Source organism: Cryptomeria japonica, chromosome 4, assembly GCF_030272615.1.
Source record: "Cryptomeria japonica chromosome 4, Sugi_1.0, whole genome shotgun sequence".
Taxonomy (NCBI): Eukaryota; Viridiplantae; Streptophyta; class Pinopsida; order Cupressales; family Cupressaceae; genus Cryptomeria; species Cryptomeria japonica.
In genome coordinates, this window is record NC_081408.1 from 765,278,350 (window position 1) to 765,350,438 (window position 72,089).

The 72,089-nt window shown below is 36.9% G+C and overlaps 2 protein-coding genes across 2 annotated transcripts; both read left to right on the plus strand.

Moving 5' to 3' along the window:
- The first annotated feature begins 22,594 nt into the window (after positions 1 to 22,594).
- Positions 22,595 to 36,507, plus strand: LOC131875381 (uncharacterized). Its single transcript, XM_059219492.1, has 6 exons — positions 22,595 to 23,669; positions 23,775 to 23,840; positions 23,948 to 24,066; positions 24,147 to 24,440; positions 35,726 to 35,902; positions 36,184 to 36,507. Exons 1-6 carry the CDS (start codon positions 22,595 to 22,597, stop codon positions 36,505 to 36,507), a joined length of 2,055 nt encoding a protein of 684 aa, XP_059075475.1.
- Positions 36,508 to 36,525: 18 nt separating this feature from the next.
- On the plus strand, positions 36,526 to 38,164 carry LOC131874801 (uncharacterized). The gene is made up of 5 exons (XM_059218726.1): positions 36,526 to 36,873; positions 36,967 to 37,333; positions 37,431 to 37,535; positions 37,692 to 37,905; positions 38,030 to 38,164. Exons 1-4 carry the CDS (start codon positions 36,529 to 36,531, stop codon positions 37,814 to 37,816), a joined length of 942 nt encoding a protein of 313 aa, XP_059074709.1. The 5' UTR covers positions 36,526 to 36,528; the 3' UTR covers positions 37,817 to 37,905; positions 38,030 to 38,164.
- The last annotated feature ends 33,925 nt before the right edge of the window (positions 38,165 to 72,089 follow it).

Consider the following 72,089-nt stretch of genomic DNA (forward strand, 5'->3'; position numbering starts at 1 on the left):
ATTTAGAAAAGGGTTAAATGATTGGATGATTAGAGATAGAAATTGAAAATAGAATTTATTTAAATAATAAAGATTATTTAAATTGTGGAATTAATCATAATTAATTAAATAATAAATATTTACTTAACATAAGAAAATGGTTAAATTGATTAAATGATGAAAGAATGGGAAATAGAATTATTAGTAAGATGATGAGGAAATAACGAAATTAGAAGAATAAGATTAAATGACTTAATTAAATAATTATTTAATTATTTAATCAATTAGACAAATAATTAGTACATGATCAATGAGACATTTTTAGGTGTCTACAAAATCCATTATAATGTTCCCCCTCCCTTCTCAATTAAGGAATTCCTATAGGAGTGATTATAACATAATATCAAAACAAGGTTTTAAAGGACAAGGACTTGGAAAATTTGAACAAGGAATTAGAGTCCCTATACACCCTCCTACACAAGCTAGTACCGAAGGTCTGGGACATTATCATGATTCTCCTATGGATGACCTCCTTAGGATTCAAGACTTTAACTTAGATTATCTTGCAAGACATAAGACTTATCATTCATCTAAAACTCATTTTTACTCATTTCATCAAACTCATGATCATCATGCTAATGATTGTCCAAATTTTCAAAAAAGTGTGCAAGAATTAGTTGATAATGGAATTGTTAAAATCACCAAAAATAACCCTTCCTCTTCTAATAGTCCTTGTCCTAAATCCCGAGATACTACATCCGTGCCTATTGATGATCAAGAACAATTAGCAACTATAATCTTTTGGAGATTGAAGTATGACAAGAATGTTGTTTTCCTTATGTAAAGTTTAGCAATAAGCATAAAGAAGGTAGTGAGTGTTGCCTTTTTCATCACGGTGGTTCTCATTCTCTTGGAAAGTGTAAAGCATTTAAGGAATTTATTCAAAAATAATATGATCTTCCTCATATATGTATTTCAATTGATCTTTCTCTCTTTCTTGGTGATAAAGTGGTGCCTTAGCACTTTTTTCACCCTTCATGTTGCTTCTCACCCTATGGCACAAGTAGTTAGCTTAATTGTGGGCTCTTTGTCATTAGAGGTGATTCTTTTTTCAATTACAAATAACTTAGGGCAGCAACATCATTCATTCTTGCCTCTATCTCATTCTCTCTCTTTATCTAAGGTTTTACTATTCCCTTTAGGGGTTGTAATTTTTCATATTTTGATGTCCTTTCTTGGTATGTCCTTTATGACTAATCTCTCCTTACGTGGAGTATGTGATATTTCATTCTCCTTCTTTCTTGCTTTTAATATTACCCCTTCTTTAGAAATTTCATTTAACATATTAAATGACTTTTCTTGCATTGGATATTTATTCATGTAAGTACATTGTGCATTTTCTTATGTCTCATCGCTCCTTAGAGGTTATGTAATTCTTCTCAATGTATCTACACTTGGGGGAAATGATCTCTCTCTCTCTCTCTCTCTCTCTCTCTCTCTCTCTCTCTCTCTCTCTCTCTCTCTCTCTCTCTCTCTCTCTCTCTTAAGGATCCATTTTTCCATTTTTGAGTGGTGTTTGTTTATAATTTAATGCCATTCCTTGTGTGAAGTTGTTCTTTGCTCAAGGATTATCTCTTATGCAAGAGGTGTATGTACTTGGCTACAACCTCTTCCTCACTTGTAAATGTATATCTAATATAGACTTACCCCTCACATTGGGTTAAAAATGTGTCATCCTTCATCAAGAATCTCTTTCACCTGGCAATGGGAGGAAGATGTGCATTCTTGTTCTCCTTCTTTTCTTTTTTGGTAGAAGATGTTATAGTTGTTCAAGAATTACTCTTGGAAGTAAATGTCTTTTAAGAAAACATCTCTTCTCCTCCAAGGATTCTCTTTACACAAGTTGATAGATATCTCTTTTTAAACTATCTTATCCTTGTGTGAAGAGTATTCCCTCTTTAGCTTGGATTTATGAACATTGTTTTCTAAAGGATATCCCCATGGTGTTGAAGGTTAGGTATCAGTTTTTCTAGCTTCCTTAAGACATAAACATAGGGATATGTTGACATCTTAAGGGGGGCACCCATATTGTTCCATTTGTATCATATTGTACCATACCTTTGCATGTCTTAAACAGGGTGGTCAGACTCAGAATTAGAGAAAACAAACACTTGTTCGAGATGCTTCATTCCCAAAACCAAACACAACATTTGATATATGTCTTGGATAGGGTGCACATTCCTAAAACTAGAGAAAACAAACACTTACACAGGATGTCCTTGAAACCAGGCATGTATTTGTCTTAAATGGGATTACACATTCTTGAAACGAGAGAAAAAATAAAAAACTCTTACACAAGATGTTCCCAAAACCAAACATTCACCCCTTGGCATTTGCATTATATGTCTTTAAACAAGTTGATGCATGGTTGAAATTAGAGGAAACAAACTCATATATACGGTGCTAAATACTTGAAACTAGACATCACTTGAAGCATTTTATTATCAAAAAATTTCATAGGTCTTCAAGGCTACATATTCTTCATTCATTCATTCTGGAGAAACATTACATCATTCATATGCAATCGTGTGTGTGACTAGGTTTTTGTCATATTCATGCCATTTTATACAACATATGTGATTATATTCAAGAAGCAAAGCATCATTATTAGTCATTGCAAATCTGAGATATATCCTCCCATCATTTATTTCAATATTTGCAATATTTCATTCAAGGTTAATTCTTAAACTTGGGTTTGAATTAGGCGAACCCATATTCCCAACCTATTTCTCATTTTTTCTGTGTGTAGGAAGTAGGTACAAAGCTACGATTTTGAGAATCGACATTATTTATAGAGACGAAGACATCCCCCATTGGCATGCAAAAAGTGTGGAGGACCAAGGCGACCACCACCACAGTCTCGACATTTCAGGAGCTCCTTCTAGGAATAGTTATGAGTTCATTTACATTGATTAGATCTAGGTTCATGGCTCGATCCGATGACTGTAGCTCACTTTTTTCACATTTTTGCCTTCATTCCAACACATTTACCTTAATTTCATCATTTCAACTTAGAAAGAGGTTATATCAATTCCATCTTATAAAGACAAATCCAATAATTAAAAATACACAGACACAAGTGTGTTGATTTGAATTGATAACATTTTATTTATCAATCTCTTAAAACTTGTAAATGTAAATAAATTTTCATTTATAGATCAATTTAAATGGATACAAACAATATGAATTTCAAGATGCAACAACGAGTGTTAATACACCATCTGAGATTCCTCCCACACTTGTTGCGGCTACAGCTTCGACACCTGAGGTATAAATTTTGTAACATGTTAAAATAGAATAGTACCTTGAATTCAAAAAAAAATTATAAGATTTACTAACTCTCTTTAATGTATATTTTTTTTGTTTTTTATAGGTGTTGTCAGGGGATCAAATGTCACACTCTCGGCCATCAATTTTGGCCTAGAAAGCTATGCGGTATCATATTTTGTACACCTCTTTTTATGTATTCTTTTGATTGACTATGCAAGTCAATTAAATTTAGATTTGTTAAATTATATTTAATATTATCTACTAATATCTCTTGCGTTAATTTTTTTCTTTTAGGGTACCCCACACGTGTCTAGGACACCTCCTCAACGAAAGAAATCCTCAAGAATGCCTAAACGTCAAAAGGTAATTGAATACATTTTTAGTTGACACAATTGTTTGAAAATGTTGAAATTGTCTTAATTGGAACTTGTAGATTGATTAGTATTTTTTGTCTCTTTTATATATAGCGACAATTGGGATTTGTAGAATTGATGAATGCACCTGATACGCCAAAGGATCAAGAGAGGGAAGAGGTATGTATCTCTAATTTATTTTCTTGATTTGATGATTATATGCACATGTACATGTGAACTTTAGATAAATTATACTCTTATCATTTTTCATACAGGAAATAGCCATAGTTGTTTCATCAATGGTGAGCTCTCCTAAGTCTATCGGAGAAGCATCCCAAGCTCCGATACACTTTTGTTCTATATATTGTAGAGTCTTAGTGTTTTTGATCTATACATGTTATTACCTTGTATTAATTGTATTTAACCTACAATACTTATCATTGTATTAATTGTATTTAATCTTATCATCTTTCATACAAGAAATAGCCATAGTTTCTTCATCAATGGCGAGTCCTCCTAAGTCTATTGGAGAAGCATCTTAGGCTCTGGTACACTTTTGTTCTATATATTGTAGATTTTTAGTGTTTTTGATCTATATATGTTATTACCTTGTATTAATTGTATTTAACCTACAATAGGCCCCTTCTCGGTTTCAGCATAACATGGATCCTCTCAAGTTCCATTTTAAGAGGACTCCCAAGTCTGACAAGGCAATGAAAGAAAAGACGGTAGATGGGATCAATAGATGAGGTAATCTATAATTCAATTGCAAAGAAATTATAGTTGACTATATAGTTATGTTGATAATTATGAACTATTTTGTATGAAAAGATTCTAACTTGGCTTTTGAATTGTGGTTGTGTAGCCATCTACAGAGCCACATACTACATCAAAGAGGCTCCATTTTGATGATCCACCACAACTATAGGATCATATAGAGTTAGTTGTGGTCATCAAAGGACCAATACATCTAGATATAGTCTACATTTTTATTGTATATAAATCTGGACATGGCATATGCCATATTTTTGTAAAACTTTTATTGACTTGGCATAAATGTCATTTTTTATATACATATACAATTATTGTGCATTTTTATATATATAAATGTTGATATTTGATCCAATAAATGTGCATCGTGTTCATTATTGTGCATTTTGTTGATATTGATTTGATATTTGGTGCATACACTATTTCTTCATTATGTTCATTATTGTGCATTTTGATATATATTAATGTTGATTTATAATTGATATAGTTAATTTTTGCTCAAAAAATGACATACAATTCATTATGTGAGCAATATAACCAAAGCGTTCAATGAAATAAGTCTGAATGACAACAAACAAGCTTACAAAATTGTAATATAAGAGCCTCCAACACACAATCATTAAAATTTGTCTCTACCTAAAATAGTAGTTGCAAGATAGGTATTGCCAAAACTAGTGGCTTTCTAATCAATTACTTTAGCTCAAAAAATGTCTTTTGTTGAATTCTACCCCATATAAAAGACTTAACAATTGCCATCACGGAATGTGAAGCATTGCAACTGTGGAATATGATTTGATAAAAAATTTCAGATATTGAACTACCCTAGAAAACTCCATGTCTCAATCACAAAGAAAGTCTTTGATCACTTCAAAATAGCTTCCACTTTTACTAAATTCCTAACAATAGCTGGATCCTTGTTTGATAAATTTTGATCTTAGCTAATCCATAGACTTGGCTAATCTTTGATATCAAACTTAGATAACTATTTGGTTTATTTGGTGACTGCCCTTTTATAAAGTTAAATGAATATTTGCCTATGTAATTAGCAATATGAATGTAAACAACAAAATCTATTTTCTACAATCATGGGTTACAATGAAATAAGGTGATTTGATAAGCTTTCTAAAATATTGAGTTAACCCTACAAAACTCCTTGCCTCAATCACAAATAAATTCAATGGTAATTATCACATTTGATCCATAGTAATTATCATTTGATGTTTTTTATTCCTTTCCTTTATATTTGTCAATGTGAGTGGTGCAGGAGCACCCTCATGCTCAAAAAGCTCTAATTTGGGTTTTTTTATCTTATTTTGTATTGTTTCATCTAAATAAGGTCATTTGGGACCATTAATGATCATTTGGAGTCATTTATGAAATTTTGGGGTCATTTGGATAAAAGATGTAAAAGTTGCTCAGTTGTTGTCAAAGTTGCTCAATTGTTGTCAAGGTTGTAAGATAGGCTAAATTTGATTCCATTCATCGTGGGAATGAACCAGCAGCACGAGCACATCTAGGTGGAATTTTTATGGTAGGCATTCTCCTGTTGTGCCTCCTTGCTCGCTAGAACCTCCAGAGCCATATCCTACCTGTGCGATCTCTGAAGTGCCCTAAGTCCAAAAATTATCGAACTTTGACAGACTATTTCTCGCAATCTAGGACATATGTGACTGATCTATTTGAACCTATAAGGTCATGTGAGGCCCATCTACAATGACCTATCTCAATTTTTAAAGACTCGGAGCCATTTTCACATGGTAGCATTTTTTTCAGTTGGTGTGAAAATTGTCAGATGCATGCAATGCAAGGTTACAAGATAGGCTAAATTTGATTTCGTTCATCGTGGGAATAAACCAACAACATGAGCATGTCTAGGTGGGCAATTTTACGGTAGGCATGCTCCTTTTGTGCCTCCCAACTCGCTGGAACATCCAGAGCCATACCCCACCAATGCAATCTCTCAAGTGCCCTAAGTCCAAAAAATTGTCAAACTTTGATAGTCTATTTCTCACAATCCAGGATGCATACAATTGATCTGTTTGAACCTATAGGGTCATGTTAGGCCCGTCTACAATGACCTATCTCAATTTTTGAAGACGGAGCCATTTTCACATGGTAGCATTTTTTCAGTTGGTGCAAAAAATCGTCAGATGCATGCAATGCAAGGTTGCAAGATAGGCTAAATTTGATTACATTCATCGTGGGTATGAATCAACAACACAAGTGCATTTGAGTGGGCAGGTTTACAATAGGCATTCTCCTATTGTGCCTCCCAGCTCACTGGAACATCTAGAGCCATACCCCACCAGCGCGATCTCTCAAGTGCCCTAAGTCCAAAAACTTGTCAAACTTTGATGAACTATTTATCACAATCCAGGATGCATATTATTGATCTATTTGAACCTATAGGGTCATGTGAGGCCTGTCTACAATAACCTATCTCAGTTTTTGAAGACTTGAAGCCATTTTCAAATGGTAGCATTTTTTTAGTTGGTGCAAAAATTATCAAATGCATGCAATGCAAGGTTGCAAGATAGGCTAACTTTGATTTCACTCATCATGGGCATGAACCAACAACATGAGCACATCTGGGTGGGTAGGTTTATGATAGGTATGCTCTTGTTGTGCCTCCTATCTCGCTAGAACATCCAGAGCCATACGGTAGGCATACACATGCACTCGAATAGTCATAAATTAGGTCATGTACTCATAAATAATCATACAAAATTTCAAGTAATTAAAAATATAAAATGCATTACAAAATTCCATTTATGCATAAATTTACATAAACAAAAATTTAAATATACAAAAATTTACATATACAGAAATTGACATATATTTAAAAAATTATCTCTAAAAATGGACAAATCGGCTCTTATTTAAATATACAAAAAAATTATTTACAAATCAGCTCATGGGCATTTATATATAACTTGGCATTTAAATATGCAAAATCCAACTTATGGTCATCTAAATATACAAAATTTGGCATTTAAATATGTACAAATCAACTCATGGGCATTTAAATATACAAAATTTTACCTCTAAATATGAATAAATTAGCTCATGGGCATTTATATAATATACAAAAGATGAATATAGAACAATTCGTTGATGATATATACAAAATTCCCAAAAGCATTCTACCCTAAACCATAGAATCATTGTAATGCTCCAACAATTGAACACTTGTAGATGACCCAAAATCAATCAAGTGAGCCTTAAGGATCGGCTCTAATTTGTATTGTGTCAAGTATTGCCTCGTGGTCGGATTCATGAACTTTCCATAAATTCTTGTTATGAGATCTACCACGATACTTAATCAATTGAATATTTGTTGCAACAACAAGGTTGGAGAAATGAAGAATATGTCTATGTGTTTCAAAGTCCTTGAACAACCAAACATCCAAATTCTTGATAGGGCATCTTTTAAGCCATGTGCCTGTCACAACAATAGACCCTATTGGGTACTCAATACCCTCTCTGTCAATGATTGTGGTTGTCAATTTTCTTTTAGGCTCAATACAACGACACAAAAAGTAATCTATTCCTTCTTCATTGTTCTCTTCTACAACAACTACGTACACATGACATGTATTTTATAGAATGATAATTAATACCAAAAATAATGTGTGATGTAACAAAATGAGCCAAAAAAATTCCTGCAAAAAAATTATCCAAAAAAATCACCTAGTTCCACTAGGTCGAATACATGGTCGAAATCCACTAATGCTCCCATCTGGTTCAATTGCAGTGCTTTGGGAATTTGATATGTATTAAATGGAACCAATGGTCTATGAGACCATTTGTCGACCCACTCTTGTGATTCACATTCTTCCCACAAAAAATACGTACATGAAAAGCAAAAACATACAATCTGTCTAGTATAAATTACTAGTGAACTTGCATTTGAACTTCTAAATGAGTGCATTTAACTCGATCCTGCAACTATACAACAATCTTGATAGTTTTCAATATTAGATTCATTGATCAACCAAAAATATCTATGAACCAATGACATACCTACATTACCTGGTCTCATTATAGAGTTACACCATCACACAATTGTTATTGCATCTATCAACTCAACACCACCTTCATACTTTAATTCTTCTCTAGCTAGGGCTCTTTTTACGCATGCTCCTGCACCATTGCGTTCTCCCTTTCCAAGTCCAACCTCAATGAAATTCCAAAAATGTTGTAACCGCTTGTCACATGCATCCTAGTCAACCAATAGAACATCCTTGCATTCTTGAATTGTGAGGTGCAATTATCTGACCATATTATGTGTTGGTTGTATCATATGTTTCTTTCCCTTAAATTATCATAGAAAAATTTCAAGCATCCTTGCATAAACTCTGACGAATGAGTACGATCATCACTTATGTATAAGTGATACTCTCTTACAACCTTTTTATCCTCCTCAGTGTTATCAGCTTCATTCATGAATGTTGTGTACAAAAATAGAAACTTGTGTAGAATGGTAATACATATATTGCACTTCATTTTGAGGTTTTAGTGTATATTTTTCAGCAAAATCAATGATAGAGACAATGGTACCAAGAGGAAATGTGTCCTTGCATAGCTTGAATTTTCCATCTAACCACCGAGCTCTATGTGTATGCATTATGTACTCATAAACTAGTTTCTCTTGAAATATTTTCATAAGTTCAACTACACATATATCATTTTTCACTAACTCACATCTTTTCAATTCTTTTCCATCTTTAACCCCATATGTGACTATCTTGTATTTTCCAAAAGAAACTAGTTTCTTACCAATTTCATGTGTGCTCTCCAAATGTACACATCTTGGTAAATGTTGCAAACTACCACATGTAGCACAAGAACCTTTTAGACACATCATCTTATAATAAATGCAACCATCATGTCTTTTACATAGCACACTTGAAATAAATTCTCTTGGTGACTTAGGAGGTGCTTGTATATTGCATTCTTGCAAAACATCATTAGAGTGCAAAGTACAACATATATGATGATAAATATCATAGTGCATGAAAAATTCAATATGCATCCTACAACAACACATGGTGGGTACATGATTAATCTTAACATAAAAAGGTTTTTCCATTTCAAAAAATCTATGACTAATTCTTATTTGAGGAAACTTTTGAAGGAACCTTTCATAAAATTTTGTTTGAGTCATATCCAAATAGTGTTTGGCATGTGGCTCATGATTTCTAGATCCAATTCGTCTTCTAACAACATCTCTTTGGTTGGAAAAAACCGTTGTGTTTTCATGCCAAAAAATTTCAATTAATGTTCTCAGTGCATCAACAACAACCTTGTCTTTGTGTGGTAGTCTACCCGAGAATGCCCAAAGAGAATTATTGTTAGGATCCTCTATTTTCTCCCACCTCTCTAATGCTTTACATAATATTGTTCTACTTTGTTTAATGAGATACTTGTTTTTCTTATCAAAAGACCCTTTTTTATTTTCTTGCTCATTATGGTTGATGTAATAATATGTCAAGTAACATTAGAATCTTTAGTACATGATTTTGAACCAATAGCTTGATATGCATCAAATATATTTCTCACAATAGTTCTTTCACTATTACTTTTTGATGATCTTAGGCCTAGAATTTTCATTGTCTATCTAAAATTTAAATTTTTAATCATTTCAACAATTAATTGGCATCTTCTAGTTTGAATTAAGTTTTCAAAATAGTGTTGCCATATTCTTTTAACCATTCTTCTACAATTTCGTTCATTTATTTTATCGGACATTGGCTTCAAAATATTCTCATCGATGTCATTTAGATACTTAGGTTTCCTATGAATAATTCTAGGACGTGTTAACATTGGTGCATTGCATGAATTAGGTACATTCATCACACTAAATTGAGCTGGTATATGTTCATCATTTGATTGATTATTCATTGTGGCCTCTTCTTTAATTGCATTAGGTTCATTCGGTAAATCAAATGTTGTTGGTGCACTTTTATCATTTGTTTGATTATTGATTGCGATTTCTTCTTCAATTGCATTAGGTTCATTTGGTACATCAAATTGAGATGTTGTGGATGACATACCTTCTTGTCCCATTGTTCTTAGTTCACATAATTTCTTCATACGTTACCTTTGTCTTTCCTTTTTGGTGCAGGAGCACCCTTCAAAGGGCTCCCACCATTAGATTGTGTTTGTGTTCTTGCTTATTTAAGAAGCCATTGTATATAAAATAAGAGCCATGTGCTCATTGGTTCGAGTTTAGGTCCTAGTTGAGGTCCTAGGGTCATGAGTCAAAGTTGAGTTTTTCTTGAAAGTAGAGGGTATGTGTGCCTTCAAGGTGTTTTAGGGTCCTTCTTAGCATGGTGGTGTCAATAGGTTAGCCCAATGTGGGCCTAGGAGTCAAGAAAAGCAACATTGAGAAAGTTGCTCAAAAGTTGCAAAAGTTGCATGACAACTTTTCAAAGTTGTCAAGCAACTTTTCCACCTAGTGGTCAAGATCTTTAGTTTAGCGTGGATAACCCTAATATGGGCACATAGACTGAGGTAAGGGTAGTATAAGTAGTTTTAAACCCTAAGATAAGGGTTGGATGTCAGTTGTTGTACGGCCCAAGCAAAGTGACTTGACTGTGACTGCAATTTTGTTGCCAGTCGGCACTAATGGAGCAATGAACGAATGATAATGGATTGATCTTCAAACAAAATTGTGTAGAGAGTCTTGTATGGTGTAAATACCTTCGCCTTGAGCATTTAGATTAGGTTTTGTTTTGCAGGTTGTGTGTGTTTGTAAATATTTTGTAAACTTGCTTCTCACTGTCCAGTTTTGGATTGGTTTGTGTCAATGGGTTCATAACTCCATTCCCCATCGTGGAATCACCATGAAACCATGGGGAATGAGAGTGTAGACCCTATAAATTACTTCAAAGTAAGTGGGGCCCTTGTAAATGCAGGGTGGCCATCTAAAGACCCACTCCTAGGCAAGACTAGACAGTGCCCGGCTAGGAAGGGTTAAGTTGCAGAGGTCTTGGAGAGAAAGGAAGGACAGAGGAGGAGGTACCCTTTGGAGGAATTGTAGAGGGGTGAGTGGAGTACCATTGGTATGAAGGAGGACCTTCCACCAATCCAGACAAGGTGGAAAGAACATCAAACCTACACTGTGACCCTGGCAGGCCTAAAAACCCTCTTTAAAACCCTTAAAAACCTTAAAATCCACCTAGGGCAGTGTACGGACACTTGGAGGCCCAAAACCAAAAAAATCCTTGAGCCCTTGCCAAATGAATAGCAAGTCTTTTGGGAAGTTTCACAAGAATGTGCATCGTTTGCAAGAGGGAGCCCGAAAAGTCCGGGTAGGAGGCCTAATTGGGCACATTCCTTGTAGCCCTATTTTGTAGGAAAAAGACAAAATAGTGAAATCGGTAAGGGGTTGGAAGTTGAAAACCTCTTGGGGGAACATGGATGCATGGATAATTGTATCCTAGACCTGTCCTATCCTTTCTAGGACCTCGGAAGGTGTGGTATAAGCCAAACCCTTATTAGCCTAAGTAAGGGTTCTTTGAGTTTCATGAGTAGGTGAGACCTTAGGAGTAGCAATTCAAGTTGTTGGTGGGTGGATTGGGCAAGGTAAGGGGATTCCACAAGCAGGGAAAGTCCTAGAGACCCTAGGGTGTGGTTAGAACACCTGGTGATCCAAGGAAAGGATCTAGGAGCATAGACTAAGCTAGTCCATCCCAAACCCCAACCCATCACTTTTCAGCCTCTCGTTGTTCGATTGTTCTTCGCTTGTTCTTTCCCATCGTTAATAACGATTTTCCTAAATAGAATCATTTTGCACTAATTAGAACAACAATTCAATCATTTGAAAGCATGGAAAATAAAATTTTCCTTACTTTGACATATAAAACTATCACATAATCGTAGTATCAGTTGCAGTGGGGCATTCAACGACTTCAAAAACTCCTTTTGCAGTCGTTGAGGCTATTGACCAAATAAAAATATGTGCAAGAAACACGTATAGATTATGTTTAGTTAACCCATATGTGTAATTAGTCCCTAAAAATACCTCAACAAGGAAACATTCATAAATCCCATAACCCGTATGCACTTTTTATGTTAAAAATCCATAGCCTCGCAAGGTTGTGGGCCCCCCTCCCTAAATCCCTTGCAGGAATACAGTAGTTATCGCACTCCCGCAAGGGATTTGGGGAGGGGGGCCCTCAGTCTTGCGGGGTTCCTACCCCCCTTTTTAAATAAAATAAAATAAAATAATGCAAATTAAATAAAATTAAAATAATATAAAATATTTAAAATATAAATTAAAATAATATAAAACGGAGAGAGAGAGAGAGAGAGGATGGGAAATGAAGGGAGATATAAGGGGGGAGGGAGAGAGAAATAGTGTGAATGGAGAGAGAAAAAGAGAGAGGGATGGTAAGGGGAGTGAGGGAGAGGGAGATAGAAAGAAAGAGTGGGGAGAGAGAGAGAGAGAGAGAGAGAGAGAGAGAGAGAGAGAGAGAGAGAGAGAGAATATGACCCCTTAGGATATCATACATGGTCCTAAGGAGTCATATGGTGTCATTGGGGGTCCATATGGGGCCACACATCTGTTAGAACATCATATGACCCCTTAGGAGATCATACAACCCCTTAAGATATCATATGGTCCTAAGGGGTCATGTCGTGTGCTAATGGGTCGTATGGTTTACTTATACCCCCTTTTTTGCACACCATCTTAGTGCACTTACCCCTAAGTTTAAAAAATTATAACATGTATAGCTTGGGGAGAGAAGAGAGAGTGAGATAGATAGAGGTACAAAGGGGGAGAAGGAGAGTGATAGGGAAACATATAGGTCTAGAGTTTGGGGGAGATAAAGATCATGAGATGGATAGACAACAAGAGAATGACCATACAAGCCTATTAATTATTGAAATTTGATAGTCTAAAAAGATATAATATCTCCTAAAATATAGAATGATTTGCATTATGACTCCTAGAGATTTGAACCAATATCAAACATCTTGCTAATATATACATAAAATATAATTCAAAGTAAAAGAATGATAAAAGACCCTAGAAATCTGAAACCACTCTCAAGCATCCTACTAGTATATATTTTCTCTTTGTCTTTTACCTTTCTTATACTTAAATGTTATATTTTATGTACATACCCTGATGAAAACATGTTCATGTTTTGTGGGCCTAAAAACCTGACTAGGTGCATTTTTTCTTTTGTAGCTTAGTGTCAACAAAAAATGTACATGTTTTTCTTGTTTAGCATAACATGTGCATGTTATATTTATTGTATGAGTTATTCTAAATAAAATCATGCATGTGTTTGTATTTCAAATAACATGTATGTGTTATTAACACATGCCTTTTGGCTTGTACTTAGCCTTAGATGACAAGCCTTAGGCTTGGGAGCTTCATTTCTCTCCCTTTCGCATGATTTTTCCTTCCATTCTTGCTTCTCAACTTGCTTGTCATCATGTTTACACACTATAAATTGGGTCTTAGTGAAATTACCATGATAATTTCACACGTCTTTTGAACTTTCTAACCATATTTTTTTAGATTTGAACAACATTAACCTATTTATTTTTATTTTCTTTTGCTGGTGTTTTTATAGTTACTGGAGATGTATGTGTACCATTTTTTATTAACTTTTGATCTACTTGTCCAATTTTGAAATAAATTATATATTATTGCTCTACACTTCATTTTGTACATATTTTATTTTATTTTATTTTTGCATTTTTTATTACTTTTGAGCAATTTATGTGACACACACACTCAATGATCTAATTTTCAGGATCCATCGACTTTGAAAAATTATAAAAAAAAGAGTACTCAATAAAAAATTACAAACAAAATACACAACTTTTAGTGCTCACTCTTAACTATATTCCTACCAATAGGGTTTTCAAAATTATAAATGCAACTAAAAAAATTGGGGTCGCACACCAAAGACTATGTTATGTTTTGCTGAAAAAAAATAGGAACACTTTTGTGTGCATGAAGCATTTGACCCTTTTAATCTTATCTATTATCAAAAAACTTTAGTAGTTCAGTACCTAGATTGAGGGTACTACAATTCATATTCTTTTCGTATCTTTGAATTTTGAGTGCATAAGTCTTAAATTAGTCCTCCAAGTTCAGGTAGCTAATTTAAAGAAAAAAAAGTGGGCACTTATAGCCCCTTTTTTTTAGCATTTTGGTGCACTTACCCATATAACATTTTTCTATAGCAACATGGTTTAACTAAATGATATCGTTACATATGCTTGACTTCTTCAACACTATAACATAAACGACATTTGAAATCACTTCAACAACAAAGAGTAAAGGAAATACTTATTAGACTTTAATATTTTACGATGAATTCAATTAGATTTTAATCAAGAAAACAAATATTCCTAAATTGTAGCATTTCTTAGATATAATGATTAAAAAAATATTTGGATCCATTTTTCTCGGCAACCAAAATTGTGTGTACTCACCATGTGGTGATTAAGGTAGATTAGTCAAACTAGAAACCTCAATAAACTATAAATATGGACGAAAGAAATTAGGCTATGCCATTCTTGGTGGAAGTGTGCTCTTGTTCACAAGCAACAAGGATAATTTGCATTTGGGAAGCTAAACATCAAGAGAGGCTTAAAGAAAATTCAAGAGGCTAACTTCTCAAATAAGAGGGAATCATTACAAATGATTAAGGCATAAGGAATGTTATTCTATAAAATATTTCATCCATCCATGCATAGAATAGACTATGTCATTCTTAGTATGTTATATTTAGGATTTTCATTCATGACATATTTTTAAACTATTGAAGACCAATTTTCAATTTTAATGCAACTTAATCCAGTTGCTTCATCTAGCATGTTTAAATTTTGTTAGTCTGCTAGGTGAAATTTTTTTCACTAAGTACCTTGATATAGAGTGCACATGAGGACAACATGCAAACATGATGGACACCTATAATTTTATTTTACATGAATAAAGATTCTTGAAGATTTATCAACCCACTCTTTTATCAATAAGCAACTTCATGAACTGGAAGCGAGGAGGTTCCAAAAAATTATTTCAATGGCTGCTATATGCTATTGAAAATTTGTTGGAGTTCATATAAAAAACAAATTTTGTAGATTTTATAGCTTAAAACTTCAAACTACAAAATTTTAGAAAGTTAATGATTTCATCCTAGAAAAAAAATTATTTTGATGACAAGAATCTAAAAATTATATATAAATAATAGGTAAATAACAAATTCTCATAAATAAAAGAAGAATGATGAAAAGAAGAAGACCCCACCTTAAAAATCTAAAAAATAGAAGCTATTATTTACTTAAATTTAATTTACCAACTAAGATTTTGTTTCCTCGAGTGCCTCATAATACCCCGCTCCACAAAATTAATTCTTAAATACAGTCCGATAGGCATCTTTGTTAATGTATATTACCGACCTAATATCAAATCACTCCCAATGTACTTTATTTGAAGTAAATGCCTATATCTATTTTTTTTAAAGAAATACAGATGCCTTTTGTACCAGCGGATTTAATGGCACAGGTGTGCTGGTAGTAGAGTTTGTAATGTTTCGTGTTCGGTTCTGGTTGTTATATAGACAATGTTTTGGGGTTAGATAGCCAGGTGAATATGGCCTTGAGAAAGGAGCCAAGGAGTTGCCAAACTCCACACGGATGGCGTTTGGCAACTGTGGAAGAAGCGAACAACAATCTGAAATGGATGACGGATAACAATCTGTTAGAGAAATGGGACTTAGCTCGTCTTTTAAATGGCTGGATCGGAGGCTCTGCTTATGCCTTCGATGTCCAAGAGGCTTTCAGAAGCTGCCTTGGATACATGATACTAATCGAGTCATCAACTCCTGAGATATCACACGCAGGTTTGTATAACGTCTTTTGGCTTCATTAACTTGAGTACAAAGTAGTTGAATACAGATGACAAAATATGTTTACTGAAATTTTCAAAGCTTCAAGTTAGTGGTGATCTTGCAATGTAAACATTAGGCTGATGCTTGTATATTGTCCGCAAAAGATGACAGGAGTGCGGGTCTATATTCTGAGGTTCCCCCATTGAGTAACGAGGGAAGGAGTGCTGCGGTGTTGTTGTGTAGTGAAGATTGGAATGTGGAGGTCCTTTATTGGTTGATGCCAGGAGAGGATCCTCCAAAATGGGAAGATGATGAAACAAAAGCAGTAAGCGAAATAGTAAGCAAAGTAGCAAGAGAGTGGCAGGGTGTGCGTGCAAAGAGCAGAGTGCTTTCTTCTTTGGAAGACGCGAGGATAAACATTCAAGAGCTTTTGACAGCCCTCGCGGTCGACACCATAAAATCTTTGGAAGCCTTGATGAACAGGATTCAATTGTATGAGAAAGGCCAGATTTCAAATGAAATTTTAGAAGAATTTATTCCTGCCCTCCCCGAAACTGGCGATGAGTTTCTGGATGAAATAAATTTGAAAGAGGATTTGAAGACGTTTAAAGACTTAGGATTCGACACAAGCGTGCCGTCGACCTGGGAAACACTCTGGTATCTCACGGTGGATGTCGTGAATCGGATAACCTTCAACGCTCTATGCAAAGACTTATATAGTGCAGTGGTGATGCATTCAACATCTCGGCCGCAATATGACCCTGATGATGACGAGGAGATGGACGACGATTGGCCAACTCTGGCATCCCTGATTTTCTGCGCCTACCAGCGTTCTAATTGTGGTTTTGACCTGAATATAAGAGCAGCGGCAGAAGAGGCCAACAGGGATATCAAGCGGTTTGCCGAGACTATACGTGACCAACATTTCTCAATATTCAGCTCTGAAGGCAAGTCCGATGTTTTTAGCACCTTTCTTGTCCGGGCGGTAATGAAAGGCAATGTAAATCTGGTAAAAAAGCTCTTAGACAGAGGCGTACAACACTCTGAAACATATTATAAGGAAGGAACAGCATTGCACCATGCAGTAGGAATGGAGGATGAATCCGTTGGACTTAAAATCGCAGAGATGCTGCTTAAAAGGAACGCTGGCTTGGTGGATGTCAAGGCCAAGGATACTGGAGAGACAGCTTTGAATAAAGCCATTGAAGAAGGCAAAACTGTGAATATTGTAGAATTTTGAACCTGACCTATCCTCTCTGAATCAACTGATTAGCAAACAATAACAACAAAAAGAAGAAAACACCAATATCTTTATTGAAGCTTAATTAAAAAATTACATAGAGGCTGTATATATAAAGAATTTGCAGTCTAGAAGAATAAATAATAACTGCAGTTCTAAATATATTCCTAGTTTTGCATGGAAAGCTACTAAGGCTCTCAAACTAAAACAAGTAAACTACTCCCTAAATTAAGAATACAATAAGTGCATGCACAACATGCTTTATTTACTAAAAACAAACTCATCCAAAAAGAAAAACTAAAAATAGTCCTAAGGATTCACGCATGCTGGAGTACATGCTTTATTTGCATGAATAAACAAAAAAACTATTAACTAAAAATAGCTTATGCATGGTGATGAATGGATAGCTTCATGTCCAAACTGGAGTTGCATGGAGCTGCATGCTAGAGCAGCATCACTTATCAACATACTCCCCCTTGATGCTGAGAGGGCTGACAATCTTATCTCGTAGTGCTATAAACTGAGCTTTCGCAACCGCTTTGGTGAATATATCTGCTAGTTGATCCTGGGTGTTGATGTGCTTCAATTCGACATCCTTCTTTTGCACCAAATCTCGTATGAAGTGATATTTCAAATCAAAATGCTTTGTTCTGCTGTGATGAACCGAATTCTTAGCTAACTTGATGTCACTCACATTGTCACAATAAATTACTGTAGGCTGAATTTGTTTTTCTCCAATTTCTTCCAAAACTTTTCTGAGCCAAAGGGCTTGTGTACCTACTGAGGTAATTGCAACATACTCTGCTTCTGTAGATGAGAGGGCAATAATACTTTGTTTTTTCGAGCTCCAGGTAATCAAACCAAAACCAAAAGAAAAACAATTTCCAGATGTAGATTTACGGTCATCCATACTACCTCCCCAATCTGAATCACTAAAGCCTACAAGATTGAACTTTTCAGAAGAGTAGTAATGAATACCAAAACTTGAATTCCCTTTCACATACCTCAAAATCCTCTTGGCTGCCTTCATATGTATTTCAGATGGATTTGTCATATACCTTGAAACAAGTGAAACTGAATAAGCAATATCTGGCCTCGTGTGGGTTAGAAACATCAAGCTCCCCACAATACTTCTGTAAGTTGTCTCATCAACTAAATCAGCACCATCATCTCTACATAACAAATCTCCATGAGCACTTGGAGTGGAGGCAGGGTTACAATCTGTCATATTAAATTTCTTCAGCATATCCTGTGCATACTTTGTTTGACAAATGAAAATCTCATCCTTACTTTGATAAACCTCCATTCCTAAAAAATATTTCATTAGACCAAGATCTTTCATCTCAAATTCTTTCATCATAGCAGCTTTGAATTCATCTTTCATCTTAGAACTACTACCCATATACAAAAGATCATCAACATACAAACTTATGATGAGAATATCAGTACCTTCGTGTTTGTAGTAAAGGGTAGGATCACTCTTACTTCTCTGGAAGCCATTCTCCTGAAAATATCAATCAATCCTGGCATACCACGCTCTTGGTGCTTGCTTGAGGCCATACAAAGCCTTCTTCAACTTGTAGACATAATTATCTTTTCCTTCCACTTCAAAACCTTGTGGTTGCTCCACATATACTTCCTCTTCTAAGTACCCATTCAAGAAGGCACTTTTCACGTCCATATGATGTATGCTCCACTTCTTATGAGCTGCTAATGAAATCAACATTCGTATGGTCTCTTGTCTTGCTACTGGTGCAAATGTCTCTTCATAGTCAATTCCATATTTCTGTGTGAAGCCTTTAGCAACTAATCTTGCCTTGTGTCTTTCAACACTCCCATCACTATTAAATTTGGTCTTGTAGACCCATTTGGTGCCAATCCTTTTTTTGACATGTGGAAGTTCTATTAACTCCCAAGTGTCATTCCTGTCAATGGAATTCATCTCTTCTTCCATGGCTTTCACCCAAACTTCATTAGTACATGCATCTTCAAAACATGATGGTTCAAAATCAACCTTGGCTAATAAAGCAAAATTCACTGTCTCACCTATTGGGTTTTTTTCATGTACTTGATTTCCACTCTTTTGGTAGATATCACTCAATCTCCTTACTTTCCTTGTAGAACTTAGAGAAGAAGCTGGACTTGAACTTGGTACTAAAGTACTTGATGAAGGATTGCTTGGTGGAGTTAAACCACTGGATATAGAAACATTAGATGGCTGCTCATGATCAATATCAGCAATTATATCATCATTCAAAATAGATTTTGGCTTCTCAACATGGCCTTTTTTATGACCATAAACTCCCCCTTCATCAAAAATCACATCTCTTGAGACAATAAGCTTGTTAGTGAGGGGATTATACAATCTATAAGCCTTGCTTTTCTCACTATACCCAATAAAAATGCATGACTCACTCTTTGCATCTAACTTTTGTCTATTCTGATCCGGTACATGCACATAAGCCAAACAACCAAAAACTTTAAAATGATTAACATTAGGCCTTTTACCATACCAAGCTTCATAAGGAGTCATCTTTTCTAGTGTACTGGTGGGGCTACGGTTGAGGATGTACACCACTGTAGCAACTCCATCTCCCCAATAAGAATTGCTCAATCCTTTGGTTTGTAACATGCACCTTGCCATTTCAACCAACTCCATTCTGTTGAGGTGTGTATGCAGTAGTAAGTTGCCTCTTGATGCCATTAAAATCACAATAATTTTGGAAAGCCTTTGAGCAAAATTCTCCTCCACAATCAGTCCTTAAACATTTGATCTTGCACCCTTTCTCATTTTCCACAAGGGCTTTAAACTTCTTGAATGTATCCAAGGCTTCATCTTTGGCCTTCAAAAAATATACCCAACAATTTCGTGAGTAATCATCAATAAAAGTGATGAAATATGATGACTTACCCAAACTCTTAGTCTGCATAGGACCACATATATCTGAATGAACAAGCTGAAGTGGGTGATGAGCCCTCCATGCATTGCCCTTTGGAAACTTTTCTCTTGCATGCTTTCCTTTAGCACAACCTTCACAAACCTCCTTGTGTTCCTCAACCTTAGGCAAACCAGAAACTAATGCATGTGAGGTTAGAAACTTCAAACTATGAAAATTTAAATGCCCATACCTGAGATGCCATAACCAACTTGAATCCTCATAAGCGATATTTTCCAGATTGTTGTTATGTTCACCAAACCTCAAGGGGAACATCCTATTTCTTGTCATTGGAACAACAGTGATCACCCTATTATCCTTATTTTTATCATAGATAGTACAAGTCTTATTCTCAAAGACTACTTTATAATTTTTCTCACATAGCTGCCCAACACTTAACAAATTGTGCTTCAATTGTGGAGTATAATAAATATCATGAATATTCTTTATACCTTCTTTTGTTTGGACCTCCATAGCTCCTTTGGCAACAACCTCCAATGATTTATCATCACCAAGCTAGATCTTGGATTTGAAACTTCCATCCTTTGTTGAGAACAACTTCTCATTCCCTGTCATATGGTTAGAGCATCCAGAATCTAAGTACCAAACATCTTTACTAGTATTTTCACCCTTGGCATAAGATAAGAATAAGTGATCAGGAGGATTGTCACTACTTTCTTGAGCATAGTTAGCACTTTTACCTTCTTTCAATCTGCATTCTCTTTCAAAGTGGCCATACCTATTACAATGGTAACATTGAACATTTCTCTTATCAAATCTACCTCTACCTCTTCCTCTGAAACCACCACTTCCTCTTGAGCCACCTCTTCCTTTACCTCTTGAAGAATTTTGGCTTTGCCCTTTACCTTGGCCTTGATTGATTTTGGCACTACTGCTGCTTGCATCTTCATTTTTTGTGATTAGCAGTTTAGAGGAAAATGCTTTCTCTACACCTTCAAAAGAATCTTTCAATCTTTCTTCATGAGACATCAGGGATCCAACCAGTTGATCAAACTGTAGTTTTGTCAAATCCTTGCTTTCTTCTATGATTATTGCTACATGATTCCATCTGGGTGTCAAAGATCTCAACACCTTTTTAATCAAAACTTCATTGCTTACAATTTCTCCAAATGTAGCCATTTTATTGACCACATCTTTGACTCTGACACAATAATCACTTATACTTTCAGCTTCTTGCATCTTCAAATTCTCGAACTCTCGCTTCAATGTCTGAAGCTTGACCACTTTAACTTGATCACTACCCTGGTAAGCTTCTTGTAGAGTCTTCCAGGCATCTTTGGCAGTTGATGCTCCTGATATTCTTGGAAATAAGCTCTTATCAAGAGCTATCTGAATGTGAAACAAAGCTTGAGCATTCTTTTTCCTTGCTTCCTTTCTTGATGTTCTTTCATTGGCTGTAAGGGCATTCCAATCAGTTGGCTCTTCATAACCTGATTCAATATTCTCCCACAAATCTTTTCCAATCAAAAAGGTCAGCATCTTAATGCACCAATAATCATAATCATTCCCATCAAATTCTGGAACGGGCATATGGTTAGAATTCGACATGATTAACTTTGGCGAAATTCCAACAATAAAACTTTAACCCAAAACAATTTTACCTGCTCTGATACCACTTGTAGAATTTTGAACCTGACCTATCCTCTCTGAACCAACTGATTAGCAAACAATAACAACAAAAAGAAGAAAACACCAATATCTTTATTGAAGCTTAATTAAAAAATTACATAGAAGCTGTATATATAAAGAATTTGCAGTCTAGAAGAATAAATAATAACTGCAGTTCTAAATATATTCCTAGCTTTGCATGGAAAGCTACTAAGGCTCTCAAACTAAAAAAAGCAAACTACTCCCTAAATTAAGAATACAATAAGTGCATGCACAACATGCTTTATTTACTAAAAACAAACTCATGCAAAAAGCAAAACTAAAAATAGTCCTAAAGATTCATGCATGCTGGAGTACATGCTTTATTTGCATGAATAAACAAAAAAACTATTAACTAAAAATAGCTTATGCATGGTGGTGAATGGATAGCTTCATGTCCAAACTGGAGTTGCATGGAGCTGCATGCTAGAGCAGCATCACTTATCAACAAATATGATGTCGTGGCTGCTGCACCTGTCAAGTGAACCAGAATCTTATTTTAAGCATCTGGATCTCCCAGTGTATCTGCGCGAGAGTTCGCGAATGGGGTATGTGGATCTCGTTAAAAAGCTGCTAGATGGAGGAGCCGATCCTTCTGGAGGAGACGATGAAGGCAAGACGGCACTTCATTACGCTGCCGAGGGTGAAGAGTACTATGAGGCAATGGAAATTATTGAAAGATTAGTGTTTGATAAATACAAAGGAAGTACCAACTGGGAGAAAGCTTCAGCGGGTGATAAATACGGAAGAAACGTTCTTCATGTCGCTGCTTTACTTGGACAGTACCGGCTTTGTTATGCGCTTTTACGGTGTAACAGAAATCTGATAGATTCCAAGGATCGTGATGGACAGAGTGCTATATATTATGCAGTTGCTGGACCACATGACGAACCCGATCTTTTAAGAGTGCTCATTTCAATACAACCTAATCAAGTTTTGGTCGAAGATTTCAGCCAAACAACTCCTTTGCACGTGGCTGCTGCTAGAGGCAAAGTATACATGGTGGGATTTCTTCTTTCAGCGATTTCAGAAGAAGAGCGCAAGAAAAATTATGTTGAGGCACCAGACGTACTGGGTCAAACAGCACTGCACAAAGCAGCAAGTGGAGGGCATTGGAGAATTGTTGAAATGCTTCTTGAGGAGGGTGCCAATCCGTTAAAAGAACGGGACTGTGACGGCAAAACAGCTCTGCATTTTGCGGCTCAAGCAGAGGGTGAAAATGCCAAGAAAATAGCCGAGTTGCTTTTGAAAAGCTGCAAGTCAGATGAACAGAGAAGCTTGCTTTTGTTTGCTTCTGCAGGTGAAATTGGTTTAGGCTCCGATTCTTCGCTTGACGTCTATCTTGATCAGGAAAAATATAAAATACGGGAAACACTAGAGATGGAGAACTTGCTTAGAGTAGCAGCAAGACTAGGCGATATAGATATGACACGGGAGTTCATCACTAGGGGTGCAAATATCTCTCTCATTCGCGATAAGGAATGGATCGACACTCTCTCAACAGAAGAAGAGAAAAAGAATGTCCAAGATGGTATGTTTGCATATACCTTTTCCTTTTGTTTCTTTTCCCAATTAAACAAATGCATGTGTAACTGTGAATAGTTCTTGTTTTTGTTTTTTGTTATTTCTTGCACAGTTATGGACCAAATTAAGAATAATGTTGAACAAGGGACCGACAAACCGGCTCTGCGGGATAATCTTGGTACGTGAAATTATCTTGATTTTCATAATTATCTAGTTAAAAAATAGAAGACATGCACGAACTCACAGGCGAAATTTCCTAATGTTTTCCATTATACAATTGGGCAGGACGAAATCCGTTCGCCATTGGTCTGGCTGCATTATTTTTAAATCCTTTTATGAAATCTCCTATCACTGTGGGGGTCTCAGGAGAATGGGGAATGGGAAAGTCAAGTGTAATGGTTCAGGTAATCATCCTTCCAAAAGATTTTAGCGCGTTCACCTCACATTATCAGATCTGGCATTAATCTAATCGTTGTGATTCCAGACAGAGAGCATTCTTCTAAGGAAAGCAGCACAGTTAGCATTCACAAGTTCATTTAAAAAAAACGATATTATCATTGGAGCAAGTGAATCCAAATTATCTGCAACCGGGAAAGCCAGGCGTAGGAAAATAGCAAATGCAATAAAAAAGTTAGATGCTAAAAGGTGGGCTGTCCTTGATGTTATTGACAACATTCAAACGTCTATCAAACAAGTAAAGAAGTTCACAACAGAGGTAGACACGCACTCCCTACATTCACAGATTAGGTGCCCTTATTTACAGCTACATAATATATTTGTAAGTAATATTTACGTTAACTTAAAATTTCAAATTGAGACAAAAAAATTAGTTTTAAATGTTTTTTTAATACAAGTTTTTAATTTTAAAAGGAAATTAGGTTTTTTAATAATTTATTTATTAGATAGTATATTTTTTAAAATTATGTGATATATATTTGTTAATATAAAATAATATTTTTTTAATTTTAAAATATAAAACATAATTTTAATTAACGGATAGGTTATATATGGTGGCAATAGTCATAGGATTTGTCTAATGCCAGAAAAAAGCGTTCATAACTTGCCCAAAAAAATTTCCAAAGCCTGTCTCGTTTACCATGGTGAAAATAGGATGACATGTTCTCATGATTTTACATCAGCCTTTTTCATTTATTAAAGCAAAATTACTATGCTCACCTCTCCGCAATTAATAGCTATAGCTTGTATGATGGGTTTTGATTGGTTATCGTGACAACTACAACCTGCGTAGAAATCTCGATCGACGGGACTGTCCATGTGAGTTAAGCTGGCCTGTGTTGTCAATGCCTTAATTATCTATTTTCATTACATTTTCAAAAGGTCTTTCATGTAATTGAGGCTGATAATGTTGTTATGACTTGGAGGGCAAGCAAACACCAAAACTGTGAAGGGGTTTTTCCATATCAAATCGGATTTCATTCATGAATCTTAGCTCGAGAACTCCAACAAATTTTACATCCACTTTTCATTTGAATCGATTGAAACAATAGTTGAACGGATATTTGTTTTCGTTGGTCTCCTGCTGTGGTAGGGTTTCTAAAAATTTACGGCATGGTTGATAGAAGGGCACAATTTGTGCATAATCTTGAGGCAAGTCACTTTTCTAATCTCACAGAGCTTTACGTTTTGAAGCACCAAATTGTTATCACATATGAAAAAAATCAATGTAGATTGACCTTGTTGCTGGAAAAAGAGTCACTCTATCTGAATTAAAACAAAATCGTTATAATTTTGCCTCAGATGTAGTGTATTTGCTTGGGAAGTTTTAGGTACGTTGGCCTACACTTGCATATCATTCTGCAGATTTAAACTTGATCATCGTTTGTGTTTGTTATACAGAAAATTCGCTACATGGTGGTTGAATATGTTGAAAATTTGGCCTTAAATTTTTATTACTAGGTTTTTTCGTTATTCATTTGAATATCCTTGTGTTTCATACTTGAAGCTCACTTCTATAGTTTTATACTAAATCTCAATGATGGCCAAATCATATACTTAAATTTGGAAGACGAATTTCATTGTTGTAATAGCACACCAGGGAGAAGGTGTTTAGACCCTGCAATTAAACCAGTCATGATTTAGAATCTCCAATCTGAAAATGGTATTAATATTACACAAAATTATAGAAAAACTATTTAAGTGAAAACATTTAGCCAGTTATAATTGATTCTGATCAAGAAAACTTTCCTCACAAATAGTAATATCCTAGGAAAGCATTTTTTGTATTCTTTTTAAACTGAGTGGCTTGTACATTGAAACTGCATGCAATGTGTCATTTCTATCTACTACTGCTGAGGCACTCTCCATCACAGGAAGCTTTGCAATCCAGTAACACATAGGTAGAAGTTTCATACATATACATACAATTTTCACAATTTAAGTAAGAGATTCTTCTCTTCTACAAGTAACGTAAATGTATTATTAACTCTAAAATACTAATACAAATTTAAGCATAAAATATTGGGGAAAAGTTTATAATGAAAATTAGCATGCAATATGATGGTGATTTGGTTCCAACTTTTTTCAATTTATTTCTTGTGCATTTCAATCTTGATAGAGGTTAATAAGTGTATTATTAACTCTAAAATACTAATACAGATTTAAGCATAAAATATTGGGGGAAAAGCTTATAATGAAAATTAGCATGCAATATGATGGTGATTTGGTTCCAACCTTTTTCAATTTATTTCTTGTGCATTTCAATCTTGATAGAGGTTATATCCACCCTACTTGTGTCAAAATGTAAGCTTTGGAGACAGGGTATGGACATCTATCAAAGCATAGACAAAACATGGCAGTGTTCTCGAGAAAAATGTGCTTGTCATGGCTTGCAATGATCGCAGATATGCACAGAAAGGATTTGTTGAAAAAGATTTAGAAAATTTGACGCAAATGCAGGTAAAGGTTGCAACATTTTCTTTCCTTCCTCTGTCATTCACAATCAATTTTCTTTGACCAACAACTTCTTTATCTCTTCCATGCCCACAGGAGGTTTTTAGGGTCATTGATCTTGTAATATCTTTGAAGAGAGGTGTCAAAGGAAACGAAATGTCAGAATTAAAAAATATTAAACAATTATATGGGGGAATACATGATATTTATGTGACAGTAAATATTTAAATGTTGCATACTGATATCTAGATACAATATATTATGTCTTAATGTGAAAATCCAAAATCTCTAATTCCATGTTCATTCATCTGTCAAATTTTGTGCAAAGTACAGTTCATGCCAAAGTGTAGAGGACAAAGTAGTGCATTCAAAGATTGCAACCTATTTTCCATTTTATGTGTTGAATGTTATACAACAATTACGAATAATGTTCGCAAAAGTTCCTCTTTGAATCAAAGAAGCTTCTGGTCGTGAACTTAAACAATTTTTAATTGGTGGGTTTAGTTTATTTCCACCTTGATATGAAAGTGTATTTAGATTTTATATTAAAAAAATTAGTTAAATTGTATTTTATTCCAATGATTGTAGCTTTTGTATTACTCAATCTAATTATACAACTAATCATTAGGGATGGGTTTGAAAGTAAAACATTTTAATTCTCTTTGCAGTTTCGATCCATTACAATATAAGCATTGCATTATTTTTTGTTTGGACAAAGTGATCAACAATAGGGGCACAGAAAATGTTCTTTTGCATTGCCTTGAAGGGCTTTCATTCACATAGGCGATGTTTTTGTTTATTGATTAATGCTATATATACATATTTTGTAGTCCACAGTTTTAGACTTTTCTCAGAGCAAATAATGATTTTTTATTTCATTTTTCAATTGTTCATACTCATTCGCATGTGGCTTGAAAATAACTGAATTTTATTGAGGAGTCAACGCCATCCCAATGGCCATGAACTGGTGGGCAATAAATTTCTCTTTCTTGGAGATGAGATTAATATAAGTTATATCTAAGTGAAAATATAGTCACTAGTCTAATGTATGTTGAAAAGAGGTATAAAATGAGAGAAAAGTAATTGAGGGTGCAATTTTCATCTTTACATTATCCCCTTCACCCCTCCACACTTCAATGTAGAAAATGTTTTTGGCATTATGTGAACCGGTATGAGGACATAATGATATTGTATGTTGTCATTGATGTCAATATGTGAGTGAAGAATAGAGAACTGGCATGTGTGAACCGGTATATGTGCCAAAGTGAAGAGGCATGCATGTTCAAAGTAAACTGGCATGATAATATGAGAATTGGTTATGTGAAAGTGAAGCGGTATGTTTGTTGAAGGTGAACCGGCATGTTGTTATTGGAACCGGTTCATGGAACCTTCGTGTGACTACCGGTTGGTAGTCTCAGGGTTTCCAGTTGATGAACCTCAAAGCTTGCGTAACCTAATTGGTGACTTTGTGTGATGAGTCAGCAGTGTATCCAAGAACTGCTCATGTTGCCATGACAGCCTTGTGCGTATAAAGGATATTGCATGAAGGAGATTATCCCTATCTACCTCGGGAATGTGCGAAGTTTGTAAATGTTGATAATGTGTGATGGGTTATAAGCCGCCATGAAATCGGTGGTAATGAACAATGGAGATTGTCTTGAGGACGTGTCAAGACTGATTGCATCTAATGCAATATGATCAACGGTCAGGATCAAACCGTTTGAATCACTTAACCTAAAAGGTTTAGGGTTTAGGGTTTATGCTACGGACCTGTCTATTTCCTATAAGGTCGATGTTGTGCTTCTTTCAATTGTTGTTGGCAAAAGTTGTATGTGTGTATCCAAGGGAAGTGATACGTGATTCTTGCCAGACCAAAGGAGAGAAGAGATACCTGCAAAGTGAATGTGCGGAAGGTGAAAAGGAGCCAAAGCGGATCTGCATTAGCATTGAGTGTTGTTATCAGATCATTGTAATTCCTGTTGATCTTTAACCACTTCAATAGTTGTGAAATCCCTTAACAGGGTGGCCTTAACCTGCTTGATACAAATCCTTTAACGGGGTAACTCGAAGTTATTGAGTTCTGGGAAGCCATAGAGCTCTGGAGATCCTTTAGATATTGAGTTCTATAAATCCTCTAACAAGGTAACCCTAACCAGGTTTAACCCTTAACCGGGTATTGTAGCCATCCCCTAACCGGGTGATCCCTAATAGGATCGGTTCCTAGCAGAACCTTTTTGTACTGTCTTTAACCGGACAAGGCTCCTAACAGAGTGGACTTCTAAAGAGTTCAAAAAGCAACTTGTGGGTATTCATCCCCACCGTGGTTTTTCCCAGTTGGGTTTCCACATGAAAAAATATGTGAGTCATGTGTGATTTTTATGATGCTTTGTTATTGCCTATGATGGTTCTGTGTTTTATGCATGTCAATAAAACATGTTGAACTAGTTGTTGTGAAGATCTGGTGATAGATTACATGTTCATGCATAAGGGTGTAATGGTACTATTATATTGAGCTAAGAAGAATGATAAGTGAGTAGCCGGTTTATGATTGTTTTAGAGGTTCTAGGTTTTACCGGTTGCACTCTGTTTTAACTGGTGTCACTGTTTGCCAGTCATTTGGAGTATTTGCTGTCAAACCAGTTTTGGACTGTATTTTTGTCTGTAACTGATTCACCCCCCCCTCTCAGTACCAGTTTGGTACTCTTCTTTCATTATTGAGTTATCAATTGGTATCAAAGCGTCCTCTAGGTCCTCTATTTTGTAAGTTTAACCGCTTGAGGGAAAGATCCTGTTGTAATGATGAAGAGGGAAGGTCCAAATTTTAATAAGGAAAATTTCAGTATATGGAAAGACAGAATGAAGATATACATCAGAAGCATGGGTGCTCAACACTGGAGCTATGTTGAGAATCCCTATGTTGCCCCTACTGATACTCTCACCAATGACCAAAAGAGAGAGATACAGGAGAATGGGCAAGTTATGGAAGCTCTAATCAGTAGTTTATCTGACATTGAGTTCATTGATGTCCAAGATAAGGAAAATCCCAAAGAAGTATGGGATGCTCTTGAAAATATCTATGGAGGTGATGAGCATGTTAAACAAGCTAAGGAAGAGAGCCTTAGAGGGAAGTTTGAAGACATGCAAATGGTTGAAGGTGAAACCATTCAACAGTATGGTATTAGGATCAAAACTGTTATCGGAGATATCAAGAGTGCAGGTGGTAAAATGGAAGACTCGACTGTGGTAAGCAAAGTCCTGAGATCCCTATTGTCGGTCTATGCAATAAGGGTTGCTGCTATTTAGGAACTGAGATCAATAGAGAAATCTAAGGTATCCTTGGACTCCATCATTGCAAAGTTGACAGCCTATGAGTTAAATAGTTTTGATGGCAGTGTTCAAAAGACTGAATCAGCCTTTAGAGCTTCTGCTATACTATCCAGGAAAGGAAAAGAAGCAAACACTAGTGGTGAACCAAGACAGAGCAGAGTGATGAATGACGAGGAGTTTCTGATGGAATTTGAAGCTCTTCTTGGCAGGAGATTTCCAAAAGGAACCAGTAAATACAGAGGTAAGCTCCCTTTGAAATGTTTTTCTTGTAACCGGATAGGACATATTGCTATGAACTGTCCTAATAGTGACAACAAGGACAAACCAGAAAAGTTCAAGAAATCCAGAGGAAACCGAAGAAACTATTTTGTTGCAGTTGATGAAGGTGTCACAGATGAGGAATCAGACGATGAAGAGAATGAAGACATTGTGTTTGTTGTTGTAAAGGAAGATGTGACAGACAAGAAGGCTCTTGTCTCCTGCTTTGATAATTCCAATGAGTGGATTATTGATAGTGGTTGTTCTCACCATATGACTAGTGACCGAAGCAAGTTTTTATCCTTGGAAGAATATGATGGTGGTGTGGTTCGTTTTGGTAATGATGCACCATGCATGGTTAAAGGAAGAGGGTCCATCTCTCTGAATGGAAAGAGTAGTGCTGAAAATGTGTATTGGGTCGATGGTCTCAGACACAACCTTTTGAGTGTTGCCCAGCTAAATGATAGCGGACTCACTCTGGAATTCAAGAATGGAATATGCAGAATCAAAGGAAAGGATGAAGAATTGGTGGCCACCGACATGCAGACCAAAGGTAACCTATTTCAGTTGAATGCAAATATAAGTACATGTCTTATGGCTAAATTTGATGATAGTTGGATATGGCATAGGAGACTCTGCCATGTAAACTTTGATAACATTGTGAAGGCTAGTAAGATCAAGGTAGTCAGAGGGTTGCCGGTGCTAAGAAAATTGGATAATACCTTGTGCAGAGAGTGTCAATTGGGGAAAATGTCTTCCTCAACCTTTAAAGGTAAATCTTTCACTGCTGACAACTTGCTTGATCTTGTGCATACTGATTTGTGTGGTCCTATGAAAAATAGAAGTGTGCAGGGTGATAGGTACTTCAAGATTCTCACTGATGACTGCTCAAGAATGATGTGGGTCACATTCTTGAAAGACAAGTTTGAAGCCTTTGTAAAGTTCAAAGCTTTCAGAGCATTAGTGGAGAAGGAAAGCAGTAAAAGGATCAAGTGCCTCAGAACTGATCAAGGAGGAGAATTCACTTCCGGTGAATTCAACAAGTATTGTGAAGAATTTGGCATCAAGAGGCAACTATCTGGCCCCCGGACTCCACAACAGAATGGCCTAGTAGAGAGGAATAACCGGACTGTGGTCGAAGCAGCTAGAACCATGTTGATTCAAGGAAAGGTAGCTCACACCTTTTGGAGAGAAGTGGTGAGCACTGTAGTCTACACTATGAACCAGGTACTCATCAAGAAAGGTAAGGATAAAACTCCTTATGAGTATTGGACCATTAAGACACCTGTGGTTAGCTACTTCAGGGTACTTGGTAGCAAATGTTACATCAAGAGGAGTGAGCATCAGGGCAAGTTTGAAGCTAAATGTGATGAGGGAATATTCCTAAGATATTCCACCAAGAGTAAAGCTCTCAAGTGTTTCAACAATAGAACTCAGAGAATTATGGAAAGCATCAATGTGAGAGTTGATGAAACCTCTGAGAAACCAGAGGAAACTGGCAGTGAACAAGCTGTAGGTGAACCGGTTGCCAGTCAACCAAGTACCAGTAAGTATGTTCCTACACTGGTAGATATAGATGCTGATACTGATGGAGAATAAGATGAAGGAGAAAAGCAAGAGGAATCTGTTAAGACCATTCCTCGGTGTGTCAAGTTGAACCATGATCCTAAGCAGATCATAGGAGACAAGGATGCAGGAATCCTTACAAGAAGGAAGATCAAAGAAAACTTATGTATGATCTCTAAACTTGAGCCTAAATCATTCAAAGAGGCACATAAAGATGAAGAGTGGATCAAGGCAATGGAAGAGGAACTTGACCAGATAGAGAAAAATGATACATGGTCCTTGGTACCTAGACCGGAGCATAAAAATGTCATTGGTACCAAATGGGTTTTCAGAAACAAGCTGAATGAGGATGGCACAATGATTAGAAACAAAGCCAGATTGGTGTGCAAAGGATATGCCCAAGAAGAAGGAGAAGACTATGGAGAAACCTTTGCTCCTGTGGCCAGATTGGAAGGAGTTTGTATGCTTCTCGCATATGCAGCTTTTAAAGGATTCAAGGTATATCAAATGGATGTAAAATCTGCATTCCTGAATGGTGTACTTGAAGAGGAGGTGTATATAGAGCAACCAGATGGGTTTGCCCTATCTGAAGACAGTGACATGGTTTGTAGGCTACATAAAGCCTTATATGGTCTAAAGCAGGCACCTAGAGCATGGTATGAACATCTGCATTCCCATCTTGTGATGATTGGATTTGAGAGAACAAGTGAGGATAGCAATATCTACTGGAACTGAAGGAGATCAGATCCTGATCTATGAGGTCTTTGTTGATGACATTATCTTTGGTGGAGATGACAAGATGAGCCATGAGTTTGCTGATGTGATGAAGAAAGAGTTTGAGATGTCACTCATAGGGGAGATTAAGTTCTTCATTCGACTGCAGATCCAGCAAATGAAAGATGGAATCTTTATCACTCATTCCAAATATGTCAAAGAAGTGTTGAAGACCTTTGGCATGGAAGATAGCAAACCAGTTGGTACACCAATGGTGACCGATTGCAAATTATCAAAAGAAGATGATTTCGCACTGGTTGATGAGAAGGAATACCGATCAATGAATGGTAAATTGCATTATGTAGTGCATAGCAGACCGGATATTGCACATGCAGTTGGCATTACTGCAAGGTTCCAGAAAAGTCCAAGAGAATCCCACTTGGTTGCAGTCAAGCGGACTCTTAGGTATCTGAAGGGAACAGTTGACTATGGATTATGGTACCCATACAGCAATGATTTCAACCTGCAAGTATTCACAAATGCTGATTGGGCAGGTAATGTGGATGACCAAAAAAGCACAACTGGTGGTGCTTTTTTTCTCGGTGGTAGACTAGTCTCATGGATGAGTAAGAAACAAAGTTGTATCTCTCAGTCTACAACAGAAGCGGAGTATGTTGCAGCTTTCATGAACTGCACTTAGACAATCTGGATGAAGCATGTATTAAATGGCTTCAAAATTCCTATATCTGAACCGGTAAGTATATTCTGTGATAACACAAGTGCTATCAATATTTCAAAGAATCTGGTTTTACATTCTAGAACCAAGCACTTTGAGCTTAAGTATCATTTCTTGAGGGAAAAGGTTCAGAATAAAGAGATTGCACTGGAGCATGTTTCCAGTAAGGAGCAGTTGGCAGACATATTCATCAAACCTCTCCCAAAGACTACATTTGTGCATTTGAGAGGTGAATTGGGGGTACTGCCCCTTCAGGAGGTAAACTAAAAGTATTTGCTCCACATCAGTTAGGTATTGCATAGTCCAATTTTTGTTGATTGATGTGTTGAAGGATGCTACTCCTCAAGGGGAGCAGCATAATGGAACAGAGTTGTTTGTGCCTCCACTTTGGTATTGTTGTCAAAGGGGGAGAAGAAGTGAAGTAGAGAAGATATCTGCAGAAATTAGGGGAGAAGATGTGAAGCGGAAAGATATCTTTGTATATTGCCATCAATGCCAAAGGGGGAGATTGTTGGCATTATGTGAACCGGTATGAGGACATAATGACATTGTATGTTGTCATTGATGTCAATATGTGAGTGAAGAATAGAGAACTGACATGTGTGAACCGGTATATGTGCCAAAGTGAAGCAGCATGCATGTTCAAAGTAAACCGACATGATAATATGAGAATTGGTTATGTGAAAGTGAAGCGATATGTTTGTTGAAGGTGAACCGACATGTTGTTATTGGAACCAGTTCATGGAACCTTTGTGTGACTACCGGTTGGTAGTCTCAAGGTTTCCAGTTGATGAACCTCAAAGCCTGCGTAACCTAATTGGTGACTTTGTGTGATGAGTCAGTAGTGTATCCAAGAACTGCTCATGTTACCATGACAGCCTTGTGCGCATAAAGGATATTGCATGAAGGAGATTATCCCTATCTACCTCGGGAATGTGCGAAGTTTGTAAATGTTGATAACACGTGATGGGTTATGAGCCGCCATGAAATCGGTGGTAATGAATGATGGAGATTGTCTTGAGGACGTGTCAAGACTGATTACATCTAATGCAATATGATCAACGGTCAGGATCGAACCGTTTGAATCACTTAACCTAAAAGGTTTAGGGTTTAGGGTTTATGCTACCGACCTGTCTGTTTCCTATAAGGTCGATGTTGTGCTTCTTTCAGTTGTTGTTGGCAAAATTTGTATGTGTGTATCCAAGGGAAGTGATACGTGATTCTTGCCAGACCAAAGGAGAGAAGAGATACCTGCAAAGTGAATGTGCAGAAGGTGAATAGGAGCCAAAGCAGATCTGCAGTAGCATTGAGTGTTGTTATCAGATCATTGTAATTCCTATTGATCTTCAACCACTTCAACAGTTGTGAAATCCCTTAACAGGGTGGCCTTAACCGGCTTGATACAAATCCTTTAACAAGGTAACTCGAAGTTATTGAGTTCTAGGAAGCCATAGAGCTCTAGAGATCCTTTAGCTATTGAATTCTAGAAATCCTCTAACAAGGTAACCCTAACCGGGTTTAACCCTTAATCGAGTATTGTAGCCATCCCCTAACCAGGTGATCCCTAATAGGATCGGTTCCTAGCAGAACCTTTTTGTACTGTCTTTAACCGGGCAAGGCTCCTAACAGAGAAGACTTCTAAAGAGTTCAAAAAGTAGCTTGTGGGTATTCATCCCCACCGTGGTTTTTCCTAGTTGGGTTTCCACGTGAAAAAATATGTGTGTCATGTGTGATTTTTGTGATGCTTTGTTATTGCCTATGATGGTTCTGTGTTTTATGCCTGTCAATAAAACATGCTGAACTAGCTGTTGTGATGATCTGGTGATAGATTACCTGTTCATGCATAAGGGTGTAATGGTACTATTGTATTGAGCTAAGAAGAATGATAAGTGAGTAACCGGTTTATGATTGTTTTAGAGGTTCTGGGTTTTACCTGTTGCACTCTGTTTTAACTGGTGTCATTGTTTGCCAGTCATTTGGAGTATTTGTTGTCAAACCGATTTTGGAATATATTCTTTAGGTGCAAGTGCTAGTTATATATTGAGTGAAATGAAATTGTAATATGTTAAAGACAAAACATAATATATATTTTTTTCCCTATTACATGTTAATATCAAATTGAAATGAACATGTTCTTAAAAAAATATTACAAAAGGAGGAGGAATGGGAAGAAAAGGGAAAGAAGCAAACAAACCAGCAAACACAGAAACCCTCTAAGGTAAACAATTTGAGTGATCTAATTATAATATTTTAACTTTCATTCACTATTATTATAGATAGATTTATAATTAAATTAATTTTATAAATAACCTTATGGAATGCTCGACTTCCTCGGCATCTCCCACACTTAGATTTTAGGAAAATGACATTGATAGAAGACTCTTTGAAATTTTCGTTATATTCGATTCAATTTGAAATTAATGGTAGATGAATGTTAATTGCAACGAGAATTAATTGAATCAGATCGAATTAAGTTGTCTGATGATCTTTGAACCAAATTTGATTGTTGATATCCTAAATTAAGAGTGACTTCACTGTACGGATTGCTGCAGGCGAAAGAGCTCCGCATTTGCTCAAGGTTGCGCAAATTTTTGGGTAAGCTCCGAGGTCTTTGGGAGGAATTTGCACCTGAAGATTTGAGCAAGTTTGACGAGATTTTTGAAAAAACCTATCAAGATAAATATCATCAAATTTATAAGTCCCTAGCCGTCATTGATAGGCGTGATATGGTAAGCAAGAATTAGAATATTCCAACCCCTTCTCATATTCCAACCCATCCACGCAACTGGGTTGTCTGCATCCTGATGATTTTATATTATTGTGGAGTTTCTAGTGCGAACGAAAAACTTGGTAGTAGAGAGTTCGACCTACTTTATGTTAATATTCTTATATATTTTCTATATTAAACATTTGAATTTAGAAATTTATTTAGAAATGATAAGTCCATCTTCATTCCTATGCAATTTTTAACTTAAAAATTCCTTTTTGTTTTGGGTTTTGTGAGATTCAGTTTGAAGAAGATGAAGAAAGTGGATCTGGAAATCAAACAGTTGGTCAAATGCCATGGGAGGAATACTCGTTGCAATGGGCTGCACCTTCCATTTTGACTGTACAATACAATGCCTGGCATTACAGGAATGAAACCGAGGCATGGGCCGGTCTAGCAGTAAAAATTACAGAAGAATTTGAATCAACGATGACAGTGGCACATAAGCTGAGGACTAGCTGCATATATAATTGGAGAAACCGCAGAGATAGCATCTGTTTGAAAGTGATCTTCCCATTCTTTCTTGCAGTAGTGGTGGCCATCTTTCTTAGTATCATTATATGGTAATATGGAGGTCTACCAGCATCGATGATTATAGCTGCTTGGGGTTTAGGAAAGTCAATCATTTCTTTTGTTAAACCTATCAGTTCTCAAGTCGTGGACTACATATGTCTGCCAGACCATAGCCAAAAGCTTGGCTATCATCAGAAGGTTATTGATGATATCAATTTTTTGAAAGAACAACTCTATTATAAACCCTCTTGGATGTGGAAGGTGTTTGCTTTTATGTGGTGCTGCATTACATGGAGATGGTATGAGAACTATGTTCCAGGAACAAAGATTCCCAAGATGCCACCTGCTTCCGGTAATAATCTCAGGATAATAGTCTTCGTTGACGATCTCGATCGTTGCGAAGAAAACGTGATTCTGCAGGTACAACTAAAAAATCCCATATATTTGCAGCTGTTATAATATCAAATATTAGTCTCTGGTTTTCTAAATTTCTTTATATCTTTTAACAAGCAGGTATTATCAGCAGTGAATCTGGTTTTGGCCGCATGCCAGATCAACGTTATTTTGAGCATGGAAAATAGCATGATCCAAAGGGCAATAATAAGAAAGTACGGGAACAGCAATAACAAAGTTAATAGCAAGTCCAATCAGGACTTAGCAGACAAATATTTAAGGAAGATAGTTCAGTTGCCGCTACACCTACCAGACCCTCGTGACAAAGAGTCCAATGAGTTTTTGCAATGCCAGCTAGGCGTGTGGGATAGTAGAAAAAGTTCTAGCGGTTCAGCAGCAGAAACAGAAAAACACAATGAATATAGGCCTAGAAAAACCAATCCAAAGTTCCAAATTGGAGCTTCAATTCCAGAGAAACCTCAACTAGGTGAATATCTATGACTATATACAAGTGGGATTAGTCACATTTTATATTTGCATTACATGAAGAGATCAATTATTTTTCTTCCGCTTTGTTGTTGTAGGTAGAAGAGAAACGAAGAAAGATTTTGTATTTGTAGGTAGAGGAGGAAGAAAGAAAGATTTGGCAGAATCTAGACCTGAACAACAAAGAGTCCTCAGCATTTCAGGTGAAAATCTTCCAGATGAAATCCTTTTAAGCTGAACAGAAAATAGGAGACAAATGATCGAAACATTTTATATTTGCATCAAGTATTTTAGCTGATGATTTGTGCAATGTACGATCACATAATTCAAATCAGTTTTTATTCAAAATGTTCTTGTAGGTAGAGGAGAAACAAAAATAGATTTGGCAGAATCTGGAGCCAAACAAGAAACAGCCGTCAGCATTCCAGATGAAATTATTCTAGATGCAGGTCTAAGCATCACTGTATTGATGATTTTAATATAGCCCTTAACTAGAGAATGTTGCTTCCCCAGCAGACACAACCCAGCAAGGATCAGGAAAAACGGAAGAGCCAAAAACAATTAAGAAACCAGGTGATACATCATTCAAATACACAGAGCATTTTAAGTGATGATTTGTGCAATATACGATCACACGATTCACAATTTGTTTTCATTCAATTCACGATACGTTTTCATTCGAAATGTTTGTTAGCAGAGAGGGTATCTCCGATCACACAAATATACAGAAATATACAGAAATCTTTGTACAATGTACGAACCAACAATTCACAATCCGGAGTTGAAGAAACAAAGATTGAGATAGAACGACCAAGAAAAAACGATGAGCAAAGTGCAGGTTTCAAGTTTAACAAGCTGGCTATATTATATTAATTTTGTTTTCTATGAGTTTGCGGATCCTGATCACTCATAATTTTTTTTAGAAAATATAAGTGAACTGTATTTTAAATTATATCTATATAATCATACCCTGCTGCGACTATAAAACGTCCCTCAATTTAATGACTTACAAGAAAAATAACGAGTAGACTAATAAATTTCTAATACCAGACATATAAGATTTATAATAACAGCTTGACGTATGTTGCAGGTGATCAAGAACAGCAAAGTCTCTCCTTACTAATTAGTGCAATGCTCATCCCTAACTATACCCCAGGAGAAAGGAAGGCTTTTTCCATTCTTCATAATCAGTGCACAGGCAGTAGAAAACTTCCGCGAGAGTGGAAATGTTTGATGGCATACCATCGGCTAGCGTGGAATATTTTGTATCTAAGCTTTCATCTGAAATATGTTGACCCAGTGGAGGGATGGCAGGTTCAACTTATTGCATGGATTTTCGTTTGCTGGGAATGGGGGCACCTCATAACAACTCTTATACAAGATAGCGTCACAAAAAAAATTTATCTTACCTCAACGGTGCTCACTTGAACGGACAGTGGTAGTTAATTTATTTCCTCAGCACAAAATTTTTCTTCTATAACCAAAAATTAAAATTCTTTGTATGCATTGATGCAGAAATGGAATAAGCTTGAGGTTTTAAGAAAGTGGAAAGTTGTAGAGGAGAAAGTTGTAGAGGAGAGATTTCTACAGATATATGGATTAGAGGAGAAAGTTGTAGAGGAAACTAGTGGGCCTTCGCTGAGAGAGATTGTTGAGAATTATATCGATGAGAGGTGGCCAGCAGACAAGAAGAACACCACAAAACAGAAGGATGAAGAAGTGGAGAAGACAAGTGGCGACTCGCCCGAGGAAAACATGACAAAAATTTCCAGCGAGGATAAAAAGGGAAATGGTGGCATTGACAACCTCAGCAACACTGAAGAAGTAGAGAAGACAAATAGCAACTTGCCAGAGAAGAACATGACAACAACTTCTAGTGAGGAAGATTTAAAAGAGGTTTTGAAAGAGCAGAAGGAGGTGAGGGAAGTTCTAAGGAAGAATTTGAAAGAGCAGGAGGAGATGAGGGAAGCTCTAAGGAAGAATTTGAAAGAGCAGGAAGAGATGAGGGAAGCTCTTAGAAAGGTTCAGGAGGAAATGAGGGATATGATGAAAATGTTAAAAAAGAAAGTTTTAAATGAGGAAGAAGGCAAAAAAGGAGAAAGCTCTGTGCAACAGGACACAAAGGTTAATGAGAATCAGACAAGAATCATCAAGAAAATCTTCATACAGGAAGAAGACAACGAAGGAGAAAGCTCACTGCAACAGTACACAACGGCTGAGGAGAATCAGAAAACTGAGAATACAAAGGATGAAGAGGAGCAAGAAGAATGGATTAGGCTGAGAGACACATTGCGCCGCTTCAATGTTTCAATGGATGGCATTCAAGCCTTCCAAAAATTTAGGTTTTACTGCCAGCCTGGACATCTTCCATGGCCTTTGCGCAAACAAGCTACACTATGAATTTAGGCGGGCCCTTCTAATTCTCATTTCAAGCAAATTATTTTATTTCTGTAATTAAACTATCTATTGATTCTCTCTTGAAGAGAAATCGCTTTATAGAATAATTACTTGCCTCACTGATACTGCAGATTAAGTAGAGAGTCGGTCAATATAAATGGTAAGTTAGTAAATGGATGTTTAGTTAGTAGTAAATGTGATCAATCTTGTTTCAGTCAATAAAACTTTAATTTGTTGTCTTTTTTAATTAGTAAAATCAATCATTTTTAATACAATATATGATGTCTATTTCTGTATATATTTATTTTTTAGGCATATAAAAAGAAGTTCTGTAGTTCAAGAAAGAAACAAGATGAGTTGGTTAGCAAATTAATATATACAAGAGACCCACTTGTTCTGAGAAATTAATATATACAGTTGGTCAAGATGTTTATAATGGCTGCTTGTTCATATTTCACGCGATGTTTTGGTTTGATTTCCACTCGTTGCCCAGAATGGGGAGAATGGTGGTCTAATTTTTGAGTTAAGAATGGGAGGGTAATGGTTGGCTATGAGTTATCTTTTTTCAGAAATGATGGTGCGTTGAATGGTATCTTCCACTTCATTTGTGGTTGCTATAATGTTATAGATATAACAAGGTTGTGAAAGGTTTCTTATTTTTATTGGTTGTTAAAAATAAGCAGATTAAAAAATATGTCGGGCTGCCTTATCGCCCCAATTCCTAGCTAGTGCAACGTGCAATGGTTAGCAATAATGAGTTGTCCGATTAGCTTACGCAAAAACATGTTCGATGCAATTTGCTTGCATTCTTTTCAAATTGATTTCAAATGAGAACACAACATGGCTTATAGAGGAAATCGACTTTATATGAAATGTAACAATTGTATTAAAATGTGCGCATACATGGTAATGGTAAGTTGTGTTTCTAAATATTTAATAATCATGCAAATATTATCACTTGTATAGGTATGATTATTTATGGTCATATTGATATACATATTAACATGACAAGATCTTATGATTTCGCACTTTTTTGTGCTCTTGCCTTAGTGTGTCCTCGTAGCTCTTTTTCAAGCATATATATGACCTTTGCATTACAAAGCTAATGTCGTGAAGATATGGTGATCTATGTCTCTATCTTGGACTTGTATACATCTAAGCCACCTTTGTTTCACCCTTTTTTGGGTGGACTAGGGTGCTAGGTGCCCTTGTAACCCCCAAAATGGGTCCATTTTTTAATATGTTGATATATCGTTTCCCACCAATTAATTCTCTATCCTGATATTTTAATATGATTGATGGAAGTCTATCTAATTTACGAAATATCTTGAGAATCATATATAAGACCATCTTTCCTAATTTATTTCCATCGTTCACATCTTGTACAAGTATCCTACATCATCACTTAAGTATTCAAGAAATTCCTAGAGCAATTATTTCTTTAGCTTTGAGCATTATGGAGTAGCAAGTTACAACAATCTTCATGCAAGCATGTTTTCATGATTGATCCTTTTTATGTCTTGACATCTCATGTTATTGCATCAACACTTGTGGGTCATATTCAAATAGCATTGCATCATCAACATCAAGCTTTATGTATGTTACCCCATCATTTGTTTTGAACAAATTAATGTGTATTTAATTTTGTTTCCCTCGTTCGGTTTGATCCGTCTTTAGCCATGCACCTTTTGTTCCTTTATGTTTCACCTTTTCCACCCCAATGAACCCGTCGATTGAACCTGCGAATTGGTTCAAGGTTCAAAGTTCAATCGGTGCCTTTGTGTGGGTCGCGGCTTTGTTATGTTGTTAAGTGAGGGAGCATGAATGTGTTAAGTTGGTCTTGAACTTGAACTTTTGAACCATTTCTAAAGCATTTCAAGGTTCAAGGTTCAAGGTTCAAAGTCTTCCTTTACGTTTGTTAAAAGTCTTCGCTCATTCCCGGTGTTGTGTTGAACCTGAACCATTGAACTTCTTGTGAAATGGTTCAAAGTTCAAAGGTTCATTCCAAGACTGGCCCCGACGACATTAATAACACAAAAGGTGGCGCGGCAAAAGGAATATTCTAGGCATCTTATAATTTAAAATTCTAAATTTGGAAAGAAATCATGAAAACTCAAGCCATTTGTGCGGAGTTGATGTATAATTAAGAAAGTTGTCTTGTTCCCATCAAATCATTGGTTATCTCACACATTCGGATGAATCATTATGAGGCGTGTGTAGGTGTTACACAGTTTTCCGCTTCTCAACAAGTGAATTCTCAAATTGTGAAAGTGGTAGTTGTCATTGTTGGAGGAGCGAAAGACGTCGAAGGTAATTTCAACTCCATACTTTCGAGGGTTTCACAGATTTGATGGTGGTAACAGGTGAGTTTTGATAATTTCCCCTCCACTATGTTACTAGCTCAGAAGGTCAGTGTAGGAAAATTCTTTGTTTTGGAATAGAATTATGTTCTTTCTAAGAATTGTTTGATGAATGTAAAAGCGGCCATTATGAGGTCGACTCTTCCAAAACTTGGTCGCACATCATGCCTAGTTAGTATACTTCCAGAACTAGGTGACACTTCTTTGGCCCAAGCTGACTTAGGAGATTTCTTAGAAAGAGCTAGAAACCCTGGGGCTGACTTGATGATAGAAAGAATAGTTAGAAGTGGCTTGATTGAAGCTGTTGCTTTTTCAACTGTCACTCTTTGTCCAGAATTAGTGATAGCATGTATGAACATATATGATGTTGATAGCAAGTGCATTAGGACCAATAGTGGTGAACCATTAGTAGAAATTAACAAAGAAATGATGATGGTTGCAATGGGAATCCCTCATAAAGAGTCGTATGACTATTGGTCAATTGGTACCTCATATGCATTTTTCTCTGAGAAGAAAAGAACATATAAAAGTGTCATTGCAAGAAATTGGCTTCTAAAGGTTCAAAAAGGGGGGTCCCGATTACCCAAGCCTCTTACAAGAGAGATTTCATCACAGAGGTGCGGGATATTGTAATACTGTTGAACAGACTCAAAGGAAATTAACATGCTTTCTATTGGGAAGATTGGATGTACTTTTATATTCAGGTGTCGTTAGCTGGCAAGAAACATCTTGATTGGGCACAGGTTATTGCTAAAAGGCTCCATGAGGGTTTGAGTAACTTTGTTGGAATGTCCAATTTTTATATGTCCTCATATCTATTTTATATATTGGCTTGTACTAGAGAATGACAAGGGTTGCATAATGAGCCTTGGGTGGACGACATGAAGGTTTATGATTATTACCCATGCCTACAATTACAGACATGCAGAAAACTTCACATGATCGAATGATGTTTTTGCAGGAAGGCTTGCCTTTGAGCTGCAGGGAGACATAAATAAAAGAATGTCAAATGAGGCCATAGAGCTGGTCAATATATATGGAAGCTAATTTATCCAATTTCCCAGATTTACTTACATTAGAGTGGGGGGCTTTGAAGGTGAACCATTCAAATTTCCCAGGTATGCCTTTGATAATTATGTGCTTATTGAAGTTTGTAGATAGCTAGCCCACACTAACAAAAGGTTAGGGACAAAGGGTAAATTCAGGGTTGCCTTCCCGATTGAACTTGGATACTATAGTTGTAAATCTATATCTGATGACCTGAACCTAGAATTAGAGTTCAAGAAAAATTAATTTGTAGCCCTACATTGCCAAACGTAAGTTTGATAGTAGGGGATATGTTGTAGAACATCTAAATGTTGATGACCATTTCTTCCATGAACCTCGATTAGAAGATTACTGGGAAAATTGTTGTGATGAATTTGAAGTGAGGAGGAGATTGTGGTCAATATTCACTCTACAACAGGTTGTTACAATGAAGTTATCCATTAATGTTTCAGGAGTACAAGAAGAGGAAGGAGAAGATGCATTGGATCCCGAATTCAATGAAAGGGTTCAAGGGCAACCTATCCCTGAAAGTGACTGAGATAGGAGAGAAGATGAAAATATTCAAACCAAGTCCTTCACTGTCATAAGAAGAAAGGAGAAGTAGTTAAGGGACCGCAAATTTAGAAAGGAGTCGATTATCACTCCTAATGAATTAACAGTTGGTTCACTTGCTACAACATAGATTCCCACTTCCTCCTCTAATGAAATTGTTGATGTTGAAAGTACCACAAGGCTAAAAATTGGAGAGATTCAAACCAGAAGATCAAAGAGATCCCCATTGAGTTCTTCAGCAGTTCAAATCACCCATTCAAGGAGCAAAAAGAAAAACAGGGAACTAGTGGCGGATCAAATTGTTGTGGACTTGGATTCAGGCGAAGAAACCTAGGTGATCATGGATCAACAAGTGTTAAATAACCCTTCAGTGCAGGATACAAACGCATAAAAAGACCCTGAAGAAGATGCAAATCCGATGAGCACTATGACTGTTGTCAACCCACCTGATGATCAGACACCTCCGCCCAAAGAAACTTCAAGTACTTCTTGATGGCTTGGAGCTTCAATTGGGAAGAAACGCAGTATTGTTTTTATTACTATTCCCATGGAGGATATGGTAAGTAAGTGCCTTGGGAAAATATCCAAACCCAAGAAGCTCAAAACACAAGCAATGATGGAATTTGATGATGAAACAGGCCACTGGGTAGCGGAAGTAGCTAAGCCTATCTCAAATAGAGATCTAGAAAAAGCCACTGAGAATAATTTTATTGTTGAGAAAATTGACTTGGGAGTTGCTTCAAGGGTTGTGGATGCCAAACATTTAGAATCCTCCACTAAGAGAATGATATTCAGGACCTGGAAAGATGAAAAGGACAAACTGGAGTTGAAACAAGTTGTTACTCAGATGGTAGAATATATCAATACCATACATCACCCGAGTCCTCAGCCCTTGACATAGATGACATTATCCTTTGACCCCAAATCACCAGTGAATCAAAAGTTATTGGATCGGGTCTAGAGAAGTTGCATGATAGCTAAGGTTTTTGATGAGTGGCTTGATTCCATAGTATAGCAAGGCACTGACTACATTTCTAGCCTGATCAAGGTATATGATAACGCCATAACAATGAGTAAAGAGCTAGAACTGGAAGCTACCACATGGGATAAAGAAAGAACTAAATGGGTAGCAGTCTTGGCACAGATGAATGATGTGCAGAAATTTGGCATCATGAAATTTCTTTCTGAGAAGCCAGTAGATAACCTGGATGACAACGTGTTGTATGTATCAATTAAGAATATTGAAAGGAGGAAATCTATCATTAAACAGGGTCATGAAGAATCTGTCAAGTTACTAAAAGGATTAAAAGAACTTATTGATACGATGCAAAAAGATCTAAAATGCATCGACATACAACTCTTGAAGGAGGATGGACATACGATTGAACCCGTGACAGATATGGTCAAAACCTTTAAAGAAAGGGTGCAACTTGTTAAAGAGACAAAGTCTCTAACTACATATGACTTTTCCAAAGTGACAAGGATAGAATCAATGTTAGCAATCTGCTTTGATCATTTGGAAGCAGCGCATTCTACACATTGTACTCCCGCACTATCAAGTTATCCTTAATTTCTCAACAACACATTTGGAGTGGCGAAATGTACGTGGTATCACGACAAAATAGGATAAATCAGCAGCCTCTTCTACCACGTTGGAGTCTTGATCAGTTTATGGATGAGCTATCATCATGTCCGCGACCTTTTTTCATTTAAGTTTTATCCAGTTTGAAGCAAACAACTTCTTTTAACTCTAGGGTAGAGTTTAAGAATTTAGGGTTATTTTCAAAAGAACTATTGGCCTGGAGGCTATAAATGTAATTAAGCAAGCTTTGTTAATGGTTCAAAAAACTTTGATTTGAATTAGCAGACTTAATTTTCTTGGAATTGCAGTGTAGACATTTGATATATGAATGGAATGATATATTTTGTATGGTCTTCAAATCTGTGTGTTTGAATGATAGAGCAATCTATGTTGGGATGTATGCTTGTGTACAAAATATTTTACTTCATTATCAGTTCTTCATAAGTCTGTGAATTCATTGTTTAATAAAATTAGTGGTACATTTTTGTTTAAATGATTATGATCCCCCTTGTCCTGTGAGGCATGAGCGAGTATTGATCAACATTTATGCTACATTGAGTATGCTTGGTGAAATAAGTTTTACATTAAATTGAAATGTTCAAAATTTAAGTCTATGAGCTTTACATTTATTCATAATTATCTTGTAGCATTCTTATTGTGTTGACAAATGAATGTGAATGCCTTTCTCGATTTCTGGTGAAAAGTGTGTTTCTTTCTGAGTTATTTGCATAAAAATTCATTGAATATCTTATGAGGAGTTGCACTCTTATGCAGAGGTTAAACTGAAACTCGGTTCACCCAACTATTGGTTTCATTTGCTTTTCATCAAAGGGTATACATGAGTCATCATTTTAAATATATATATTAAAGGGAAGGCAAATCTGTTAACCAACAGATTTTTGGCGACTCTTCCAGGGACTTTAATAATAAGATTGGTCACCTGGTTACAAGATACAAAGAACTGTCTTGTGAACTTTTAAGAGTCTATCCAGTTCTATCAAAATTTTGTATTGTGAACAGGCTGGAGCCAAGAAGGTACACTAGGTCTTAGAGGCATGAAGGAATAGTTGACTCTGTCTTTCAGGAATTGAAAAACCTAAACTTTTAGGCATCATTTTCACCTAAGAGACAAACAAGAAGTATACCTACTTCTCCATCCCCTTCATTCCTTGTATCTTTAGTCTGTCAAACCTTAACCTTGCATGGTGTTACCTTACCCAGTTTAATCAACCCAACACATCTTAATATCATTCTTCCAATGGTAGCCAACAATCCTTGGGGGGCCGTATTAGGTCCATTGATTCTTGGTTTGAATTTGAATGCTTTACCCAAAGGAGCAAGGGATCATTTGTCTAAATTCAATGGCGATGGGAAGGTCACAGTTGATGAAAAATTGAATGCATTTAATGTTGCATGTGGTATAATAGTTGTCCAACATGAAGATGTTGTAGTAAGGTTGTTTGTACAAACATTAACTGAAGTTGCTGCAGATTGGTTTTATCATTTGCCAAACAGTGTAATAACAAACTGGCAAGATTTGAAAACTAGATTTGAAGCCAGGTTCAAAGTAGCAAAAGATGAGCATTCTCTTTTGGCCCAGTTAGATCAATTAAAAAAAGAGATCCCTGAATCTATGAGAGATTTTGTAGCTAGGTTTGATAAAATTGTTCATAAAATTCCTACAAATTAGAAACCTTCAGATGATAATTTGAAATATTTTTTTATAAACTCTATGCCCTCAAAGATAACTTGATTCATGGACAAAGAGTTACAACTCTGAATGATGTTAAAACACTTGTTGTTGAGTTAGAAGATGACTTGATTACTACAGGAAAATGGAAGAGATAAGTGCAGGTGGCTAATTCGCAACCCTCTACCTCTTTAGTCCTTGCAATTCAAAGACTGATGAATGATGTCATAACACTCAAAAGACAGTTACCCAAGGCTAGTACCTCTTACTCATAGTCTTATCAAGACATACCAAGGAGGATTACAAATCAGTTTATGGGAACTGGGAATAAAGCCTTACAATTGCCTCCGGCTCAACAAAGACTAGAAATTGAAGCTCCACCACTTAAGGGGAATTGTGTGTTTTTCATCTCACTGATGATCATTATGGCAATTCTTGTCCAAAGATGGAGTGGTATGCACAAATGATAAGTACAAGAGAGGCCATAAGTGAACTTAGTCCACAAGAAGAAGTCTATGGGCAACCTGACGACTCTGGAATACACTTCCTGGAGTACATGAATCAAATTCAGACAGGAGGTGACATATTGGTGACCCTTGGAGATCCTTCTTGTGCCATCCTAACTAGAGGTCAGTGTCAATCCAAAAATATAGGTACCACAACCTTTCCCAAAATTGTAGCTAAAGGTAAAGAACCTTTGAACCGGAACTTAGATAATGGTTCAAGAATTCAAGAAGTTCACATGTTGAAGCGTGTTGATCCTGATTGTTCTTTTGATATTGCTGAATTTTGTAAAGCATTAAAGATTCAGATTTCTCCCGCTAAATATTGATGAGCCTAAACAATGGCTCTATTTTTATAGATTTTTGATATAATACTCCTACTTAGGTCTTATGATTAGATGACATTTGGATTATAATGTTTTCCTAAGATGATACCTTTCAAGTATTTTTGAAAGTGGTTTAGCCTATACCTAAGGATGTCATATAGTGGTTTCAAATGATCTGTCTATGCAAATATCTAAAGTTAATTATAAATATGGTTTATGTTATATCATGTTAGCATTAGTATATACACATGTTGTTGTGCGTGTTAATATCTTGATGCAGGGTCAGCAAAGGTGAGGAAAAGATAGATGGCGGTTCAAAAGATCATCAAGTATGTAACCGCAATGTAGACCCAGTCAAACAAATGCAGTTATGATCAGGATCACTGGACCGGTTCTTCAACAGATTGATTTATGAAAACATTTATAACTATTCCTAGTGGATCTTAGATCTAGGAGGCGGTCATGCTATATTTTCGCAGTTGCAGGATAGATGTTGTTTTGATGTCCTATGTTGACTTCTTCTTTTGTTAATAAATTTTGTTCACCTATTCCATAGGGATGTGGGCAGTTAGTTACAAGTTTGTTATAAGCTTTCCTATAAATAAAAGGGATCTCTCTCATCTCGGGGATAGCAGAGAAAAAGATAATATTTTGTAATACACAATTTTCTGGTGTTATGTATGTATTTTTCAGTCAAGATGAAATAAAAAAATTAACATGATTTTGGATGATTAGATAAGTGTAATATGAAGTTTTGGAAATACTCACTCGAGGGGGCCCACTTGGTGAGTAATCCTTTGTATGTTTTAAACTAGTTTTCATACTTCTGTAGTAGTTGTTTCTGCAGTTGTCTGTTCCTGCAGCCATAGGAAACAGTTCCTATGTCTGTTCCTGCAGCCACGATAGCAGAGTAGTTCCTACTGCTCGCCAGAACTTTATCTTTTAATAGTAATTATTTAAAGCAATTTCTAGTTGTAAGATTAAGTATTAGTTTATTAGATATTCCATGTGTTTACTTTAAGAAGAATTTCCTTTCCTGCAGTTATATAAAATGGTTGCAATATGAACTTGGTGCACATACAGTGTTGGCCCATTTCAAGTTTACGTCCCTGGTTGATAACTAAATGAGCCTTTTCCATAGGAAAAGTTATCTATTCAAGGATATCTTGTTGGCATATGATGAACCGGTATGATGATAATGTATGTTGTCATTGATGTCAATAAGTGCAGGTGAACCGATAAGAAGATTGGAAGAAGTTGTTATTGATGTTCAAGTAGGAGAACCGGTATGAAGGGATGAAGTGGACCGGTGTCAGGGTTTCACTAAGTGTGACTACCGATTGGTAGTCTCAGCTCTAGGGTTTCTGGTTTGGCAATCTAGCTTGTGCGATACAACTGGTGACATTCTGTGATGAGTTAGTTAAGAGATAAGGATGAGATCGAGATGCCATGTCATTTTTGTGCACGTGAAGGATTTCCTTGAGGATCTTGCATGTGAAGATAGATTGCATTAAATGTCTATTTCGGGAAAGTGTATTCTTCTTAGCAGTATGTGAAGAGAGCATGATGGGTTACTGATTTTGATATGCGGTGAAGAATGGACGATGCAAAATGACTTGTGATCTGTTTGAGATTGTTTTATTCTATGCAAAGTGTTCGAACGGTCAGGATTAGACCGCTTGTAATTGTAAACCTAAAATGTTTAGGATTTAGGGTTTATGCTACCTACTTAATTATTGTCTATAAGGTCTATGATGTTTGTTATTGTTTGTGTTGGCAAATGTTGTGTTTGTATCCGAGTGATGAGATACTAGCCAGACTAGAGTGAGTGGAAAACTGCAGAGTGTGATTGCAGAGTAAAGGAGCTGAAAAGGATCTACCTTAGCATGTAGTGTTGTTATCAGAACAGAGTTTTACCTGTTGTCTTCTTACCATTTCAACAGTAGGAAAATCCCTTTACTGGGTAGCTTTAACAGGCTTATTGCAAATCCTCTAACCAGGTGACTCAAGATCATTGAGTTCTTCAAATCCTCTAGTGAGGTAACCTTTTAACAGGGTTTCAACCTTTAACAGGGTATATAGCCATCCCTTAACCGGGTGATCTTTAACAGGATTGGTTCCTAACAGAACCTTATTGTAAAGTCTTTAACAGGACTAGGCTCCTAATAGAGTGAGCTTCAAAAGAGTTCAAAAACAAGCTTGTGGGTATTCATCCCCATCGTGTTTTTTCCCATTTGGGTTTCCGCGTGAAAAATCTGTGTGTCATGAGTTGTGCATTTTTCATGTGATGATTGAGTAGTCTTTGTTTAGGTGAATATGCATGCAAAGCTAATGGTTATGGTATTACCGATACAACACATGCATGAGTATATTGGTGAAGTAGTTATCAAGTGTTGAATGTTATTTGAAGTATTCAGTTTTACTGGTTTAGTTGTCTGAAATCTTACTGTGTTTAACCGGTGTTGCCATGGTTAAGTTTAGTGATGAAGACAACGGGTTAGCATTGTTTTAACTTGATATGTTGTTGAGAAGTTTTTGTATGTACTGATTCACCCCCCTCCCTCTAAGTACCGATTAGGGTATTTGTTGTTCATCATTATTCATCATATCCAATCTTTGAATTGTGTTTTATCACCTAGTTGCCATTCCAGTTGTGAGGACCAACATTTTTGGCATCGTTGTTGGAGATGGTGCCAAGCTAAGAATCTGTTGTAAACCATTAGTTTCAAGTTTTTTTTATTAGCTTTCTGGATTTCTTTCATTAATCTGCATGCATAGGAGGAGAAGAGATGCATTAGGAAGATTTCTTCCCTCGCATTCTACTCAAGATATAAGATCAAATCAAGCACCTGAAGTAAACCCTTTTGTAGAAACCTATGTGATAAATGGTAGTGTCTTTAATTTGTCAGAAGGAGATCTAGACTTCCTAAATGAACCCCCTGAACAAAACATTTTACCTCTAGTTATTTACCAGGGACCAATGGTAGCAAATCCTCCACCTCGACCTATAAATCCAACATTTGAGTTTCCCATTCCCGACTTGCATGATAATGCAAATTTGAAAAACATACCAGCCTCTTCACTTCCAAAATTTCATGGGTTGGTAACAGAGGATCTAGACACCTTTATGTTTGAATTTGATATCCTATGTAGGAGTTATGATTATACCACTGATGCTCATAAACTTGAGTTATTCCCTGCTACTTTGAAAGAAGATGCTTTGAGATGGTTTATGAGTTTAGGAAGAAATGTAATCACTACCTAGGAGGGAATGAAGACAAACTTCTTGGATAAATATAAAGACTATTGCAGAGGAATGGACCGACATGGTGATGATATCATCAAAATGACACAAAAAGAAGATGAAAGCCTAGAAGACTATTTGGAAAGGTTTTTATTTAGTGTCAGCAAATCTAAACATAGTAACTTAAGTGAAGACCCTATGAGGTTGATCTTTCTGAGGGGCATCAATGATGACTGTGTTGACTCCTTAGATCTAATAGGAGGAGGAGATATTACTCAAGTTCAATGGGATGACATCAGACAAATCTGTGAAAAATACTCAAGAGCTGCAGAAAAAGGGGGAAGACACTATAGACCTGGTTCTTCAATTGCCAAGTCATCTTCAATAGTCTCAAGAATGGAAATAACTCATCTGTTGAAGGGTTTTAAAGAAGATATAATCAATAATAAATGGCTACCCAATTGGATACATTGCAGACAAAGAAGAAGCATGGGGAGGCAAAGGTTATGCTTCCTAAATTTTGTCCTCACTATCGGCAACAGAAGAAGGACTGTAGATGCAAACTGTTAGCTAAAATTGATAGCCAACAGAGTTCCCCAGATTTCAAGCCTATCTATGGAGATGATGAACAAATTTTCTATGTTGCACAAAGGAGGCCTTGGCCTCCGAGACAAGGTATGCCATAGGATCCATTGCCATTTTATAATCCTTATATGAATTTCAATGTACAAAACAATCAGTGGCAACTTCCATATTCCCAAAATTTTGGAAATTATACTCTTCAAAACCCTTGGCTTAATTGTCATAATTCCTCATCTCAATGGTAGCAGCCACAAGGGAATTGGTCTCCTCCTCAAGGTAACTGGCAGTAGTCACCATAATGGAGAGGAGGATAGCAATGGGCAAACCAGTCATCAAGTTTCCTGCAGCCACAACAACAGTCCCAACAGCCAGCTCTAATGCCACCAGCTCCTAATGCTGCTCCACCCAAGCCAACCCAATTGCCAACTCAGTCTGTTCCAAATCCAAATAATAAACCACAACAACAACAGCAAGTCTTTTCAACTGATCCTAATAACTATCCTGCATGTTCTCTCAATATAAGTGATATTCATTTGAGATCAGGGACAACATTTTCTACCCCATCTCCTCCAATCATAACAGAGTTACCAGCAGAGGAAACTGCTCAAGAAAGCATGCCTGATAAATCTGGAAATTGTGAGCAATCAGAGACCCCAAATATACCTATATAAGAACTCCCCCATTTCCTCAAAGATTACAATAAGTAGTATCTAGGCAGCGGGATGATATAGCCTTTGGTTTTATTGATCAGCTAAAACATATATGTGTTAAAATACCATTGTTTCAAGCTATTAAAGATATTTTCATATATGGAAAAGCTATTAAAGAAGCATGTTTGAAGAAACCTAGAAGGAAGAAAAAGGATCCAAAAATAGTGCATGTAGTAGGACAGTTGGTTGATATTATGTTGGGAAAAATAGCAGTCCCTAAGTATTCTGATCCAGGTAGCCCTATTGTCAAGATAGTTATTAATGGAACTCAAATAAAAAATGCCTTGATAGACCTAAGAGCAGCAATAAATGTCATGACTAAGGATGTCATGCAGCAACTCAGCATCACTAATCTGAGATCAACTCCAACAGTCCTAAAGCTTGCTGAAAGCTCAATTGTTCGACCCGAAGGAATAGTTGAAGATATTGTTGTCACATTATATTCTTGGGAATATCTTGCTGATTTCATAATCCTTTCTCCCAAGGCCACATTAGGAGGATATCCAATTATTTTGGGAAGACCTTGGCTGGCAATAGCTAATGCATATATAGGTTGTAGATATAGAGATATGACAATTTCAGATGGTATTACTACTAAAACACTTGCACTCTATTCTCCAACACAACCTCAACTTAATCAAGAATGAGTAGTGTGGCCAGACATAGGAGAAGAAGCATAAGAAATAAACTCCATTCAACAACTAATGATGTTATTAGGGGACCCATTCATAGCACTTCAAGAGGAGGATATAGTACTCTCTAACATTGAATGAGGAATCATTATGGAGCAGCTCCGCAGTTAGTGGGTATGCCAGTAACTCCTCTGCATACCCTTCTTCCATCTGCAGGTTTATTAAATTCTCCTGCAGCCACAAATATGTTTCACACATTGCTACCACAGGAGATTCAAACCTCTTGTCTGTCTAAAATATCTAATGCAGAAGTCGTAATTCCAATAGAAGTTGTTGCAGGGAAAAATTTGAATATCAATGGTCAATTGCTAGCAGATCAAAGATTGTCATTGATAGAGCTACTCAAAGTCCAACAACAAGATTTTGCATGAGATTATCAAGAAATGAAAGGATTAAATCCTACATTGTGTACTCATAGAATTTATATCAAAGAGGATTGTAGACCAATTAGATAGCCTCAGAGAAGGATTAATCCTGCTTTAAGGGAAATAGTTAGAGAGGAACTGCAAAAACTGCTTCATGCAGGATTCATATACCCTATTTCAGATAGTCAATGGGTTTCTCCTCTGGTTATAGTTCCCAAGAAAGGAGGAAAATGGAGAGTTTGTGTGGACTATAGGGAGTCCAACACTGCTACTAAAAATTAAGGATCATTCCCACTGCCATTTATAGATCAAGTATTAGACTCTCTAGCAGGTAAGTAATACCTTTCATTTTTTGATGGATTTAGTGGTTATAACCAAATCAGAATAGCTCCAAAAGATCAGGAGAAGACCACCTTTACTTGCCCTTGGGGCACATATGCCTATTCAGTCCTCCCTTTTGGTTTATGTAATGCTCCTGCAACTTTTCAAAGGCCAGTCCTCAGTATATTTTCAGACATATCCCATGATTGTATGGAAATTTACATGGATGACTTCACTACATATGGAACTACATTTAAGGAGGCATTACAGAACCTTACAAAAGTATTGCAGTGATGTGAGGATCACAATTTATCCCTTAATAATGAAAAATGTTCCATGATGATGCAAGAAGGAATAGTGTTGGGACATCGAATCTCTCAATCAAGAATTCAAGTAGATCCAGCTAAAATTGAAGTAATACTTAATCTTCCTACCCCTGTTAAACAAACGGATGCAAGGTATTATAGGAGATTTATCAAGAACTTTAGTCAAATAGCAGGGCCATTGTATTCTTTATTGACAAAGGATGTTGAGTTTGAATGGACAGTTAAATGTGAAGAAGCATTTTCTAAACTAAAAGAAGCCTTAACTCAAGCCCCTGTGCTTAAAGGACCTAATTGGTCAGTTCCTTTTCACATTCATATTGATGCATTTGATTTTGCAATAGGAGCGATTTTGGGCCAGAAACAAGGAGTCTTGGAAAATGCAATTTATTACATTAGTAAAAATTTGCAAGGACCATAACTGACTTATATTGTTACTGAAAAAGAGATATTAGTTGTCATCTATGCCCTTAATAAGTTTAGGAACTATATAATATGATATCAAATATTTGTGCATATTGATCATACAGATATCAAGTACCTCATGAACAAAAGCTCCATTACAGGTAGATTAGCAAGATGGTTGTTACTAATGCAATAAATTGATATTACTATCATTGATAAGCCTAGAAAAGCAAATGTGGTGGCAGATTTTCTGTCAAGGATTCAAACACCAAACAATAGTGAAGTCATTAATGATGCATTTCTAGATGAGCATATATTTTCTATTATTTCCAATAGGTCCATGGTATGCAGACATAGCCAACTACCTTGTAGCTAACAAGACCCCCCCCCCCCCCCCACTTTTCTCACTCAAAGAAAAGAGACTACTGGTAAAAAAAAGTTTTAACTTCTCTTGGATTTCAGATTGCTTATTTTACACAGGTCCAAATCAGGTTATGAGGCGATGTGTAAGGGAAGATGAGACATATGACATATTTCATGCCTATCATGATGAACCTTGTGGAGGTCATTTTGCAGCCAAACGAACAACTTTTAAGATATTAGCTACAAGGTACTATTGGCCAACCCTGCACAAGGATGCAACTCAATACACCAGGAAATGTGACAGATGTCAAAGAATGGGCAAACCAACTCAGTATGATGAAATGCCTCTATACCCTTAGGTGGTTGTTAAGCCATTTGACAAATGGGGACTAGACTTTGTTGGGCCAATCGATCCACCATCCAATGGTTGCTCCTATATTCTTGTTTGTACTGATTATGTTACTAAATGGGTAGAAGTCAAAGCCTTCAAGCATGTCCGAGATAATAAAGTGGTCGAGTTCTTATATGAAGAAATCTTCACTCGGTATGGAGTTCCTAGAGAAATAGTAACAAATCAAGGGGCACAATTTACTTCTACTCTGATCACAGCCCTGGTCAATGGGTACAATGTCAGGCATAGTAAATCCACTCCTTATCATCCATAGGATAATGTACAAGCAGAGGTTACTAACATGGAGCTTGAATCAATATTGACAAAAACAATAGCCCTTAACAGAAAAGATTGGTGTAGCAGACTCTTTGAGGCTGTATGGGCTTATAGAACCACATGGAAAACTACAACAGGGTTTACACCATTTCAAATGATATATGGAACAAAAGCAATGATGCCTATCGAGTTTGAACATAAAACTATGAGAACGGCTATTTCCTTAGATATGACGCTTTCTACAGCACAAGAAGAAAGGATCCTGCAGCTCAATGCTTTAGATGAAATAAGGAAATCTACCCTACAGCATACTGAATCTGTTCTGAATCAGCGCATGAAATGGCATGATCGCTATATCAGGAATAGATCATTCAATCCAGGTGATTGGGCTCTTCTCGACGATTCCAGGTATAAAGATAACTTAGGCAAATTATAGACCAGATGGTTAGGCCCTTACGAGATAGTTGAAACATTTTCTAATGGTGTTGTTAGATTATCTACCATAGATCTTGTTAAGTTTAAATTGTTAGTCAATGTTCATCGGCTACACCTATACCATAAGCCTCTGAGAAAAGATGACTTCCTGCAACAGTTTTCCACTGCCCAACATGTCGAGATTCCTGCAACCACTGCTGACAGCTTGGCCGTCACCACTCCATCTTAATATCCTTGCCGCATGATCATAATAAACACTTCCGCATCTCGAGGAAGCACTTTTCTGCATAATAAATATCTCATTCTGTATTTACTCATTTCTTTCCTTTCATTTCACCCATTATCACATTGATTTCCATGCATGGCGGCGTCATATCTTCCAACTACAGTCATTCTCGTGTGATATCAGGTATGCTCGTGTGTTATTATTTTTGCTTCATGTATATAATTAAGCCATATTACTTCTCATTATGATATTTTTCATACGGTCATTTATATTAATCCTCCTCCATATGTGTGGACACCTGTCAAGCCTTAGGTTGGGGGGGGTAGTACACTGATAATTATTCTACCAGATAATTATGACGTCCTCTCGGATTGCATTGTATTTTTCAAAATTTCTAGTTTCAGGTGATATCTTCTGTTCTACTTGTCTGTCTGTTTTGTCTGTCTGTTTGGAGTTATTTTTAAGATTGTAGCTAGATTTCGACCAAGGAAAGGCACATTGAGTACATTATGATAACTCAATAATGAAAGAAGAGTACCAAATTGGTACTAAGAGGGGGGGGGAATCAGTACCAGACACAAATACAGTCCAAAACCGGTTTGACAACAAATACTCCAAATGACTAGCAAACAGTGACACCGGTTAAAACAGAGTGCAACCGGTAAAACCCAGAACAACTAAAACAATCATAAACCGGTTACTCACTTAGCTTTCTTCTTAGCTCAATACAATAGTACCATTACACCCTCATGCATGAACAGGTAATCTATCATCAGTTCTTCACAACCACTAGTTCAACATGTTTTATTGACAGGCATAAAACACAGAACCATCATATGCTTAACAGGCAATAACAAAGCATCACAAAAAAATCACACATGACACACATATTTTTTTCACGTGGAAACCCAACTGGGAAAAACCACGATGGGGATGAATACCCACAAGCTGCTTTTTGAACTCTTTAGAAGTCCGCTCTGTTAGGAGCCTTGTCTGGTTATAGACAGTACAAAAGGTTCTGCTAGGAACCAATCCTGTTAGGGATCACCTGGTTAGGGGATGGCTACAATACCCGGTTAAGGGTTAAACCCGGTTAGGGTTACCTTGTTAGAGGATTTCAAGAAATCAATAGCTAAAGGATCTCCAGAGCTCTATAGCTTCCCAGAACTCAATAACTTCGAGTTACCCTATTAAAGGATTTGTATCAAGCCGGTTAAGGCCACCCTGTTAAGGGATTTCACAACTGTTGAAGTGGTTAAAGATCAATAGGAATTACAATGATTTGATAACAGCACTCAATGCTAATGCAAATCTGCTTTGGCTCCTCTTCACCTTCTGTACATTAACTTTTTAGGTATCTCTTCTCTCCTTTGGTCTGGCAAGAATCGCGTATCACTTCCCTTGGATACACACATACAACTTTTGCCAACAACTCCTGAAAGAAGCACAACATCAACATTATAGGAAACGGACAGGTCGGTAGCATAAACCCTAAACCCTAAACCTTTTAGGTTAAGTGATTCAAACGGTTCAATCCTGACCATTGATCATATTGCATTAGATGCAATCAGTCTTGACACAATCTCAAGACAATCTCCATCGTTCATTACCACCGATTACATGGTGGCTGATAACCCATCACGTGTTATCAACATTTAACAAACTTCGCACATTCCCAAGGTAGATAGGGATAATCTCCTTCATGCAATATCCTTCATGCGCACAAGGCTGACATGGCAACATGAGCAGTTCTTGGATACACTGCTGACTCATCACACAAAGTCACCGATTAGGTCATGCAGACTTTGAGGTTCATCAACTGGAAACCCTGAGACTGCCAACCAGTAGTCACACAAAGGTTCCATGAACCAGTTCCAATAACAACATGTCGGTTCACCTTCAACAAACATACCGCTTCACTTTCACATAACCAATTCTCATATCATCATGCCGGTTTGCTTTGAACATGCATGTCGCTTCACTTTGGCACATATACCAGTTCACACATGCCAATTCTCTATTCTACACATATTGACATCAATGACAACATATAATGTTATTATGTCCTCATACCGGTTCACATAATGCCAACAATCTCCCCCTTTGGCATTGATGGCAATATACAAAGATATCTTTTCACTTCACATCTTCTCCCCTAATTTCTGCAGATATCTTCTCTGCTTCACTTCTTCTCCCCCTTTGACAACAATGCCAAAGTGGAGGCACAAACAACCCTGTTCCATTATGCTACTCCCCCTGAGGAGTAGCACCCTTCAACACATCAATCAACAAAAAATTGACTATGCAATACCTGACTGATGTGGAGCAAATACTTTTAGTTTACCTCTTGAAGGGGCAGTACCCCCAATTCACCTCTTAAATGCACAAATGTAGTCTTTGGGAGAGGTTTGGTGAATATGTCTGCCAACTGCTCCTTACTGGAAACATGCTCCAGTGCAATCTCTTTATTCTAAACCTTTTCCCTCAAGAAATGATACTTTAGCTCAAAGTGCTTGGTTCTAGAATGTTAAACCGGATTCTTTGAAATATTGATAGCACTTGTGCTATCACAGAATATACTTACCGGTTCAGATACGGGGATTTTGAAGCCATCTAAAACATGCTTCATCCAGATTGTCTGAGTGCAATTCATGAAAGCTGCAACATACTCAGCTTCCGCTGTAGACTGAGAGATACAACTTTGTTTCTTACTCATCCATGAGACCAGTCTACCACTGAGAAAGAATGCACCACTGGTTGTGCTTTTCTAGTCATCCACATTACCTGCCCAATCAGCATCTGTGAATACTTGCAGGTTGAAATCATTGTTGTATGGGTACCATAATCCATAGTCAACTATTCCCTTCAGATACCTAAGAATCCGCTTGACTACGACCAAGTGGGATTCTCTTGGACTTTTCTGGAACCTTGCAGTAATGCCAACTACATGTGCAATATCCGATCTTCTATGCACTACATAATGCAATTTACCAATCATTGATCAATATTCCTTCTCATCAACTAGTGCGGAATCATCCTCTTTTGATAATTTGCAACCGGTCACCATTGGTGTACCAATCGGTTTGCTATCTTCCATGCCAAAGGTCTTCAACACCTCTTTGAAATATTTGGACTGAGTGATAAAGATTCTATCTTTCATTTGTTGGATCTGCAATCCAATGAAAAACTTAATCTCCCCTATGAGTGACATCTCAAACTCTTTCTTCATCTCATCAGCAAACTCATGGCTCATCTTGTCATCTCCATCAAAGATAATATCATCAACAAAAACCTCACAGATCAGGATTTGATCTCCTTCAGAATTCAAGTAGATATTGCTATCCTCACTTGTTCTCTCAAATCCAATCTTCACAAGATGGGAATGCAGACATTCATACCATGCTCTAGGTGCCTGCTTTAGACCATATAAGACTTTATGTAGCCTACATACCATGTCACTGTCTTCAAATAGGGCAAACCCATATGGTTGCTCTATATACACCTCCTCTTCAAGTACACCATTTAGGAATGCAGATTTTACATCCATTTGATATACCTTGAATCCTTTAAAAGCTGCATATGCAAGAAGCATACGAACTCCTTCCAGTCTGGCTACAGGAGCAAAGGTTTCTCCATAGTCTTCTCTTTCTTCTTGGGCATATCCTTTGCACACCAATCTAGCTTTGTTTCTAATCACTATGCCATCCTCATTCGGCTTGTTTCTGAAAACCCATTTGGTACCAATGACATTTTTATGCTCCGGTCTGGGTACCAAGGACCATGTACCATTTTTCTCTATCTGGTCAAGTTCGTCTTCCATTGCCTTGATCCAGTCTTCATCTTTATGTGCCTCTTTGAATGATTTAGGCTCAAGCTCAAAGATCATACATAAGTTTTCTCTAATATTCCTTCTTGTAAGGATTCCTGCATCCTTGTCTCCTATGATCTGCTTAGGATCATGGTTCAACTTGACATACCGAGGAATGGTCTTAACATATTCCTCTTTCTTTTCTCCTTCATCTTCTTCTCCATCAGTATCAGCATCTACATCTATCGGTGTAGGAACATACTTACTGGTACTTGGTTGACTGGCAATCGGTTCCCAGAAGGTTGCAACCGGTTCACTTACAGCTTGTTCACTGCCAGTTTCCTCTGGTTTCTTAGAGGTTTCGTCAACTCTCACATTGATGCTTTCCATACTTCTCTAAGTTCTATTGTTGAAACACTTGAGAGCTTTACTCTTGGTGGAATATCCTAGAAATATTCCCTCATCACATTTAGCTTCAAACTTGCCCTGATGCTCACTCCTCTTGATGTAACATTTGCTACCAAATACCCTGAAGTAGCTAACCATAGGTGTCTTACCGGTCCAATACTCATAAGGAGCTTTATCCTTGCCTTTCTTGATGAGTACCCGATTCATAGTGTAGACTGCAGTGCTCACCACTTCTCTCCAAAAGGTGTGAGCTACTTTTCCTTGAATCAACATGGTTCTAGCTACTTCGACCACAATCCGATTATTCCTCTTTGCTAGGCCATTCTACAGTGGATTCCAGGGGGCAGACAATTGCCTCTTGATGCCAAATTCTTCACAATACTTGTTGAATTCACCGGAAGTGAATTCCCCTCCTTGATCAGTTCTGAGGCACTTGATCCTTTTACCGCTTTCCTTCTCCACTAATGCTCTGAAAGCTTTGAACTTTACAAAGGCTTCATACTTGTCTTTCAAGAATGTGACCCACATCATTCTTGAGTAGTCATCAGTGAGAATCATGAAGTACCTATCACCCTGCACACTTCTAGTTTTCATAGGACCACACAAATCAGTATGCACAAGATCAAGCAAGTTGTCAGCAGTGAAAGATTTACCTTTAAAGGTTGAGGAAGACATTTTCCCCAATTGATGCTCTCTGCACAAGGTATTATCTGGTTTTCTTAGCACCGACAACCCTCTAACTACCTTGATCTTACTAGCCTTCACAATGTTATCAAAGTTTACATGGTAGAGTCTCATATGCCATATCCAGCTATCATCAAATTTAGCCATAAGACATGTACTTATATTTGCATTCAATTGAAATAGGTTACCTTTGGTTTTCATGCTAGTGGCCACCAATTCTTCATCCTTTCCTTTGATTCTGCATATTCCATTCTTGAATTCCAAAGTGAGTCCTCTATCATTTAGCTGGGCAACACTCAAAAGGTTTTGTCTGAGACCATCGACCCAATACACATTTTCAGCACTACTCTTTCCATTCAGAGAGATGGACCCTCTTCCTTTAACCATGCATGGTGCATCATTACCAAAACGAACCACGCCACCATCATATTCTTCCAATAATAAAAACTTGCTCCAGTCACCAGTCATATGGTGAGAACAACCACTGTCAATAATCCACTCATTGACATTATCAAAGCGAGAGACAAGAGCTTTCTTGTTTGACACATCTTCCTTTACAGCAACAAACACAATGTCTTCATTCTCTTCATCTTCTGATTCCTCATCTGTGACACCTTCATCAACTACAACAAAACAGTTTCTCTAGTTTCCTCCTTTGGATTTCTTGAACCTTTCTGATTTGTCCTTGTTGTCACTATTAGGACAGTTCATAGCAATATGTCCTATCTGGTTACAAGAAAAACATTTCAAAGGGAGCTTACCTCTGTATTTATCGGTTCCTTTTGGAAATCTCCTGGCAAGAAGAGCTTGAAATTCTATCAGAAACTCCTTGTCATTCATCACTCTGCTCTGTCTTGGTTCACCACTAGTGCTTGCTTCTTTTCCTTTCCTGGATGGTATAGCAGAAGCTCTAAAGGCTGATTCGGTCTTTTGAACACTGCCATCAAAACTATTTAACTCATAGGCTATCAACTTTGCAATGATGGAGTCCAAGGATACCTTAGACTTGTCTATTGATCTCAGTTCCTGAATAGCAGCAACCCTTATTGCATAGACCGGCAATAGGGATCTCAGTACTTTTCTTACCACAGTGGAGTCTTCCATTTTACCACCTGCACTCTTGATATCTCCGACAACAATTTTGATTCTAATACCATACTGTTGAATGGTTTCACCTTCAACCATCCGGATGTCTTCAAACTTCCCTCTAAGGCTCTCTTCCTTATCTTGTTTAACATGCTCATCGCCTCCATAGATATTTTCAAGAGCATCCCATACCTCTTTGGGATTTTCCTTATCTTGGACATCAATGAACTCAATGTCAGATAAACTACTGATTAGGGCTTCCATGACTTACCCATTCTCCTGTATCTCTCTCTTTTGGTCATCAGTGAGAGTACCAGTAGGGGCAACATAGGGATTCTCAACATAGCTCCAGTGTTGAGCACCCATGCTTCTGATGTATATCTTCATTCTATCTTTCTATATACTGAAATTTTCCTTGTTAAACTTTGGACCTTCCCTCTTCATCATTACAACAGGATCTTTCCCTCAAGCGGTTAAGCTTACAACACAGAGGACCTGGAGGACGCTCTGATACCAATTGATAACTCAATAATGAAAGAAGAGTACCAAACTAGTACTAAGAGGGGGGGGTGAATCAGTACCAGACACAAATACAATCCAAAACTTGTTTGACAGCAAATACTCCAAATGACTGGCAAACAATGACACCGATTAAAACAGAGTGCAACCGGTAAAACCCAGAACAACTAAAACAATCATAAACCGGTTACTCACTTAGCTTTCTTCTTAGCTCAATACAATAGTACCATTACACCCTCATGCATGAATAGGTAATCTATCATTAGTTCTTCACAACCGCTAGTTCAACATGTTTTATTGACAAGCATAAAACACAGAACCATCATATGCTTAACAGGAAATAACAAAGCATCACAAAAAAATCACACATGACACACATATTTTTTTCACGTGGAAACCCAACTGGGAAAAACCACGATGGGGATGAATACCCACAAGCTGCTTTTTGAACTCTTTAGAAGTCCACTCTGTTAGGAGCCTTGTCCAGTTAAAGACAGTACAAAAGGTTCTACTAGGAACCGATCCTGTTAGGGATCACCCAGTTAGGGGATGGCTACAATACCCAGTTAGGGTTACCTTGTTAGAGGATTTCAAGAACTCAATAGCTAAAGGATCTCCAGAGCTCTATAGCTTCCCAGAACTCAATAACTTTGAGTTACCCTGTTAAAGGATTTGTATCAAGCCGGTTAAGGCCACCCTGTTAAGGGATTTCACAACTGTTGAAGTGGTTAAAGATCAACAGGAATTACAATGATCTGATAATAGCACTCAATGCTAATGCAGATCCGCTTTGGCTCCTCTTCACCTTCTGCACATTAACTTTGCGGGTATCTCTTCTCTCCTTTGGTTTGGCAAGAATCGCGTATCACTTCCCTTGGATACACACATACAACTTTTGCCAACAACTCCTGAAAGAAGCACAACATTGACCTTATAGGAAACAGATAGGTCGGTAGCATAAACCCTAAACCCTAAACCTTTTAGGTTAAGTGATTCAAACAGTTCGATCCTAACTGTTGATCATATTGCATTAGATGCAATCAGTCTTGATACAATCTCAAGACAATCTCCATCGTTCATTACCACCGATTACATGGCGGCTAATAACCCATCACACGTTATCAACATTTAACAAACTTCACACATTCCCAAGGTAGATAGGGATAATCTCCTTCATGCAATATCCTTCATGCACACAAGGCTAACATGGCAACATGAGCATGGATACACTACTAACTCATCACACAAAGTCACCGATTAGGTCACGCAGGCTTTGAGGTTCATCAACCGAAAACCCTGAGACTACCAACTGGTAGTCACACAAAGGTTCCATGAACCGGTTCCAATAACAACATGTCGATTCACCTTCAACAAACATACCACTTCACTTTCACATAACCAATTCTCATATCATCATGCCAGTTTACTTTGAACATGCACGTCGCTTCACTTTGGCACATATACCAGTTCACACATGGCGGTTCTCTATTCTACACATATTGACATCAATGACAACATACAATGTCATTATGTCCTCATACCGGTTCACAAAATGCCAACACATTACAGTGCGGAACTTAGTGCAGTGTCTGAGAAGATTTACGCCATTATAAAATTGAAAGTGTTATCACTGCGATGGGTGGTCTGCCTGTTCGACATGAGCCGACAATCCATGAGGTTCTTTTGCAGAATCAGGTTTGTGAACAAATATTCTGTAACAGTGGATCGCTGGATTATTTTTTAAATTTGACAGAGTTTGATGAGGCAATTACGTGAGAATTTACCCGCACACTTTCAAATGGCGAAGCTCAGGTAAAAGGTTTAAGGGTAGTTGTTTCAGAACAACAAATAGTAGAGGTAACTAGGTTACCAATAGATGGGGAGAAGTACTCAGATTCTAAGGATGCATGCAATGCAAGAGCATCATTTACATGACTAGGATACCCTCCATTGGTGGTAGATAGACAAGGAGCTAGGTGAGAATCCCTTCCGCCTGAATGGAGAGCAACAACATTGTATGTTTTCATGTCTACATTCTCATCACTTTAAACTCCTGATTCATCTGCGCCACGGAAGAAGGATGAATGTTCCAAGCTTATTATACAACCTTCTTTCTATAAGTGCAATAGAGACCCAGAAAGGTAGGCCACATTTTGTTTCTCACCATTGTCTAATTAAGCTTTTAGTTGAAAAATCCTTGAGAGATGTTTCTCCAAATGCTCTGGAATAAATTTGTTGAAACCAAAATGTTTAGGGAAGAACACATAGAGGAACCACTTCCATCTCAAGAACAAGAAAACCTTGTGGAACCTAATTCCCCTCTTGAGCCCTCATCCTCGTTGAAATCCTCAGAACAAAATCCTCCTGCAGTATAGGAACCCTTACAAAAAGAAGTTGAAGCAGGGGTTCCTCCTCAAGGTTCAAGAAAAACTGGGGCTGCCACAAAAATGGAAAAGGGCAAAGAAAAACAAGTTGATATAGAGCATAAGGACAAGAAAAGTAAAAATGAGAATGTACCCCTTCCTATGGCCAAGAAGAGGAAAATCATAAAACCAGTTGCTGTGGTAATTGTTGAGGTAGTTGAAGAGGTGGCCACAGGAAGTAGCCCTGTAGCCAGAAAAGGCAAAGTTCGAAGAAGTAGTGGTAGGCTCCGTAAAAAGCATAAAAGCCAAGACCAATCAACAAAGCCAAAAATTACCATCTTGATTGACTCCCCAGAACAAGATCAATACAGTCTGCTTCATCGTGATATCCCTCCTTCTCCACCTAATGAACCTCAAATGGAACATGAAGAGGAGGAAGAACTACAAAATATGGGGGAAGATCAGGAACTACAGCTTCAGAAAGAAGAGGAGCTTCTGAATATAGAGAAGCCACAGGAAGAAGTAAATTTTGAGAGACTAAATAGTTTAGCATCTGTTGTAGAGCAGGTTATTGAAGCGGGGAGTGGAAAAGAAATCAAGAAACCTAGGGCGCCTACTCATAGACCACCTATCTCTCTTACTATTCATGCGGTGGGACTTGCTCTTTATGAGGATTGGGAATTGGAGAAAGTAAAAATGCAGATGATAGTTGACTGGCAGAAGAAGGTTATTGAGCAGAAGGATGAGGAAATAGCCCAGCTTAAAGCTAAGGTGGAAACAATAGCCACCATGGTTCCACAACTGATGCAATGTCAAACTCCTCCTCGTGTCTACTCTCTATATTTAAAAGAACAACACATCAGTTTCCAGATGATGAGGATTGTTAGGGATTTAAGCCCCTCATTGCAAACACCACAATAATTTTATAGTTCTTTTCAGACGTCTCCTATGACAATCAAAAACTTACTTTGTGAATTGTATGTCCATAACTATGTTGTCCCTGATGATGTTAATTGGAACCCTCTCCTTTACATTGGAGATATTCAATTGAGGGCTCTTATGTCATGGATGCAGAATGAAATATCAAGGGGAGAGAAGTTTCAGGTGCATCATATGGAAGAACTTGAGCTTTCATTACCCTTAAGGGATGAATCAAAAGAACCCAGATGATTTTACTTTGATTGGCAAAAGATTGTTTATGAACCAGACTATGCAATGGAAATCCTACCCCTAAGGGAAGCAGTGTATAAAGAATATGAACAAATGGCTCCAAGGGAAGGACATGAAGCAAAAGAACATATATTCTAGCGTTGGGATAGCCTAACAGATGAATTAAAGCAATATGAGCCACACTCTATGCAAAATTACCATGCAACATTAAACAGAGCACCCAAGTACATGCACTTGGGAAGAACAAAGGGACAACATTGGCTTCCTCTCAGTTTTCAGCCTCCAATCCTCCTATGGCCACTAATGGGTTGGAGGGATAGTGACCCACCATACAATGAAGCAGCAGAACATACCAGGTGGAAGAGATTGGAGAAAATGAAAGGATTCTACTGGAGCTTACCAAATGGCGGTTCTGGGCAGGTTACTCCAGGCAATTTCCAAATTAATGCCAGAATCCAAAATTTTCCTGTTGCTGGAGGATCAACAAGAAGTTAGGCTAGGGGGAGACGATGAGCCTAAACAATGGCTCTATTTTTATAGATTTCTGATATAATACTCCTACTTAGGTCTTATGATTAGATGACATTTGGATTATAATGTTTTCCTAAGATGATACCTTTCAAGTGTTTTTGAAAGTGGTTTAACCTATACCCAAGGATGTCATATAGTGGTTTCAAATGATCTGTCTATGCAAATATCTAAAGTTAATTATAAATATGATTTATGTTATATCATGTAAGAATTAGTATATACACATGTTGTTGTCTCTGTTAATATCTTGATACATGGTCAGCAAAGGTGAGGAAAAGACAGATGGCGGCTCAAAAGATCATCAAGTATGTAACCGCAATGCAGACCCAGTCAAAGAAATGTTGTTATGATCAAGATCATTGGATTGGTTCTTCAGTAGATTGATTTATGAAAACATTTATAACTATTCCTAGTGGATCTTAGATCTAGGAGGCGGTCATGCTATATTTTCTCAGCTGCAGGACATATGTTGTTCTGTTGTCCTGTGCTGACTTCTTCTTCTTCTTTTGTTAACAAATTATGTTCACCTATTTTGTAGGGATGTGGGCAGTTGGTTAGAAGTTTTTTATAAGCTTTCCTATAAATAAAAGGGATCTCTCTCCTCTCGAGGAGAGCAGAGAAAAAGATAATATTTTGTAATACACAGTTTTCTGGTGTTATGTATGTATTTTGCAGTCAAGATGAAATAAAGAAATTAATGTGATTTTGGATGATTAGATAAGTGTAATATGAAGTTTTGGAAATACTCACTCAAGGGGGCCCACTTGGTGAGTAATCCTTTGTATGTTTTAAACTAGTTTTCATACTTTTGTAATAGTTGTTTCTGTAGTTGTCTGTTCCTGCAGCCATAGGAAACAGTTCCTATGTCTGTTCCTGCAGCCACGGCAACAAAGTAGTTCCTGCTGCTCGCCAGAACTTTATCTTTTAACAGTAATTGTTTAAAGCAATTTCCAGTTGTAAGATTAAGTATTAGTTTATTAGAGATTCTGTGTGTTTACTTTAAGAAGAATTTCCTTTCCTGCAGTTATATAAAATGGTTGCAATATGAACTTGGTGCACATACAGTGCTAGCCCATTTCAAGTTTACGTCCCTGGTTGATAACTAAATGAGCCTTTGCTAGAGGAAAAGTTAGTTATTCAAGGATATCCAATCTTTGAATTGTGTTTTATCACCTAGTTGTCATTCCAGTTGTGAGGACCAACAAATATCTTAGGTTGAATCATAAAGAGTTAGAGAAGCTGATTAAATATGTTCAAGGGAAAACTTCTCAGTTGCAATACACCAACACACCATTGATTAATCTTGAATCTTCACGGGATGAAAAGGATACCAAGTCTATAGAGTTGTCTAGTACTATTCTAAAGACATTAGCTAATGAACCAATTGAATAACCATTAGTACCTGATCAAAGGCTCGAGCCATTTTATGTGTCCTTATTTATCAATGGGTTTAAACTTAATAATTGCATTATTGATTCTAGAGCATCTGATAATATTATGCCTTTTGCAGTTGCTAAAGCATTAGGACTTTCACTCACTAAAACATTTGGTAAATTCTATTTAATGGACTCAAAGAAAATTCCTTTACTAGGTCAAATCAAAGATGCGCAGGTTGCTCTGGCGGTACATCCTAACAAAGAGTGAAGTTGACTATTCTAGTTGTTGATATTCCCGCAAGTTAAGGAATATTGTTAAGCATGAAATTTTGTAAGGATTTGGGAGGAGAAATTAAGATGGATTCGTCTGAGGCAATAATTCCCATTGGTAAACAAAAATTTGCTCTTCAACCTAAACCAAAGTCCAAGTATACCATTTTTCCCTCTAATGACCCAAAATCTCAAATATTGTATCATGAATGTGATTTTGGCAATTATTTGTTCTTCTCTGATGATAAGAAAGGTACACCAAAAGTTGAAGTGGATCTTACTGCAAGCTTGTGGGAGATAAAATTTGATGGTAGTTGTGCATCGGTTGGATCTGGTGCTGGAGTGGTGCTCATTTCACCACGAGGTGAAAAGATTCATTTTTCATTCAAATTAGAATTTAAGAACATTAATAACACCACAAAATATGAGGCATTGTTGTTAGGAATAGAGCAAGCTAGAAAAAGGGGAATCAAATTGTTGAGTGACAAAGGTGATGCAGAATTGATTGTTAAACAGGTATGAGGTCTCTTCTCGGTAAAGAATGAAAGGCTCAGACATTATAAAAACCAAGTCTGGGATGAGATTGAATATTTTGATGCTTTCTCAATTGAAGCTATTCCTAGAGATCAAAATTCTCGGGCAAATTCTTTAGCAGTGTCAGCATCTTTGTTGCTCCCACATCCCGACTTTGGTGCAGACATTTATAGGATTGAGGTTGTATATCATCCTAATGTACCTGACAATTCAAATTTTTGGCAAGTGTTTGGAAACAATAAACACATCAACCAGTTCTTGCAAAATGTTGAAATGTTCGCCTCTTCTTTCTTTGAAGGTTTAGAGAATGAATGTAATGAATTTTGTCCAGATACAGGGGGAGATTTTAAAAAGGAAATTTTTTAGTTGAAGGGAAATCGAATTCCAAAAGGCCTTATATCCTTAGAACGCCTCTTTGATCGCAATGACAAGCATGTCAAAGAAAATGTTTCTCAAACTGCTAACACATCGAGAGAATATGAATAGATTAATTCAGGTGATGAAAACAACCCAAAGATGGTCAATTGAGGAAAGTGTTGCAGTCCTAAAGAAAGGCATTTGTTTGTTAAACTACTACAAAAAAAATTTGACGTATTGGTCTGGTCTTATGAGGATTTGAAAGACTTCAGAAATTGTTAGCTTCAACATCACATTCCCCTCAAGCCCGAAGTAGCTCCTTTTAGACAAAAAATAAGAAATTACAATCCCAAGGTTGCGGATGCTATTTTCAAAGAAATAGATAAGATGCTTAATGAAAGGATCATTTATCCTATTCATCATTCTACATGGGTGGCCAATATTGTTCCAGTAAGCAAGAAGAATGGAGAAATAAGGATCTGTTTGGATTTTCGAAATTTGAATCAGGCTAGTTTAAAAGATAATTACCCATTGCCAGTGATGGATCATATTCTCCAAAATGTTGCTGCATCAAAAATGATGTTGATGCTTGATGGTTTCTCTGGTTATAACTAGATAAGTGTAGCAAAAGCAGACCAGCATAAAACGGCCTTCACGGTGCCTTGGAGAACTTTCGCCTACAATCAAATACCTTTCGGCCTAATAAATGTGGGAACAACTTTTCAAAGGGCAATGAATCTCTCATTTGGTCACCTCATTGGTAAGACTGTAGTTATCTATCTTGATGATTTGACAGTTTTCTCTAAAAGAAGAAAAAATCACCTAAGAGATTTGGAGACTGTGTAACAAAGATGCAGAGACCATGGTATTTCTCTCAACCCATAGAAGTCAACTTTTTGTGTTACAGAGGGAAAGCTTTTAGGGCATATAGTTTCACAAGATGGTATCAAAATAGATCCTAATTGGGTAAAAGCTATTCAGGAGTTAAGTCTGCCATCAAACAGAAGTGGTGTCAAATGATTCTTTGGGCAAGTGAGTTTCCTCATGAGGTTTGTGTCAGAATTTGCTGAAATTACTAAACACATTGTAGGGATGATGAGTGAAAAGCATATTTTCAAATGGAAGGAAGAAGCAGAAAGAGCCTTTGGAGAGGTAAAAGAAGCAATTGCTCATGCTTCAACATTAATAAATCTTGATTTTAAGAAAGATTTTATCATGTATTGTTATGCTTCAGAACACACAATGTCTGGTATTCTTCTGCAAAAGAATGAACTGAATAAAGAAGTCCCTATTGTGTTCATGAGTATTTCGCTCAAAAAGCATGAATTGAATTACTCATTAGTAGAGAAGCGGGCCTTTGCAGTTGTAAAGCATTTCAGGTATTATGTTTTGCATTCCCATTCAATTGTCTTTGTACCAAATCCTACTGTGAAAAGTATCTTGACTCGGCAAGAGGTAGGAATGAATAATAGAGTGACTTGGGTTTCAAAGGTTCAGGAGTTTTATCTGGATATACGATTAACCAAGTTAGTTAGGGGGCAAGGATTATGTCGTTTGATAGCTAAAAACAAGGAAGAGGAAGACAAACTCCCACTGACTTTATTTGTTAGCTTGCAAGATGAATGGTTCAGTGATGTGGCTCATTACTTAACTTATGAAGAATGCCTTGAGCATTTAACTGCAAAAGAAAAAAGAAATTTAATATTTAAAGTGACTAAATATGTGATTGTTGATGATATCCTATATAAAAAAAGGCTTGGATGGGTCATTCTTAAGGTGTGTTGACAAAGAATAGCAGGAGAATCTTTTACAAGTTTTTCATAATGAGGCATGCAAAGGACACTATTCATCCACTGTAACAGCCTTCAAAATCCTCAGGAGTTGTTACTACTAGCCAGGAATGTTTAAATATGCATATAAATGGGTTGCAGGTTGTGAGAAATGCAAGTTATTCTCAGGAAGACCTCAATTAGCTGCATTGTCATTAAGACCGGTAATCATAGATGAACCCTTCAAATAGTGGGGATTAGATTTTGTTGGTCCATTGAATCCTTCATCAAGTCCTTGTCATACCCATATCCTTACAGCTACAAATTATTTTACGAAGTGGGTAGAAGCAATCCCTGTCAGGAAAACTACTTCAGAAATTGTTTGTACTTTCTTGAAAGAAAGTATCTTGACTAGATTTGGTGTACCTCAGAAAATTGTGACCGATAATGCCCCAAATTTCTCTTCCAAAGAACTCAGCCTGTTTTGTTATGATCATGGCATTTACTTATCTCATTCTTCATATCACTATCCGCAAGGAAATGGCCAAGCCGAATCTAGCAATAAGAATCTGATTTCTATAATGCGAAAGTTGGTGGCTGAGAATGCAAAGGATTGGCATAAAAGATTATATGAAGCACTATGGGCAGACATGACCTTGCCCAAGAGGGCCATAGGTATGAAACCATTTGAATTGGTATACGGAGTTGAAGCTCAATTGTCCTTACCTTTGGAATTATCATATACTAGTTTGCAGAAAGTAATAGAAGATGAGTTCTTTCAAAGTGCCCTGGAAAAGAGAATTATGTACCTTTCAAAAATTGAAGAGGAGAGGTAGGAATTGGTAGATCACATCATTGCTCATCAGGCTAGGGTAAAGAAATTTTTTGATTGCAAAGCTAGACCATGACAGTTCATGTGGGAGATCAAGTCTTGCTCTGGGAAAAATGCAAGGAACCGAAAGGACCTCGTAAGAAATTTGTTTCTCTGTGGAAAGGACCATTCACGATCACGCAGATATTGGGTCCTAACCCATTCAAAATTGAATATCCTAATGGAGTTTTACTGCCCTTGTCCTATAATGGACAAGATTT

Coding starts and splice junctions, on each gene's coding strand:
- LOC131875381 (XM_059219492.1), top strand. CDS start 22,595: ATGTCGTGGCTGCTGCACCTGTCAAGTGAACCAGAATCTTATTTTAAG. Junction 23,670..23,774: donor GAAAAAGAATGTCCAAGATG/GTATGTTTGCAT, acceptor TTTCTTGCACAG/TTATGGACCAAATTAAGAAT. Junction 24,441..35,725: donor TACAGCTACATAATATATTT/GTAAGTAATATT, acceptor GGATTGCTGCAG/GCGAAAGAGCTCCGCATTTG.
- LOC131874801 (XM_059218726.1), top strand. CDS start 36,529: ATGATTATAGCTGCTTGGGGTTTAGGAAAGTCAATCATTTCTTTTGTT. Junction 37,334..37,430: donor TCCAGAGAAACCTCAACTAG/GTGAATATCTAT, acceptor TTGTTGTTGTAG/GTAGAAGAGAAACGAAGAAA. Junction 37,536..37,691: donor AAGAGTCCTCAGCATTTCAG/GTGAAAATCTTC, acceptor ATGTTCTTGTAG/GTAGAGGAGAAACAAAAATA.